We start from the raw sequence: 63328 nt of genomic DNA on the forward strand, positions 1-63328 counted from the left end.
ATTTCAGTTATGGGAAGATGAATCAACCACCCAACACGCAAACAAAGAAAAGGCTAAGGGAGGCGTATGAGAAATGCAACTAAAAGTCATGTTCTATAACGGCGTTTTTCTACATAAACGCTACAAAATTTAGCGGTGTTATTTATAAAGACATTTTTTGCGGCGCTTATCAAAATGCCTTAAATTATTTTAACGGCACTTATAGGGCCATAAAACGCCGCTAAAAACCTGTTTTACTGTAGTAACATTAAAAATACTTGTAATAATTCAAGGCACTAAATAATTTTTTTTGGTACAAAAGAAGGAATCATTCATCCGTAGAACGGGCCCCTCTTGCTGTGCTAACAAAGCTAACTCAACATCTTGTCTTTCTGCCTATTTAACTTCTGTCATTGACATGTTTGGCGAATCACCTATATGTTCAACCACTATCTCTGTCGACACTCCTAAGGTAGTTGACTGTAAAACCAAAGCCTGACCAACATCTACTTCCATTGGAGTCTCTTCGGACCTTAGTTTCGTCCTTAAATGATGACTTGGGAAAGTTGGCTATCGCAAGATGCTTAGATTCCTTTTACGGTCTTCCTTACTAGTGTTTACAACTTTTTTTTCCTTTCCATGCCATGCAGACGTGGTAGCTAGCATGGAAAACTTGATGTTGTCGTTCTTTACCTACCAAATGCCTCACTTGTGTGCTATTAAATCTCCCTAAATCTTTGGGCCTATCATTATTGATTTCAACTTCTGCCATTTCCAACGTATTATTCTCCAATCCTTCCTTATTTAAATTATTAAAAATAGTAAACATGTTTTCTTGCCCCATCTCTCAACGTGGATTATGAGATTTATTTCCCAAAATTATTGGTTTCCTTTGTGAGCGTTGTACAAGCATCCACGGGCCAAAATTACCTCATTTTGTCGCCTTGTCCGTCTTTTCACTTGTTGCCTTTGTATTTTTCGTTTGTACCGCCTCCGACAACTCTTCAAGGTCAGTCACCATTTTTTTCAAGACACAAGCCTCTGTGCGATGTCCAAAACAGCCACAAGAAAAACAAATATTATGAAGCCCTTCATATTCAATATTTTGAACGAAATTACCAATTCTAATTGATGGAATCAAAGGCTTGGACAGATCAATTTCAATATAGATTCTTGCAAACTTCCCCCTCGTAGTATAAACTGTATTAGAATCCAATTTGATGGGTCTACCAACAAGCTTCCCGACTTTAACTAGTACTTCTTCATTGAAATATTCCAAAGGTAAACCAAGCAATTGAATCCACACTGCTATGGATGCAATCGTTCCCATAGTCGGGTGAAAGTTCGGCTTCCATTTTTGTATTGTAAGATAATGATCCATAATCTTCCAAGAACCCGCCGTTATCACCGTCAAGAGATCCTCTGCGCTCAAGAATTTAACAACATAAAAATCATGTCCCAAATCAATGCAATCAAACTCCTCATCTAGATTCCACATAGTTGTTAATCGTTATGTAAGGGCACTGTATGAGATCGACTTCCCTAACAACTTAATGATTAGAGCGTTTCTCCACGGTTTTCGTAGATTCCGTTTCCACTCTCTATCCACTTCCACCGTTGGAATACTTGTAAACTCATCAGAGAGCTCCTCCATATCTAAATTCGAGTCATCATCATCCTCTTCCACTGAGATGACTCCTTAGAATAAATCACTAGATACCAGTGGCTTCAATAGAGAATCCTTATAAGATCGAGACGGCGGTGTAGAAAAAAGATCTATTGCCTTAATCTTCTTGGTGCTACGTTCCAAGTGATCTTGTTCTTCAGTAGAGCGTTCATCCATTTTTTCTAGGGCTTAAATTTGTAACACTTGAAAATATTTTAAAGGTTATCAAATTAATTTTTACTTATTTGGTTAAAAATAATTTAATTTAATTCTAATAATATGTTATGTCAAATACTTTTAAAATAAAGCTGAAAAAAAAATGAAAATTACAAAGTGTATATCAACCTGGAGATAGAAAACAGATATCGAAAAGCTTAATGAAAAGTAAAAATGAAAAGAATAAGAAAAAATGACGAAACTGAAATACAAAAAAGATTTTTAAAATTATTAAACCATGAATTTAAAACCCGACCCATGGGTTATCAGTAGATCTAATCATGGGTTGGGTCATTCGTCCAGGCTCGAAAATCTACTTAAAAAATGAAAGGGTTTGAACAAAAATATATATAGGTCAAAAAATTAGGCTGGGAAAAACAATAATGTTCGTTTTCTAAACGGGTCGAGTCTCGGTAGGACTTTTTGGTCCCCGACATGGATAAGCTTAAACTTTGTTGTTGTTGTTTTGCTATTATATTACTACTATTTTATTGTTATTGTTTGGACATTACATAAGTCTTATTTTATTGTTAATTTGCTACCATTTTAAATCCATTTACTTGCTAAATTAGAAATATATTAGTGTTATTAAAGTTGGAATTTTAGATTTTTGAAGCTAAATGGAACTCAAATCTAAAAATCGACCCAACCTGGTGGTAATCAAGTCTAGTCATCAGAATGTTAAATTGAAAGTGACTCACTCAGCCAACAATGTTACAAAGCTTAGAAGAATTGAAATGGATGTGTCTGCTGTAAAGGCCCTAGTGCCTCGTTTTGAGTTTGTAGCTTTTTGTTTTAGGTGCCAATCTAGTAATTGTGTATGCTCCATCACCTTACTAAATACAGATAATCCTTTGTTGTACGACATTCACAACTTGATTATGTACTATATTATTGATTTTAATTAATAAATAAGATATATTAAAAAATTGGATAAAAGTATCATAAAAGTTCCTATATCAAGAATTAAATTGTATCTTATTAAAAAAATGAGTAAATTTAAATTAGATTTGATCATGGGCTAGGCCGATGTCAAATTTTATACCTAAGTTTGACTCAAAAAATAGACCTAAAATTTTGCTCAAACTTGACCCAGATAAAAAAATACTAAACCCGAGCCTACTTGGCCTGCCCATATTGAAATTTTTTATATTATTTTTATATAAAAATAAATTTAAAAAATACAATACATCAAATATACTAAAAACATTAAAATAAATATTTCCCAATAAATTGAAAATACATTAAAAAAATCTTTATACTTAAATAATACTAAGATAGTTACAACTTAGCAAGCAAATGCCTTTAAAATAGTAACAAAATTAATAATAAAATAATAGTTATACAATTTCCAAATAATAATAACAAAATAGTAGCAAAACAAAGCAAAATGACAACAAACAGCAATAGAAATTTTTTTAAAAACAGATCCGGGCTGGATCAAGTCCAGGCAAAAAAATTTTACCTGAGGCCCAACCCATTTCGAAAACGGGTGTTATTTTTTGTCCAAGTTCATTTTTCGGATCTATATTTTTGTCCAAACTCTCCCACTTTTTCGAGCGGGTTTTCAGGTCTAGGCAAATGGCCCAATCCATGATCAAACCTAATCTAAATTAGTTCTTGTAGTTAAATAAAAAAGCAAACTGATCATTTCTATTAAAGAACATACATTTTTACTATTAAAAACTAACTTGACTAATGAAATAACTAAACAATTATACATGGTGTGCCACATGTACCTCATGTTGACATATATAAACTAATTTTAATAATAAAATAGATAGATATTTAAAAAATGAACCAATTTGCTCTAATTTATTTACTTTTGAATAAAAGAACAAAATATAAATTAACTTATAATACAAAAACTTTTTTTAGATCGATAAATATTTTAAATAGAAAATTGAGAGTTCCGGTTCAATTTGACAATTCACCTAAAAATACTAAAATTTATCGAAATAAAAGAATATGAATTTGAGTTCCTTATCTTTTATTTAAAAGTGAAAATAGGGTACAATTTTATATGAATAAAAAGTACAAGGGATAAGATTTCTTAAAAAAAGTCCAAAATTGAGATATTTTATTTAAATAACTTTAGTAACGCCTGAACTGGATTTTGATAACGCTACAGAAAACATTTGGAAGAATATACTATCTAATATTTATTTTCTTCCCCAATACAATTTAATGTTATGGTTTAAGCCAGCTCAGCCATTATTGTGAAATTTGGAAGGCCATTTCCAGGTTTCCAAAACCATTCCCTGATTATACTCTTCCTATTCTCCTCTATTTAATATCATATATGGAAGGTTTGGTGGTGATATAGTTGTTCCCAGGACCCAGGTTTCACTCTTGAAGATTGGATTCTCATTGGATTGCTTGGCTTCACCTTTGTTTTTTTTCCTTTCCTTCTTTGACGTCAAACACCCTCTAATCTAAGGAAACGTGTAGCCAACTTTCCTTTCCCAACTACCCTCTTCTTTTTCTAGTCTACCCAAGTTCTTTGAATTACCAGTAACATTTGTTTGATTTCTCAGTTGAAAAGAAGGGGAGAAAAAAATAGTTTGGGCTTTTCTTTTTTGAGTAGTTTTGTGTTATGGGGTCCATTCATACTTAACCTGCATTCTCCTTTCAAGTTGCCTCTCACTCTGTTTCACCAACAACACCGCACCACCAAACTTGATTCTTTTTTTCACTCATTGAGAGGTTGAAGTTTTGGCCTTTTCTTGTTCTTTTGATAGAAAAATAGCAGGACATTGGCATTGTGTTATTTGGTTTTTGAGATTTCTTGTATTTTTTGATGGCTTTGAAGTGTGTTCCGATCTTCTTTTGTTCTCAAAAGCCTCAGTCTCTTCTTGAGATACCAGCTTTGGGGTATAGCCGAGGTAGGATTGTGTTGGATTTGAGGACTATTAGATTGGAATGCTGTGCTTTGGGTGCTTCAGCACAAAGTGCTATTTGTCTTGTTGAAGACGAGAAGCCTGGGGCCAAGACATCTCCCACTGGGAAGATTGATAACGATGGGAACACAATCTCAAGGGGGTTTCACAAGGACTTGAATCTTCTTCCTAGTAATCTAACTCGGTTCTAGTACTTTCAACTAATATTGGGTTTTAATTTTTTTTTTTATAATTCTCTTCCTATAATTTTATTGAGTTGTTGAATGAATTTTAGATGTGATGGAAGCTATGCTTTGTTCTATAAATTAGCATTAATGAAATTATAGATGGAAATAATGTTCATTTCATTTTTAATTTTTGATGCAAATATTTTGATTGAGGTTGAAAAGAATCCTAAAATATGTTGAAGGGCAATGTAGATGGGTCCATTTGTTGTTCTAGTGTTTATAGCTAAATGAAAGGTTCTACTTTGAATGAGTTTGAATAAAGGACAGTTGGAACATTCGTTAGGATTAATGATGTTTCATTTGATATGTAGAATTACATTTATGAGGCCAATTATATTCAATGTCAGTTGTTTGAATGTGCTTCAAGGTTATGTAGCTATGTAAAGATAGAAGATGGCTGCTATTGTCTCCTGCTTGGAACTGTTTTGGACTATTCGGTCCCATGGAACCGTTGGTTTAGCAAGAAAGTAAATACAAAATGAGATTCCTAGCTTGGCAGTTGAGATTTACTTTGTTGATGGCTTTTGATGCTTATGATCTTTAGTTATGTTTGTTTGAAGCCGGACATAAAAATTTTGCACTGAATCATGCATCGCTTACTTTTACGAACAACATCTTCTGCTAACATGTGTAGTTATGAGTAGGAGGAATATTCTTTTTTGGAACTTTTGAGTATCATGCATAATGTCAAGCCAATGGGATGGGATAGGACTCTCACGTGGATGAACTTGAGTTGTTCAAGGTTTGAATGACTCCCAAATGTACTCACTCCGCATGTGTACGGATAAAGGAGTATAACCGTTACCTGATCTAGGACAGGATTAATTCATACTTGTATACAATGAATATCTTTCCTTTCAGATGTAATTTAATTAGGTTGGACCGTGTACTTGAATGATCTAGTGATTTCATTGATCGTGGACGTGCTCTATAAATTTATTTCCAATTTTCTTGTATTATTCTTTTATAAGGTATTGTGTCTTATCTTTAATAACTTGGACCGTTACAGGGTTTTGGTCAATGCAATTTCTAAGATTGAATATGTAACTGTTTTGTAGAACCGCTGTCCAAAACCGATCTATCTCCATTTCCTGATGATGGTTCAAACGTGCGGGTTGCTTTTCAGGTCTGAAACTTATTTATTCTTTGATGGAATGTCCAACGTGTTTCTTGCTATACTTATGTCAGCTATTACTTATTTTAGGGAATCTCAGGTGCATATGGCGAGGATGCTGCCCTTAAAGCATACCCTAATTGTGAGACTGTGCCATGTGACCAATTTGAAGCAGCATTCAATGTTCGGATGATAAGTACTTTAGTGGTATTTTTTTACTGCATGAACCTATGCTGAAATTTTCTCGGTTATATTGTTTTGTTCTTTTAACAGGCAGTTGAACTTTGGTTGGTGGATAAGGCAGTTCTCCCCATTGAGAATTCTGTCGGTGGTAGTCTACACCGTAATTATGATTTACTCCTCCGGCATAGGCTACACATCGTGAGGGAGGTACTGTTGGTTGTTAACCATTGCCTCTTGGCATTGCCTGGTGTTGAAAAGCAGGAAGTGAAACGTGTTTTAAGCCATCCCCAGGTTAATTATGTTCATAATCCAATATTGTTTTAGTTTTTTGTTTGTTCTGGAAGTTACCTTATCTTTCAGGATATACTGGAAAAAAATGTATTAGATCACTTAGGAATTTACTTTATCAAATATGCAAACTTCATGTTGAAGTTGGGGATTCAGATTCTTGAAGTCTTAGTGTTGCTCTTTTTCAGGCACTTGCTCAATGTGAGATGGCACTTGCCAAAATGGGCATTGTTAGAGTCAGTGCTGATGATTCTGCTGGTGCAGCTAAGGTACATTTGAAGACGACCTCATACTAATTTGTCATTTCTTGTTTTATTTTTCATGATGTTCTACATACTAAGATACTTGAACAGATAGTTGCTTCGAGTGGAAGAAGGGATATGGGTGCAATAGCAAGTGCTAGAGCCGCTGCATTATATGGGCTTGACATTCTTGCAGAAAAAGTCCAGGTCAAACCTTCATTTTTGTTGCCCCTCTTTAGTGTCACATAGATTCATTGAAGAAGACGAATGCTGGCTTCATAACAATGAATTGGTTTCGGTATCATAGGCTTGGAATAGATTCCTATGTTTGAGGCTTGTGTAAAATAGCATTTCCTCTTATTTATTTTATTTTTCTGACAAAGCCAATTTGGTTTGGTATAATGCATCAGGACGAGGATGATAATGTTACCAGGTATTTGGTACTCACAAGAGAACCCATAATTCCTGGAACTGACAGGCTTTATAAGGTATAACTCCTTGAACTTAGCCACTTCTATTTTATTTGATGAATCAATGTTTCCTTTTTGTTGATAATCTTTCACTTTGCAGACCAGCATAGTTTTTACTCTAGAAGAAGGTCCTGGCATGCTATTTAAAGCTTTGGCTGTGTTCTCCCTAAGGGGTATTAATTTGTCAAAGGTAATTATAACAAAGTGTTCATCTTTGTCTTGTATTGTAATGTGAGGAGACTTTGATTGTTATGTTGCCTCTTGGATCAATTTTCAGATAGAGTCTCGACCACAAAAAGGGCGTCCTCTAAGGGTGGTCGACGATTCTAACAAAGGGAGTGCCAAGTAAGTTTTTATATTCATTGATATCTACCATTGTAAACTGGATCTTAGTAAATTAATATACATCTGACGAGCAGTGGGTAATATTCCACTATTTTCCGAGGTGTCGCAGCCTAATAAATATGAATGGTTAAACAAGATCAAAAGAAAGATGTTAACAGCACTACCTTGAAATGAAAAATCAGTGCATAATAATACATTTGACATGGAGATTATCATAACAAACAAAAAAGTAGTTAAATTAAAACTATGGATCTGGTTGATGTGTGGTGCCAGGTACTTCGACTATCTTTTTTACATCGACTTTGAAGCTTCTATGGCAGAACAGCGTGCTCAAAATGCTTTGGAACATTTACAGGTCAGTTGTCTCACACTCTTTTATTACATCTGTAACATGTAATGGTCATATTTTCCTACCAGAAGCACTTGGAATCCATGTTTTTGTGCCAAGGTCAAGAGTTACATTACGTGGATCATACATGTTGAAGTTTCTATTTTCACATCTTTATCTTGTTTGGATCCATCTCTGTTCTCATTTTATAGGAACTTGATGTCAGCTTAAGTAAACTGTTCAAAATGGCATGTGTCGAATAATTCTTGTATGTAATAACAACGTAATTCCACTTTGTAATCAACCACAATGTTTCAAAGATTATTCGTGTTTGCTTCTTATTAGCATATCGAGATCTCATTGGTGTGTCAACTATCTCCGCCTTATAATTCCTTGCCATATGGTTAAGAAAAAATGGAAACATAGGTTCTTAATAGACTATGAACGTACACGGTCATTTTTATTGCCATTCTCATTTCTCTTAATTCACACTCAGACTGTGAATCTGAAGATGAATTGTTTTGTTTGGCAGGAATATGCCAGATTTCTCCGAGTCCTCGGTTGCTATCCAATGGATGAAGTTCTATAGATGGATTACCCCCTGCCCTCCAAGGGAGAGTACATTTTGTCAATATATTTATTTTTCTGCCAAACCAGCAAGATGGTGACGGCTCAACCCCCACAGGCAATGTACATACAAGTCCTGCTGAAGATGGATGAAGAGTTTCCTGGAATATGTTGAAAGCTTTACTTTATTAGTTCAAAAGCTTCTTCGACATGATCCACTCTCTTTCTTTCCATTCTTTTTAGCCCCCATGGTGTTTCTTCATCCTCCTAAAGGATGCTGTGCCATGTGAAATTTCATCCAAAATCACAGTTATACAATTGATCCCTATTGAGGTCCTTTTAAATCTTTGCAAATTAAGATTGGATACTTACAAAGTATATTTAGTTTTATTTTAAAGGGTAAATTACACCAACAGTAATTCAACAAAAGATATTAATGGTTAAGTTTAGGGCCACAATGATTAATAGAAGAGAAGCAGTTGATGTTGTCTGGACTAAATCTGCTATTTCCTCATCGCAATGTAACCCAGAGTATGCTCCATATGAGAAAATGGAATGAACTGACCCATTGGAAATGATGCATGGCCTTAACTGTTATCATTTTATTCTGGTCAAAATTGATGTTCAGGTCTTTTGGAAAGTGAACTAATTCAATTATTTTAGTTGCTAACTTGCAGTGATGATGAATTGAATTTTTATATGATCTGCAGCAGGGCTTATCTTGAAGCTTTCTATTTGGGTAAAATGAACTGGTTTTTCATGTTTATTTGCATATGCAACTGTTTTTCTAAGATGGGAGGGGTCTGTTTTTATTCCATTTGGCTTTTTTAATGGTGTTTAGTTGGAATTTGATGCTGTTTTTACTGCTTTTTCATGATTATTTTTTAGTTATCTAGGCTCCATAATCTTAAATGTTTTCTTCAGAAATTAGGAGTTTCAAAGAATGTGCTGTTTAGCCAAAAGTATATTAGGATTTCAATCTTGTGAGTTTAGCCATCTTCACCTTCAGCACAATAGAAGATCCCTTGTCAGTCGTTGTTTCATCATCAGTTGCTGCAGCAAAGTTTGTGGTGGCATAGTCGAGAAAAGTAAGGTTCCCTGTAGCAAAGAACAACCAAGTTGTTGCCCTGACCAACTCATCTTGGTACCGGGATAATCCGTCAAACCTTCTTGCTTCACCTCCACAAGCATCAATGGTGGTGTAAGTTATGGCTGTGAATCCGGTCTTCTTTTCTGTTATCTCATATATCTGCTCTGCTTTTTTAATCGATCTTTGTGAATTTTCGTTCTCTTATTTAAATACTATTGAAGCTGCTGATAGTGCTGCAACAATTTCCCCTGCTAAATCAGAAGTTGTCTCGTTACAAACTGAAACAGGCTTCTTGTACCTCATGTCTTCAGGCCTTTGCCAACAATTTATGTCGTTAGGGACCAGATTTTTAGTGTCATTACCTGCACTTCCAACTTAAATGCCCGACACCTTAAATCTTTAAATTGGCTGGGTTCACAATAGCACACCGGAATCATATCAACATCTCCAACTTTTCTCTAATTCTTTCTCCTTTTTTTCTTCTTCTTCTACTACTTAAACCCTAAACTCTTAAATGGGACTGTTAAACCTCATGCTAACCCTCAAAGCTGGCAGTTAGTGACAATAAGGAGTCCATTAAATGTCATGTCTGTCACTTTTTTTTTTCCCGTCTATAACGAAAAATAAAAATAGTTAAAAGGATTGATTTGTTATTTTTCAAAAATTAAGTGACAAAATTGAAAGCAAAATAATTGTTTTGTCAGTTGCATCAACATTGAGTGCCTGTTGTATAATTTACCCTATTTTAATTCCATTACAGTTTCCTATCCTTTGCACAAGACTCATTTTAACTTTATCAGACAAGACATGCAGAGATGCCCCAATGGATCATCGCAACTGTATAATTTATAGATTTGGACTATACCATTATCAAGGCATGACGGTCCAAGTGCATCTTTTTATTGACCTCATCTAAAAAACAGGGATGTAAATCGTGAATATCATCAATCATAAGCATAACCTGCTGATAGCTATGCAACATACTAGAATCCACAACAGATACAAGCGGAAAACGGTTCAGGTTGCATAACAAACACCATATTTAACAGACATATCTGCTCGCTTACACAACAAGATACTGATTTATTCATATAGTAGCATTACTCTTTCTTAGTGCCTACTTGAGTTCCTTCAGAAAGTCCTCATTGTCAACCAGAACCTGCAGACGCAAAGCATAACCATATTATAAACTTTGTCAACATAAAAGGCTTCTTATAACACGAATCACTCAAAACATTTTATGTTATGCTCTAATTCACGATCTAGTTTGGTTGAGACATGGATACACCGTGACCATATGTTTTCATAATCTATCACTCAGCCGTCTTATCTCTCCTGATTCCTATTTATGATTCAACCTTGTAATCTATCACTCAGCCATCATAATCTATTATTCTTTATAAATTCTCATGAAAATAGTTCAGACGGAGAAGTTGCCAGTAGTACTAAAAGCTTACAGTTTTCCAGCCATCAGGATCTAGGAAAGAGGTAATTTTAGTGTTGATCCCAGGAATTGGCCCCGGTTTACGAGTAACCTTTCCCCCAAGCTCTTGTATAACATGTTCCACAACCTCGCCGCTTTTGTATACATCATCAGTGCTAATAGCAACCTGGAATGAGGAAAATAGTTACCCAAAAAGGACAGTGGAATCAGTAGTAACAGAGACTTTTATTTGCAAGGATATAGCTAAGTATAGAGTTAAAAACAGACCTGTGCATATGCATTTCCCTTGGTATATTCAGTCACTCCATAATTGTAAGTCAACTCAAGAACAGTAGTCTCATGTTCTTCTGCATACCCCATCATGGCTATGGAGTACTGTCAAGCACACGCAATAAAAACCAGAGTTAGGCTTCCCCTGCAGCTAGAATATAAGCTTTACATAACCTTCTAAGCTAATAATATAAATAGAAAAAGCCAAGTAGGACAGAACTTACCTTATATTCAGGCCTATCGACCTTCTTTACTACCTTCATTCCCAACGCCTGCAAAGAAATAGACGGATAAAAGCAAGGCCACTACTAACTCAAAAAAAAAAAAAACAGTTTGGAGCATTAACCACCAGTAATCAATTAGATCCAAAGACTGTTTATGACTAATTGACTATTCTCCAATAAATAAAATTTTCATCTAAGTGATTCATGCACTCAAAGTCTAGGCACAATGAATTTGCGTTCAAATTGAACAATAATATTAGTTAGAGAAACAAAAGTCAAGAAAAAAGGTTATTTTACTTTGCACAACCTTTTCATAGAACTTAACAGAACGGTCTAGATCCCCAACACGAAGCATTACTTGACAGAGCGGCTCAGGAGTAGAAGCTCTTTGGATGAGCTCAAAAATATAACCATCGGGATCCTTCACGAAAGCAATAACAGAAGATCCTCCTTTAACTGGACCAGGCTCTCTAGTAATGTTGCCACCCTTTGCACGGATGTCCTCGACCATTTTGTAGACCTAAAATACAAAAATGGGAAAAAAAAAATCAGCATTCTCAATGAATCTTTTGTTTGAGTATCCAAATGTTTGAAACTTACATCAGGTGTTGCAATTGCAAAATGCCCAAAACCAGTTCCAATATCATACGATGTTACTCCATAATCTGTAGAGAAGAATAAAAGCTTTTAACTCAGAGATCAAAGAAGTTTACACTTTAGATTAACAGTGGCGAAGTATGCCACAATAGATGTAGCAGATATCTATAACATACATTGAATAAAAGGAATCGATATTTTAACTGTTTGACAAAAAGAAAAATTTGCAAGCTCCAAGCATTACAGATATAACAAAAGCCATTTGCAGAAAATATTTCGCTATAAAAGTACAAGGATAACATAAACGTACTGTATGTTAACTCAACAACGAAATGAGACTCCTCTGGGCCAAACCCAAGAAAGGCATTGGAGTATTTCTCTTCAGGAATATCTCTTTTCCTCAACAATTTCATCCCAAAACACTCAGTGTAGAACCTAAATACAAATTTGTAGCATTAAAACTAAAAAAAGAAAGTGAAAATTTAAGAACATCATAGTTCTAGAATTAAAAAAGCAAATGTTACTTGATGGTACGATCAAGATCGCCAACACGGTACACGGCGTGAAGGAACCGACGCTTATCTTTCTTCGGCCATTCCAACAACTCAGTGCTGGGAACTGCAGCTGAACCCTCAGCCATCTTTCAACAAATCCGATTGCTGTGTAATCATTTGTAAAGTCAACCAAATGAATAGAAATTACATAATAAAAATTATCATTTTCATTTCATTTTTCAATTTTAAAGTAAAGATCAAACCTAAAACTTATTGCAAATATAGATCAAAACCAAAAAAAACTAAATCCTAAACCCAAATTAAAAACCCTAATTTGGATGGAAGAACTTACCAGCAATTACTAGAGAGAAATAGAGTGAGAGTGAGTGAAAGTGAAACGCCCTGCATAACGCAGTGTCAGCATTGGGACAAATTTATAAACTTTTTAATTTTTTTTTTCACTAATGTAACATGACAGTTACGAAGTGGTGATATAACCGACAAACACGTCTCTTAGTAATTGCAGCCAACCAATCAGATATGTGCTTTTCTTCTTGTTAAAAACGCCAACTGTTGTTGTAGACAATTTTGGGAGTTAATACGGAAGTCTAAATCACTAACGGATACTAATATAGAAACGTGGCGATATCCAAATCATTACCACCTATTGAATAAAAAAAATCAGTAATTGATAGTTGAAATCTTGTCTTGAGTATGGAACAGTTTTAAAAATTTTGGTTAATAGTTACTTTTTAATAGGTTTAAAAGATGCAAAAAATTAATTATTAAATTTGCTCTAATAGATATATTTTACTTTTTAAAATCATCAATTGCTTTGATAAAGTAAAAATATCGATTATTCTTTAATATAATATCTTATTACAAAATGATGGATTGCAAAATAAACTTGCGGGATTTCAAATGAAAGAGATAAGAAAGCAAATCATAGATTTGATTTTTTCTTATTTACTTAAAAAGACTAAAAAGTAAATTGATATTTTTAATAATAATTTATCTTGTTAAAACTAACGTCAATAATGGAAGTAAAATGATCGCAAAAATAAGAACACACAGATTTTACGCGAAAACTCTATCGGGAAAAAATCACAGGCAAAGGAGAAGAAATTCACTAATATTAAAAAACGAATGATACAACAGGAGTTTGACTATGTCTATTTAAAGGTTGAAAAACCTTATTCTAATCAATGTCAAATAGAATAAGTGTAGTTCTATACGGATTCTACTTGTGCATCATGGTCCGTACCCAGATCCTTGTTTTTCCACTTTATTTTATTTCTTTAACAAGTGTTAAAAATTGAACATCGATAATGGCAATATAGAAAGATCGCAAAGAAAAAATATAAACACACAGATTTTACGTGGAAACCCTTTCAAGAAAAAACTATGGGCAGATGAGAAGAAATTTCACTAATGTTGAATTCGAATGATACAAAAAGAGTTTCGACTACATCTATTCATAGGTTGAAAAAACCTAATTCTAATCAATGTCAAATATATTATGCTAATAAATACTAAATATATTATACTAATAAATATTAAATCTTCTAGAAAGAAAATATATTTTGTTTAACTTGACTTGCAAGTAATCTCTTAGAATTTGGGTCATACAACTCTAACAATCTCCACATTGACACAAATTCTCAACGAACAAGTTCTTCACCACAAACTCTCAACGAACAAGTTCTCCACCTCTTTCACAAAACCCCTTAAAGATATTCTTCAACAATAAACACCAACCAAGTTTAAGCAATACTCGAACTTGGTTATAGGAAGTGACTTAGTCATCATATCTACAAGATTATCATGAGTACTAACTTTACTCACAACAATATCACCACGAGCAATAATATCACGCAGAAAATGATATCGAACATTAATGTGCTTTATTCTCTCATGAAACATTTGATCTTTCGTAAAGAATATGACACTCTGACTATCACAAAGCACTATACTGATCTGAAGGTCTTTACTAAGTTCATCAAAGAGGCCCTTTAACCCAATAGCTTATTTACAAGCCTCGGTAATTGCCATGTACTTAGCTTCAATAGTAGACAAAGCAACTGTAGTTTGCAAAGTGGCTTTCCAACTGATTGCGCAACTTCCAATAGTAAACACATACCCGGTGAGAGATATTCTTTTATTAAGGTCTCCAACAAAATCAGAATCAACATACCCAATGATTCCATCTCTAGTTCTTCCAAACTATAAGCAAACATCAATTGTAATACCCCGAAAATTTTTATAGTAAGATATTATTTTTGATATAGTAAGGAAATAAAGTGACAAAAAAGAGAATTTTGAGTTATGACAACATTGGGAAGTATATTATGACATATTATTTCAAGAAAGGATTAAATTGTAAAAAGGATTAAATTGTAAAAGTGACAAAAGTTTTGTTACCCAATAGTAAATACTCAAAATTTGAGGGGTTAAAATGTAAATATGAAAAGTTGAAGGATCAATAGTGTAAATATTTTAAGGGTGGAATAATCTAGAACCTAAGGAAAATGGATGAATTGGGACAATAGATGAAGAATTATGATGGACCAAATTGTAATTTTACCAAATTAAGTGATGACTTAATGATGGAAATTTAGAAGATCTAAAGGGCAAAATGGTCAATTAGAAGAGAGAGAAATTTAGAAAATAATGATGATGTTGGAGATATTTTAGATTAAATAAATAAATAAATAAATATCAGTTTATTATATTTTGATTTAAATTTTTTTCTTAATGATATTTTATTATTTTATTTAGTGTATATATATATATGTGGAAAGAAAGATGGAAGCCATCATCCCACCATTTTTACATGCATCAACGTGAGAAGAAGAGAGAAAGAAAGAAAGAAAGTTTTGCTTTCTTTACAATTTGGTTCTCACACCAAAAATTCACCATTTTCACTTAGAATTCAAAGAAATTTTCATAGCCACCAAGAGAGAAAATTGATAAGGAGAGTATGGGGAGCTAGAATATCAAGTTAGATTCAAGAAATAGAGGCTGGAGGAGAGAGAAAATCAAGTTAAAGATTGAAATCAATAGAGCAAGGTAAGAACATCAAGATTTCAATATATTTTTGAGTTTGATATAATTGAAAAAGTACGAAATTGATGTTAATGTAGGGTTTTATTATATAAGGTTCTATGTTCTTGATATGTTAGTGAAGAAAATAAGAGAAAGTGATGGGAAATACTATAGAGAAAGGGAATAAGGGTGTTATAAATTTGTAATCAACATTTTGCACTAAAAGCAGTTTTGGATGAAACAATAGATTAACTTTGAAAAATCATCATAAATCATGGAAATTGAATTAGAGGATGAAAAAATGAAATTAAATCTTATTGAGTCTAGTTTCTCGTAAAAGAAATGGTGTAATCAATAGAATTGTAAATTATGAGATATAATAAATTTTGTAAGACAAAGTCAGAATGAATTCGGGTTCCCCTGTTCTGACTTTGGAAAATCATTAAAAATTGTAAAAAAATTATTATGAGTTATAATTTATATTATTATAATTCTTAATAAGTATATTTTAAAAAGGAACAAATGAGAACATCATCCGAATCCTGTACAAGAAGATAATTAATTTTTAGTGAAGAAGGGTCAAAACTGTCAGACAGCAGAACATGGATGACTTTAAAGAATAAAATGTACTTATTGGCTGAACCAAAAATTATGAAAATTTTATGGTAAGAAGATATGTGAGTCTAGTTTCAGATAAAATTTACGGATCTCAATTTTGAGTTCTGTATCTTAAGATATAATTAATTTAGTGACTATAACTCAAGTGACCAGCTTGTTATGAGTAAACAAGTAAATAGTGGTAATATATATATCAAGGATGTGGAATGGAGTGGAGGAGGAGGAAAAATAATATATGTGAATATTCAGCTAATATAATTTTATTTTAAAATATCTAATTTACATGTTTTAGGCTCGGGGACTAAATTGATAAAAGTAAAATTTTAAGGGTAATTTTGTAAAATGTCAAAATGATCAAATTGCATGAAATGAATTGTTTTATCATTTAAATTAATAAATTGAATGAAATATTAATTTAGATCAAGATTTGGGTGGAAATTAGAGAAAATGAAAAATTACCAAAATGTCCACGAATTTTGATATTTACGCAATTTAGCTTGATAAGTTCAGTATAACTTAAATTATATTCTTCAATGCTTGAAATGTTTGTTATTGATGTGAATATAATTTGAATGTTCATTGTATGAAAATTGATGAAACATTGATATATTTGATAAAAAGAAAAAAAATCCCGGTTGAATGAAAGGAAAATTCGATGAATCTCTGAAAATGAATTGACAGTAAAAGGATCTAGCCCGGACGGGTGATCCTATCCTGAAATAGCCCTCCCGAAGAATATGTGTGAAAAAGATCTAGCCGGACGGGTGATCTTGATATAGCCCTCCCGAAGAATATGTGGAAAATGGATTTAGCCAGACGGGTAATCCAATTAGGTCTGAATTTGCTTTGGGTGGTAATTCAGATCCAAGCTCATTAGAGTAATTGTCGTTGTAGGGATTTAGCTTTGGCGGTAATCCCGACAATACTCTATGAGTTTATATTACTGAGGATTTAGCCTGACCTGTAATCCGTTGTAAGAAATGAGGTTCATGGAGTGTGCTCTCTTGCGGGGTTTAGCTCGGGTAGTAATCCATTGTAAGAAATGAGGTTCATGAGTGTGCTCTCTGAATTGAAAAATGTGCGCACATGAATATGAATTGACGGACCCGAATTTGTACACTAAATTGCACCCTTGAAAATCCATCAAAATTTGAGAAATTCAACGGATAAAAAAATAGAAAATGATAAGTACATAAAATCATGAAATTAAACTTGAAATACATAGAAATGATAATGATTTGATATACTAAAATATGACATGGAAAATACATGTATGTGAAACTTGCTTGATAATTATGCATATTCAAGATTATGAACTGCTACTGGAATAAATATACATTGAACTTATAAAAAAATTATGGTACATGAAATATTGTCATAATGAATTGAATAATTTATATTTAAGAAGAAACAACAAGAAAATGATATGTATCATGACATGTAAATATGAGACTTTCGTTGATACGTTGATACAAGGAAAATTATGTGTATTAAGACGAGTAATAAATTTAAGTGAGACATGGCGAGAAAATAAGTTTGTCAATATTAAATTACGCTAACCAATGTTGTTGCTTGAAGTTTAGGCAAGTGCCAAATTACTGTTGAATGGTAATATGTTTAATTATAAGGTGCATTGGAATGGTAAGTGCTTAGATGAAAATATAATTGAGCTTATGAAAGAGTGGAAAGGTTTCATTTATGCAATTTCTTATAAAAAGATTTGTTATGTGATACGCCCGTATGAACCCTGCACCTAATTCAGAAAAAAAAATTTAAATCTATATATATATATTTAGGATTCTGCGAAAAATTCCCTATGATTTTGATCTAATCCCAGTAGGTTCCTAATAAATGTTTTGGGCTTCGAGAGCCCAATAGAGGGACGTTATGATTATTTTCAGAATATGAATAATAAATGATTCAGAATTATTGAAAATGTTCAGTAAACTCCGGTAATGCCCCGTGCCCTATTCCGACAACAGATACGAGTAGGGGGTGTTACCTCGTAAGTATCTAAAAATCCACTGAACTGCTTTCTAGTATTTTTTATCGAGATTCACTATGTATCTACTAACTACACTGACTGCATATGATAAATCTGGACGTGAGCAAACCATAACATACATGAAAGATCTCACTACACTAGAATATAGAACACGTGCCATGTAATCTATCTCATCATTTGGTTGCGAACACAAAGCTGATGAAAGTCTGAAGTGGGTTGCTAAGGGAGTACTAACAGGCTTGGCATTCTACATGCTGAACCTATGAAGAACTTTCTCAATTTACCTTTTTTGACTTAGGTACAATTTACATGCTTTTTTATCTTTGAGAATCTCCATCCCAATTATATTCTTTGTTACTCCCAAATCTTTCATCTCAATTTTTTAACTAAGTTGGACTTTGACCTTTCTTATCTCTTCTTCGTCTTTGGTTGCTATTAACATGTCATCAACATATAGGAGTAGGTACAAAAAAAGAACCATCATTGTTTTTTTAAAATAAACAAAACTGTCAAAGTTGCTTCTTTTGAAATCATAAGTAGTCATAAAAGAATCAGACCTCTTGTACCACTACCTTGGTGATTGTTTCAAGCCATAAAGAGACTTTTTCAACAAGCAAACATAGTCCTCCTCTTTTGAGACTATAAAACTCTCTGGTTGTTGTATGTAAATATCTGCTTCAAGTTCTCCATGTAAGAACATTATTTTTGCATCTAACTGCTTAAGCTCCAAATCATATATGGCCATAATACCAAGCAAGGCTTGAATCAAACTATGCTTCACAACTGGAGAAAACACATCTATAAAGTCTACACCTGGAATTTGACTGTAATCTTTTGCAATTAGTCTTGCTTTATATCTGGAATTTTCAATTCATGGGGTTCATTTTTTTCTTCTTAAACACCCATTTACAACGAACAGTCTTTTTACCCTTAGAAAGCTTCACTAGATCCTCTGTTATGTTCTTATGGAGCGATTCCATCTCTTTTTGCGTGACAAACATCCATTTTTCTAAATCTTTACATCTAACTGCCTCAGAATAAATAGATGACTCTTGATTTGCATCTATATCTTTAGCCATGCTTAAAGCGTAAGTAACTAGATTAGTCTCGGTATACCTCTTTAAAGGTTTAATTTCTCTTTTAAGTTTGTTCTTAGCAATAGAACATTGCGGTGAAGAAACAACTCTACTCTGAGTTTCTATACTAACATGAGGAGTAAACTCTGTTGTAAATTCTGGATCAATCTGTAGCTCCACCTGTTTCATATGTGTACCTGGACTTTACTGGTCTTTATTGGAAGAGTCTTTAAGAGATAAGTTAGGCAACATAGAAGTTTCATAAAAAAATATCATCTCTGCTAATCACAACTTTTCTATTTTCAAGACACCATAACTTAAATCCTTTAACACCAGCCTTATAATCAAGAAAAACACATTTAATGGATCTAGGTTCTAATTTCCCATTATCAACATGAGCATACGTAAGATGCCCAAAAATCTTCAAGTCAGAATAATCAATAGGATTACTAGACCATACCTTTTGTGGAGTCTTTTTCTCAATGGTAATGAACGAAGATCAGTTAATAAAAAAAATGCAATAGAGGTCACTTCAGCCCAAAATGAATTCGGTAAAAAATTATTTGACAACATACAGCAAACATTTTCCATGATTGTTTTATTCATCTATTCTGCAACATCATTTTGTTGTGGAGTATGATGAATTGTCAAGTATCTCACGATATGTTCTGATTTGCACAATTCATTAAACTTATCATAACAAAATTCCAAGCCATTATCTGTGTGGATATGTTTTATCTGTTTTCTTATCTGTTTCTTGATCATAGTTTTACAAGCCTTAAATGTGGAAAACATATCACTTTCCTGTTTTAGGAAGAATGCCCAAACCTTTCTGGAAAAATCATCAATGATCGTCAGCATATAATTAGCGCCACCCCTCGAAGGCACTCTAGATGGTCCCAAAAGATCAGAATGTATATAATTTAGCATTCCCTTTGTGTTATAGATTTCTCTAGTGAATCAAACTCTCTTTTACTTCTCAAAAACATAGTGCTTATAGAACTTCAATTTGCTAATGTCTTGTCCATCAAAAAGTCTTCTTTTGCTCAATTTTGTCATGTTGTTCTCACTCATATGCCTTAGACGTATATGTCAAAGTCTAGTAACATCATCATCTGACAAGGAAGAGGAAGCAACGACTGCATCACCAGTAACACTTGAACCTTACAAAACATATAACTTGATAGTCTTTCTTTGCCCTTTCATCACAACGAGGAAACCTTTGCTAATATTCAGAATCCCATTTTTAGTTGTGTACTTGTGCCCCTTTAAATCAAGAGTACTCAACGAAATCAAATTTCTCTTCAATTCTGGTACATGTCGTATGTCATTGAGTGTTCTGAAGACCCCATCGAACATCTTAATTTTTATCGTACCAATACCTGCGATTTTATATGAAGCATTATTTCTCATCAAAACAACACATTCAGACACTATTTCATATGTTGCAAACCAATCCCGATTAGGACTCATATAGAAGGTGCAACCAGAATTAAAGATCCACTCTTCACTTATTTTAAGGTTGTTAGCAGAAGTAACTAGAAGTTCACCATCACTGTAATCTTCTACAACACCAGCCTCACCAGATTTTTCTGGTTGTTTTCCCTTTTGATTCACTGCCTCCCTTTTGATCTTATTCTACAACTTATAGCACTCAGACTTAATGTACCATTTCTTCTTGTAGAAGTTACAGGTTTTACCTCTATTTGAAGATCTCGATTTACCCTTAGATTTACCGTGAGGATTTCGTTCATGTGTTCTCCCACGATTATCATCAATATTTCGTTCTTGTCTCCCACGAACAATGAGACCCTTTTTCTAAGAGTCGGATCCAGACACTGGATGTTTCATCTTGTCATATAATGTTAAGGAAACATAAACTTCGTCAACTATGAGAGATTTGCGGCTATACAAAATTATATCTCTAAAGGTTGAATAAGACGGAGGCAACGAACAAAGTAGAATTAACCCTAAATCTTCTTTATCGTACTGGACCTCCATGACCTGTAGGTCTAAGAGAATTTCTTTAAACACAGTTAAGTGTTCGTGTACAGATGCGCCTTCCTCCAAACGACGAGTATAACAACGCTGCTTTATATGCAACTTAATAGTTAGGGTTTTCGACATGCATAACTGCTGCAACTTTGCCCATAATGAGCGACAATCTTCTCATTCATCACGTCTCATAGAATTTCATTCAACAAATGCAGATGTATTGTATTAAAGCTTTTTGAACTTTACGTTTCTTCTCTCCATCCGTCAATGTTGAAGGCATCTTATCTAACCATAGTAGGGCATCCTCCAAATCCATCTGCTTAAGAATTGCCTACATCTTTATCTACCATAATAAGAATTTGGTGTTGCGATCTAATAGCGGAATATCATACTTCATTGTCAACAGTACTATGATCGAAAACAAGCAACCTAAAAAGCTTTGATACTAATTTGTTAAAAATTGAACATTGATAATGGCAATGTATAAAGATCGCAAAGAAAAAAAATAAAACACAGATTTTACGTGGAAACCCTTTTGGGAAAAAACCACGATTAGGGGAGAAGAAGATTCACTAATGTTGAATTCGAATAATACAAGATGAGTTTCGACTGCATCTATTTATAGATTGAAAGAACCTAATTCTAATCAATGTCAAATATATTATGCTAATAAATGCTAAATATATTATACTAATAAATACTAAATCTATCTGTTAAAAAAATAATAAATCTTCTAGAAAGAAAATATATTTTGTTTATCTTGACTTGCAAGCAATCTCTTAGAATTTGGGTCATACAATTATAACAATAAGGATTTGGATCACACAACTCTAACATATCTATTTTTAAATAAAGGGGGCAAAATGCAATTTAAGCCCCTATTAGACTTTAGAAGAAATGATTTTTCATTTCATTTCAAAACAATACTGAATAATAAACCGCAAGAGTTAGGTGAGATGACAAGTGTATTTCCTACCTTCACCAGTGGTTGAAGGTTTGATACTCGCCTTGAATATAGACTCATGACCAACATCTACCCCTATATAGACTAACTTTGATTTTCTCTCAAACAAAATGACAATCAATTTATATTTGTTTTGTGCGTTCATGGAAAACAAGATTGGTAGCAATGTGAACGGCAGCATGGTTACCACAATAAAGAGCAACATGAGGAACCGGAACCCAAAAATCAGATAAAAGAGCAGCTAACCAAGTAAGCTCGCAAGTAGGTAAACCATGGCTCGGTATTAAACTTCAGCCGAGGACCTGCTAATAGTTTGATTATTAATTATTAATAGTTGGTTGTTTCAGTAGAGAACCTGCTAATATATGTTTTTGCTTTAATTATCAATTAAAATTTTAAATTTTTATTTTTTTCTAATATTTGATTAATTAAGAAAAGTTTTTAATAAAAATAAGCTATCGAAAAAAATTAAAAATTTTTACAGCACTTAAAAATTATATTAGCTACGATACTAAAATTATACTAAATATAATAATCAATAATTTTATTTATTATTTTCAATGAATTATTGTTGTAATAGGCCAATTTTGGCCTGGTTAAAATAACCGTGTATACAGCCCAAATAAACTAAAAACTAGGCCCATTAAGGCCCAAACTAATACCCTGTACAACCCAAAATTTTTCAAAGAACAGCAAACCTTAGCAGCTAGCAGCAAAATCAGCAGCCGCACCCCACGCACGTCGTAGTAATTGCCCCACGTTCAGCATTCCGCCCATCACCCACGTCGCTTCACCCACGATCAGCAGCTCTGCATAATGCCGATTCCACCTGCAAACCACGGATAGCAATAATACAAAATGTAAAAGATGGGGTTTTGTCCATTATTTTTAGGCTATATAAAGCCAAATAGAGATCTGTAAAAGGGGTTACGAAATTTGTATCAAAAAAGGGATCATTGAGAATACAAAAGCAGAGAATCGAATAGGTTTTAAAAGGTTATTGTGCTTTTTTCCTTTCTTCTTTTTTCTCATTACTGTTTATATGTTCGTTACATTTTCTTAAACGAAAAAAAGAGAAAGAGTATACTTACCTACGAGAAAGAAGTCTTGTTTGCTGCCCGAATCGGAGTCGGAGGGAGGCCTTAGATCCGTTGTGGTGATTGCGGCGGCTTGGGGGAGGGTTTGGGTTGAAGAAACCCTAACAGAGCACCTCCCCATTTTTTCCTTTTCTTTTGTTTAAAACAGAAAAATGAAATTTCTTTTAAGGGAAAAAGAAAATTTCTGTTTTTATAATGGAAGCAAAACGGCGCCGTTCGGTGAGGAGGATTCGCGCGCCAACCCGACCTGGTCCCAGGATCCGCGCATTTCTTCAAAATGGGCCATTTGCGCATTTGGTCCTCTATTTTTTGGGGGGTGTTTAAATCAGTTTTTTTTTTAAATTCGGCCACATATTTTAATACTGTTTTAATTCAATCCATGTTGTTGCGCGGAACTTGGGCAATTTGGATAAATTACCCTTTTGATCATTCTCCTGTTGTGCGCATTTTAATTCGGTCCCTTTTTGTGTTTTCTATTTTTAAATTTGGCTTTAAAATTTCGTTTGTTTTTAATTTAATCATTAATCTGTTGTTTTAATTTTTATATTATTAATTTTATTATATTGTATATTATTATTATTATATCTATATATACACGCATAGGTATGTTAATATATATATGTTTTTAAATGTTTTTAAATATATACATATTTTATATATACTTTATTTTCATAGTTTTATATATATATATATATATACGTACATATATTTATATTTTATAATATTTATATAGTTTTCATATTTTATAATCCATATATATATACATTTATTTTTATACATATATATACATATTTTCATAATTTATTAATATATTTTTACTTATATTTTTATATATTTTATTTATTTATTTTTGATACCTATACATATTTTATATTTTATTTTCATAACTTTTATATGCATGTTTTAATATATGCATATACATATTTTAAAATCTACTTATATATCATATTTTATTTTGTAAATACATATACATATATAATTTAAATTAAATTAAAGTAATGGTTTCATGTTATGCATTAACATTTTTTAAGAAAATATCTTGGTTTCGTCAAAGTATCAAAATCATCATATTTTATAAATTTTCAAGATATTTGGCATTCATGATTCTCGAGAAAGATCGTGTCCTAACTTACTGGATTGCGATTATTTTTCGATGAATTTAGAAAGCCAAGTATTTATTTTGCAATAAATTCACACAATTTTCAAATAAAAGTTTATTCTCGGGAATCCAAAAATGTCGGGTCTTAACTTACTGGTCATGACATTTTGTCATCTCGAAATAAGAATTTCTAAAACAAAAGGCAATATTCCGTATTTGGGAAATTCGAGTGATCGTGCCCTAATTTACTGGGTTTTGATTTTTCTCCTTTAACCCAAGCAATCGAATATCCTCTTAAATTTTAAATGCATGAGTTTTAAAAATCACAAGACAAACTTGATTTTGAAGATTTAAAAATATTGTTCCCTAACTCACTGGGTGTGATGTTTTATTTCTTTGAAATAAGAATGTTTTGTTATTTTAATTCATTCACAAGTAAAAAGTTTTCTTTTAAATTTTTTTTTCAAATTTTTCGACACCAAGACATTAAACAATCAATTCGGTACCGATTTTGGGCGTTACGAGGGTGCTAACCCTTCCTCATGCGTAACTGACTCCTGAACCTATTTTCTCAAATTTCGCAGACCAAAATCGTTTTTAAGGTGAGCCGATCACACCTCAATCAAGGATCGGTGACGACTCCAATTTTTTGTTTTTAAAGTCGACAACTAAAATGGTTTCAACAGCTTGGCGACTCCACTGGGGAATGGTTAGAGAGTCGAGCCGTAAATTGATTAATTTGTCTTTTGGTCGAAAAATTAAATTTTGTTTTAAAATTCATGATTTCCCCTTTGCCTTCATTGATTTTCATTGTCATATGTTTGTTTGATTGGCTTAAGTCTGTTAGCTTATTTGCATTTTGCATTTCATAAGTCGATCACTTTTACCCTTTTAAGTGGGAGTGAGAAGCTAGTCCTTCGTAAGGTTTTCACCTCCGTATAGGATAGTGGATCACTTTCGGGATACATCCGTACCTATGCCTCCGTGAGATCTACGTCTCCGTATAGTCATAGGGAAATGTATTCCCCTGAATCGAACTCGGTCTATATTAGCCTATAATGGGTGAGGATCGAGGAATCTGCTGGTTCAGGTACTCTTGCCCTAGAAACCAAACCACATATAGTGAACTTTAGGAACTTACCCTAGGTAGAATTACTCTTAACCTTAGTAGATACCTAATTAGGAGTTTTTACTATTTCTTGGTTGTATTATATTTAATTGCTACTGACTTGTTTTATGTTTTATTCTGATTACATGGCATTACAATTGCATGGCAGTGCACTATTAAAGGCATTGATTCGTATTCGGTTGCTAGATAGAAAGCTTATCATGGGAAATGGGTTTCTTGGTAGAGTGGAGGACAATGCGGCTGTCCGAACTTGGTCTGAGTTTACACAGCGTGAAAAAGGTGATAGTTTGGCCGAAGGATACGTATCAGAATTATGGGACTTCACCCGTGTTAGTGTAACCCAGAACAACTTGCAGGAGTTGAAAGAAATTTGGGAGTAGTGGAATGATGAGGTTAGACAGTTATTTTATTCAAATTATGGGGATTTGCCTTATTTACTTGATATGAAGGTAGACAAGCATTTGTTTCGAGCTCTTGCCCAGTTTTGGAATCCGGCTTACAGTTGCTTCACATTCAGAAAGGTCGATTTGGTGCCTACAATAGAGGAGTACATGGCCTTACTTCGGTGCTCGAGGGTTCAAGTAGACAGAATTTATTCGAAAGCGGTAAATGTATCGACCTTTTTGAAGAAGTTGATGAATATAACTAGGGTGAGTGAGTAGTGGGTTACAACTCGGATTAAGCAAAAGGGGGATAGCAGGTGCATTCCTTGGAAAAATTTGAAAGACCTCATTCTAGCGCACCCCGATCTGAAGAAGAGGGTAGATATGTTTGCTTTAAGTATATATGGTTTGGTTGTGTTCCCTAAGGCTTTGGGACATGTGAACAAGGCGATCACTAACTTATTTGATCAGCTTAATAAGAGAGTTACACCAATTCCGGTAATTTTGGCAGAAACCTTCAGGTCACTAAATGCATGCCGGAAAGCAGGAGAGGGTAGATTCATTAGATGCGCGCAGCTTCTACTTGCATGGTTCCACAATCACTTTTGGAAGGTTGATAAAGTTTCATATCTGGTTTTCTCTGAAAGTTATTCACCATTGAAGGAGATAATGGCTACACCAATGAGGGATGACATCTCGAATGAGAAATGGATGTCAATTTTTCAAAGTTTGCAAGAGGAGGATATTGAGTGAAGAGCTCTGTGGTTGCTTCCGGACAAAATCCTATATCAGTGTGGGGATTTCGATTGGGTTCCTTTGCTTGGAAGTTTGGGAGCTGTTGGTTATGCACCATTGCTAGTGTTAAAGTAATATAGGTCAAGGCAGTTTGTGCTTGCAACTCAGGGACTGGCAGAGTGTGAATTCTCGTATAAAGATGGTGGTTACAAAAAGAAGGCTCGCATAGAATCAGACTTGCCGAATGAAGAGATTAGCTGTGGGTCCAATGACAACTCCCGAGTATAGCGAATGGTGGGTTAGGATGATTAATAATAACATTCCTGATCCAAGTTCAGAAGATAGAAATTTGATAGAAGAACACTTGCGGGTCATCCCTTCTGAGCTGGAAATCATAAAGCAAGACTTTGAAAGAAGAAATGCAGAATTAGAGAAGAAAATCGAGCAAATAGAAGACGAAAAGGTGAATTTGAGACTGGATGTGGATGTTTAGAAGCTCGAGGCTGATAAACTAAGGAATGGGAAGAATAAGGCTGAAGAAGAACTAGATAGCTTAAAGACGGAATACAAAAAACTGCGCCTGTCAATGAGAACTGCCGGGCTTGGAAAGACTTCAGAACAGTGGCGTGAAGAAATTTGAGAAGAAAGAAACAAGTCAGACCGGTGGGAAAGAAAATTGAAAGAAGTGCAAGCACGAAATGAAGCCTTAGAGAAGAGCTTGTCAGAGAGACAAAAGGAAAAAGACGAATTAAAGGACAGAGTGGTTGAGTTAGAAGGGTCTCTTCGTCAGCACAGAAGTCAAAATTCTGTAGTAGAGCTAAAGGTAAGTCTAAGCAAGATTGAAGACTTGAAGAGCAAAATAGAAGAGTTAGAGGCAGTATTGCGAAATTGTAAAGTTCGGATTGAGCATCTAGAGATAAAGGAAGGTCTTCAAAATGAGCAACGTCAGAATGAGCATCTAAAGATAAAGAAAGGTCACCTACAAACTTTGGCAATACAAGCTGACACGTTGAGTGTGAAGTATGAATTGGAGTCAGATCGAGGACAAGAATTAGCCTCGTTGCTTAAAAAAATTAAGGTCTTAAGTCTTAGGGCAAAGCCTTATTTGTAGCCCATTCCATGTAAAGAGATTTATTTTCTAATAAAGTTTTCTAAAAGTAATTGAAATTAAATTAACGTCTTTTTGCATTCATTTTCATACATCGCATTACATGCATTAAAAACTATTAAAAGGTTCTGATTAAAGTCATTCTTCAGTTAACCTGGAATCTAACCAACCAACTTAACACTTTTACGGTACAAAAGTGAAATCAAAAAATATGGACCAAAGATTGGAAAAGCTCGATCAGTTCCAAAAAGAAATGCAAGATCAACTTCAGTAGTAGATACAGGAGCAGCTCGAGAAGATTCAGCAGAAAATGATGGATAAAATGATGGAATCTCAAGGGAGTATGATGACCAAGTTAACACAATTTTTGACTAAAGGGAAAGATAAAGGAAAGAGCCCTATGGTTAACGTCAAAGAAGAAGGTGATGACGAACCCCTATATCCTCCAGGCTTTACTCCTCCGCATGCGCAGCCCCAAGTTGAAGTTTACCCGCGTAAATCTTTTGTTACAATTAGGCCTCAACAGTTTCAGGCTGATATTTCAAGGTCAATGAATTACCAAGCTGGATCAGGCTCTAGCCCTGAGAAAAATCTTGTCACTCCTGTTGTTCCTGATTTTGATGAGGTGGTTGAAAAAGAGAAAACAAAAGAAGAATTACCAAAACAGTTAGACGAAAGATTGAAGTGGATTGAAGAGAAATTTAAAGCATTAGAAACTACTGAGAGATATCATGGGATTGATGCTAAGGATTTAAGTTTGGTACTGGATTTGGTGCTTCCTTACAAGTTTAAAATGCCGGATTTCGAGAAGTATAATGGGACCACTTTCTCTGAGGCCCACATTACCATGTTTTGTAGACGAATGACTGGGTATGTTAATAATGACCAATTGTTGATACACTGTTTTCAGGATAGCCTCGCGGGGGCAGTGTCTAAATGGTATAATCAATTAAGCCGTGCTAGGATTAGTTCCTGGAGGGATTTAGCACAAGCTTTTATGAAACAGTACAGTCATGTGGCAAAAATGGTTTCTGATAGGATTACTTTGCAAAACATGGAGAAGAAGTCAAATGAAGGTTTCAGGCAGTATGCTCAGAGGTGGAGGGAGGTTGTAGTTCAGGTCCAACCACCGCTCCTTGAAAGAGAAATGACAATGCTCTTTATTAATACGCTGAAAGCCCCATTCATTACACATATGTTAGGAAGTGCCACGAAAAGCTTTTCTGACATAGTCATGAGTGGTGAGATGATTGAAAGTGCTATAAGGAACGGGAAGATTGATGTTAGAGAGAACAATAGAAGGCAGACCTCGAAGAAAAAAGAAAGTGAGGTAAGTAACGTGAGTACATACAACAAATTGATTACGGTGAATCAGCCCAGAAAGGTAGTGACAAGTCAACAGGGTTCATCAAAACAGGAATCTGGTGCGAGACCAAGTACTGAGAGGCCTCAGTTCACGCCCATTCTCATGTCATATAAAGAGTTGTATCAGAATTTATTCAACGCGCACGTTGTTGCCCCATTTTACTTGACCCCTTTATAGTCTCCATATCCCAAATGGTATGATGCGAATGCACAATATGATTACCATGCAGGAGTTACGGGGCATTCCATAAAACATTGTACTGCTTTTAAAAAGCTTGTTAAAAGGCTCATTAAGATAGGCGTTGTCAAGGTAGATGATTCATCAGGTACGAAAAATCTATTACCCAATCATATAGATGCTGGGGTAAACATGATGGGTGAAAGCATGAGAAGAAGGGTCAAGGAGAATGTTGCTGAGGTAAAAATCCCTTTGAAGAGGGTTTGGAAAGAAATAGGTGGGAAGAGGGTTAATCATCTCGGATTTAGTGAGAGGACATCAGACTTAAAATTATTGTGAGTTTCATCATGAGGTGGGACACGAAATTCTGAGATGTGAGGAATTTAGGGCTCTGGTCTAGAGCATGATGGATAGTGGAAAAATAGAGTTTTTTGAAGAGGAAGAAGGAAAAAGAAGTATATGTGTATCAGAGTCAGTGACGAGGATTCCGAAGGTTAATCATCCTGTGATTATCATCTCACGCCCTAAAGTTAGTGAGGTTAGGGCACAGGTGACGCCGAAGATTGTAATTTAGAAGTCGACAAATTTTTCATATAAGGACAGCAAGAAGGTCCCCTGGAATTATGAGTGCAATGTAACAGTTTCGAGAAAGGAAGCTTCAGTTAGTGTTGTAAAAGAAAACCAAAAGACAGGTTCTTGTACGAATACTGACAAGTACTGCAGTTGGATAAATGCCCAAGCAGAATCGGCGGAGGGAAAAGTTCTGGCGGCAGAGTAAAAAGAAGAGAGGCCATTGATTAATGAGCCAATAAAGGAGGAAGAAGCTACTAAGTTCTTGAAATTTTTGAAGCACAGTGAGTATAGAGTGGTAGAGTAGCTGCATAAGCAACCAGCTCGTATATCTGTGTTGGCCTTGCTCATGAGTTCAGAGGTGCATCGAAATGCGCTGATGAAGGTGTTGAACGGAACATATGTGGCAAATGATATTTCTGTCAACCAATTGGATCGATTGATCAACAATATAAGCGCTAAGAATTTTATCTTTTTCAATGATGACAAAATACCATCTGAAGGTATGGGGTCCACTAAAGCTCTGCACATTACTATTCGGTGTAAAGGATATATGTTACCGGGAGTTTTGATTGATAATGGATCCGCATTAAATGTACTACCCTTATCTACTCTGAATAGACTACCTGTGGATAGCTCATTTATGAAAACGTGTCAAAATGTGGTAAGGGCGTTCGATGGAACGGAAAAGAAGGTTTTGGAGAGGATTAAGATACCGTTGCAGATTGACCAAAATATTTATGAAGTGGATTTCATTGTAATAGATATAAAACATTTTTATAATTGTTTTTTGGGAAGACCTTGGATACACTCGGCAGGGGCTGTGCCTTCATCGCTGCATCAGAAGATGAAGTTAGTGTCAGAGGGACGGTTAGTGACCATAAATGCTAAGGAGGGTATTATTGCATCAATAACCAGTAATACACTGTACGTGGAGACGGATGATGAGGTGGTGGAATTTTTTTTCGAACCTTAGAGTTCATGAATACAACATTTATTACCGAGGGGAATAGAATTCTAGTGCCGAAGATATTCAGGACTACAAGAATGGGTCTTCAATTAATGGTGGGAAAATGAGCTGTACCGGGGAAAGGATTGGGAAGATATTTGCAAGGAGGAGTTGAGGCACCAGTGATGAAAGAAAAGTATGATCGTTTTGGTTTAGGCTATAGACCAGATGTAAAACAAATGAGAAAGGAAATGGAGAGAAGACAGGAGAGAAGAAGGGCACGCTTGAGTGGAAATGAAGTTAAGTGGGAGCCTATGGCTTTTCCTCACATATCCAAGACCTTTGATCAGTGGGATTCATTCATCCTGAGCGAAGAATGCTTAAATTGAAAATTGTTGAAGAAATGTTGGGAGATGTCCACATCAATGCCATAGACACAGTTGAAAGAGAGACCTTACTGGAGATTTGCCCTTATAAACCTGGAAGTAAGCTAAACAATTGGACTGCAGAAGAGATTCCTATAGTTTTTAGAGCTCTTTCAGAGTAAATGTTTAGAACATCTTTGTTGTTTTTGACTTAAATTAGGAATTTCTTTATATGCACATGTGAAACGTTATGATTCAAATAAATACACTTTTCGTATTAGAGCCAGTAGTCTTTTTCATTCTTTTTTCGAGTAATTATTCTTTTATTCTTTTTCCACATCATTCATTCATTCATTCATAATCATATTTTTTCATAAATTCATTCTTTGTGTATTCTTTGGCGCCTACCATAGGTCCCTAGATATCAATGATATGAATGACGTTGCTTCAGACTCAGAATCCTCTTTTGAGTAAGAAATGTGTTTAGAGGGATCACATGATTTTGAAGATGACGTAGACTGTGATGTATCTCCGGACTTATTGAGAATGGTAGAACATGAGGATAAGCAAATCCTACCTCATAAAGAATCATTGGAGATTGTGAGCCTAGAGGAGGGAAATGAGGTAAAGATCGAAACCGACATTACCGCCAGGATAAGGCAAGACCTCATCGAACTACTCCGTGAATTCAAAGATGTCTTTGCATGGTCATATCAGGATATGCCTGGGTTAAGCACTGATATTGTGGTACACCGTCTTCCTATAAGAGAATATTGCAAGCCAATTTAGCAAAAGCTCAGGAGAATGAGACCTGGCATTGTGTTAAAAATAAAAGAAGAGGTCAAAAAGCAGTTTGATGCCGGATTCTTGCAAGAAGTCAAGTATTCAGAATGGGTAGCCAACGTTATCCCTGTCCCTAAAAAAGATGGGAAAGTGCGAATGTGTGTGGATTACAGGATTTGAATAGGGCCAGTCCGAAGGATAATTTTCCGTTGCCTCACATTGATACTCTGGTGGATAATACAGCAGGTTATTCATTGTTTTCTTTCATGGATGGTTTTTTGGATACAATCAAATAAAGATTCATCCGGAAGATATGAGAAAGACCACATTTATCACTTTGTGGGGGACGTTCTATTATAAAGTAATGCCCTTTAGATTAAAAAATGCGGGGGCAACTTATCAAAGAGCCATGGTAACTTTGTTTCATGATATGATGCACAAGGAGATTGAGGTTTATGTTGACGATATGATTGCAAAGTCCAGAACAGAAGAAGAGTATGTTCAAGTTCTGCGGAAATTATTTTTTAGACTAAGAAATTTCCAGCTCAAGCTTAATCCAACAAAGTACACATTTGGAGCTAGATCAGGGAAGCTGCTATACTTCATAGTCAGTGGAAAGGGAATTGAGGTGGACCCAGACAAAGTCAGGGCAATACGAGATTTGCCTCCACCATACACTCAGAAAGAAGTACGAGGTTTTTTGGGAAGATTGAATTACATTGCTCAGTTTATTTCACAACTAACTGAGAAATGTAACTCTATATTCCGTCTTCTAAAGAAGCATAATCCGGGTGTATGGGACGAAGAATGTCAGAAGACTTTTGACAAAATAAAGCGGTACTTGTCCAATACTCCAGTGCTATCACCACCTAGCCTAGATAGGCCATTAATATTGTATTTAGTAGTATTTGACAATTCTATGAGGTACGTGTTAGGCCAACATAATGAGACATGAAGAAAAGAAAGGGCAATATATTATCTCAGCAAGAAATTCACTGATAGTGAGGCGAGGTATTCGGCTATCGAGAAGTTTTATTGTGCCCTGGTTTGGACAACTCGGAGATTACGACAATATATGTTGTATCATACGACATGGCTGATTTCAAAATTAGACACCTTAAAGTATATGATGGAGTCGTTTGCTTTGAATGGAAGGATGGCTAGATGGGAGATCTTGTTTTCTGAATTTGACATAGTGTATGTAAGTCAGAATTCCGTGAAAGGGAGAGCGATAGCTGACTTATTAGCTAGCAGAGCCTTGGAGGATTATGAGCCTTTGAACTTTGATTTTCCAAATGAAGATTTGATGTATGTGGCAGTCACCGAAGAAAATTCCCAAATGAATCATGTGTGGAAGCTAAATTTTGATGAAGCCTCAAATGCTGTGGGTAACGGAATTGGGGCAATCCTGGTATCTCCAAGCAGAGATCACTATCCTATTGCTAGCAAACTAAATGTTGATTGTACGAACAATATAGCAGAATATGAAGCATGCATTATGGGCATTCGTGCGGCCATAGAACGTAAGATCAAAGTGTTGAAAGTGTATGGGGATTCCGCATTGGTGATGTACCAACTCAAGGGAGAATGAGAGACAAAAGACCCTAAGCTGATCAGTTATCGAAAGATGGTTCTTGAATAGTTGGACAAGTTTGATGACATCACTTTTTGTTAACTTCCACAAGATGAGAATCAGATGGCTGATGTATTGGCTACCGTAGCCTCTATAATCCAAGTGAATAGGTTTGAGGATATGAAGCCTATTCAGATGAGTATTTCTGAAACCCCAGCTCATTGTTATAATGTTGAGGAAGAGGGAAAAGATGATCATCCCTGGTATTTGAATATATTGCGATATGTGAAAAATTGTGAATATCCAGATCAGGCAACGGAGAAAGATAAGAAAGTGTTGAGAAGAATAGCTATTGACTATGTTCTAGATGGAGAGATCTTGCACAAAAAAGGGAAGGATCAGGTACTACTAAGATGTGTGGACGCAGTAGAAGCTAGAAAATTCTAGAGGAGGTCTATGAGGGTATCTGCGGAACGCATGCAAATAGTTTCACAATGGCCAGGCAGATCATGAGATTTGGGTATTATTGGTCTACTATGGAAAGATATTGCATCAACTATGCTAAAAAGTGCCATAAATGTCAAATTTATGGCGATAAAATGCATGCACTTCCTTCACCTCTTCATGTTATGACTTCTCCGTGGCCTTTCTCTATGTGGGGTATGGATGTCATTGGGCCAATATCGCCAAAGGCTTCTAATGGCCATCGCTTCATCTTTGTAGTTATTGACTACTTTACCAAATGGGTGGAAGCTGCTTCATATGCAAATGTCACGAAGTCAAAAGTTAGTAGATTCTTAAAAAAGGAAATCATATGCCGATACGGAATGCTTGAGAGAATCATATCCGATAATACGCTGAATTTGAACAATAGTGCGATAGCGGAGGTTTGCAGTCAATTCAAGATTAGACATCATAACTCGTTGCCATATCGCCCAAAGATGAATGGTGCAGTAGAGGTAGCCAATAAGAATATCAAGAGAATTGTGGGTAAGATGACTGAGACTTACAAAGACTGGCATGAGAAATTACCATTCGCCCTTTTTGCTTATAGAACGTCTGTCAGGACTTCGACCGGGGCAACACCCTTCTCTTTGGTTTATGGGGTGGAAGCAGTTTTACCTATTGAGGTGGAAATTCCTTCTCTCCGGGTATTGGCTGAGTTGAAATTGGATAAGGCAAAATGGGTTCAGTCTCGTTACGATCAGTTGAACTTAATAGAAGGGAAAAGGCTAAAGGCTATTTAGCACGGTCAGATGTATCAAAGGCGAATGATGCGAGCATACAACAAAAAAGTTCATCCCAGAGAATTTCATGAGGGGGAGCTAGTGTTGAAAAAGATCATTCCTATACAAAAGGATTTTAGAGGAAAATGGATGCCAAATTGGGAAGGTCCATATGTTGTAAGGAAAGTCTTTTCAGGAAGAGCTTTGATCTTGAGTGAGATGGATGGCAAAGACTTGCCAAACCCTGTAAACTCAGATTCAGTTAAGAAATACTTTGCTTAAAAAAAAGGGAGAAAGAGAAAAGGAGAGGCCAATGTGAAAATCCGCAAAGGGCGCCTTGAGACCAATAGGGATTTGAGTTGAAAACCCAAAAAAGGGCGGCTCAAATGTTGATCAGGTGGGGCATCCGGTGATCTTGCAATGATTGATTCAGAAAGGGGGACGCAATATCTTGGGGCATCAACAGAGTACTGTGGATCTTCTAAGCACATGTCGAACTCAGAGTGGTCTTCGAAAAGTCTGCGCAGAGAAGTTCAAACTGTGATATTTGGGGCACCTAGTCTTCTCAGTAATTATATCTTGGAATACATTATTCTTTTTCAAGATTCGTGTTTCCAATCCATTTTCTCTTTTATTCTTATTATTCTTTATTTTGTATTTTATTCTCAATAAATTTCATCTTGTCCATTTCGATAAGTCTTGTTGAAGAATTTTTCATTGTAGCAATGTTTAATGGGCTAATAATACTTTTACGAAAGAAATTTTGCATATTACTCTAGAAATTTCTAAATAATATAGAGACCTGAAACAGGGCCATTGTTTAGAATACACCAAGTTCAAAGGTTGAAATGTCTAAAAGGAAAACTCTGAAAGTAAGATTATCCTTTTGATTTTTGTCTGACTAAAAAATGGTGAAATGTAGTGATGACGACAAAGCTTGATTACTTTGTGATAAGAAGAAGTTTTCTTGGAGAATGAAGTCCTTCATTTGTGCATAGGCATTTGGTATGACACCCTGTAAATGGTGAAGGATCAAAGAGCTTCATATTCTATATTCTTGAAGTATGATAGGAGATGATTGAGAAAAAGTCATATTTTTCTACCCTTGGGTCACAGCGGGAGAAAGATGGTACAAATTTTGCGTCCCAATGGATTGAACTTTAAAGTTCATAGTGGGGGCAGTTTGATTAAGTGTTTATTCAGAAATGCCAGCTGAGCAAGAAGGCGTTGTAGCTTGCCGGTGATAAAGCCTTAATAAACTTTGAGTAATGATAACCTAAGCGGGTTCATTCTCGTAAAAATGACATTTTGCATTCATTCAAATGTCATCCATACACGTCTAGTTAGGAGCATTTGATTCATTTTGATCATAACATCCTAATCACTAGGCATAATTAGGTTCATAAATTGAATTATACAGGTCATGTTCCCCAGAGAACAAACCGGTGAAACTTCAGTCTTATCTCCCTGAAGTTGCAGTGGAACAGATTGAAGAAAATAATCCTATCTCCCTGAAGTTGCAATGGAGCGGATTAAAATTAGATCTTATCTCTTTAAAGTTGCAGAAGAGCAGATCGCATCCAGTCTTATCTCCCTGAAGTTGCAGTGGAGCAGATTAAAGAAAATAATCCTATCTCTCTAAAGTTGCAGTGGAGCGAATTAAAATCAGATCTTATCTCTCTGAAGTTACAGAAGAGCAGATCGCATCTAGTTTTATCTCCCTGAAGTTACAGTGGAGCAGATCAAGATGATAGATCTCATCTCTCTGCGGTTGCAGTAGAGCAGATTGTTTCAGACTTATCTTTAAAGTTGTAGCAGAACAAGTTAAAGGTACAAATCCTATCTCCCTAACGTTGCAGTGGAGTGGATCAAAGCATTAATTCCTATACTGAAGATGCAGTAGGATGGAATGAAGCTACTAGGAGAAAAGAGCCTTGAGGTCCGGCATGACCAGGCAAAATTGGTCATTTCTAAAAGTCTTTGCTTCGTTCCCATTACATGATAACGACCAAAGAGGGGCAGCTGTAATAGGCCAATTTTGGCCTGGTTAAAATAACCATGTATACAGCCCAAATAAACTAAAAACGATGCCTAATAAGGCCCAAACCAATAACCTCAGACATTAAATTTTTCAAAGAACAACAAACCCTAGCGACTAGCGACAAATCGTGACCAGACCCACGCACGTCGCGAGAAGCGCCTTACGTTCGAATTCTACCCATCACCCACGTCGCTTCACCTACGATCAGCAGCTCCGTATAACGTCGATTCCACCTGCAAACCACAGATAACAATAATACAAAAATGTAAAAGAGGGGGTTTTGTCCATTATTTTTAGGCTATATAAAGCCAAATAGAGATCTATAAAAGGGGTTACGAAATTTGTATCAAAAAAGGGATCATTGAGAATACAAAAGCAGAGAATCGAATAGGTTTTAAAAGGTTATTGTGCTTTCTTCCTTTCTTCGTTTTTCTCATTACTGTTTATATGTTCGTTACATTTTCTTAAACGAAGAAAAGAGAAATAATATACTTACCTACGAGAAAGAAGTCTTGTTTGCTGCCCGAATCGGAGTTGGAGGGAGGCCTTAGATCCGTTGTGGTGATTGCGGTGGCTTGGGGGAGGGTTTGGGTTAAAGAAACCCTAACAGAGCACCTCCCCATTGTTTCCTTTTCTTTTGTTTAAAACAGAAAAATGAAATTTTTTTAAGGGAAAAAGAAAATTTATGTTTTTATAATGGAAGCAAAATGGCGCCGTTCGGTGAGGAGGATCCGCGCGCCAACCCGACCCGGTCCCAAGATCCGCGCATTTCTTCAAAATTGGCCATTTGCGCATTTGGTCCTCTATTTTTTGGGGGGTGTTTAAATCAGTTTTTTTTTAAATTCGGCCACATATTTTAATACTGTTTTAATTCAATCCATGTTACTGCGCGGCGCTTGGGCGATTTGGATAAATTACCCTTTTGATCCTCCTCCTGTTGTGCGCATTTTAATTTGGTCCCTTTTTGTGTTTTCTATTTTTAAATTTGGCTTTAAAATTTCGTTTGTTTTCAATTTAATCATTAATCTGTTGTTTTAAATTTTTTCATATTATTAATTTTATTATATTGTATATTGTATATTATTATTATTATTATTATTATTATTATTATTATTATTATTATTATTATTATTATTATTATTATATCTATATATACACGCAAAGGTATGTTAATATATATATATTTTAAATGTTTTAAATATATACATATTTTCATAATTTATTAATATATTTTCACTTATATTTTTTTATATATTTTATTTATTTATTTTTGATACCTATACATATTTTATATTTTATTTTCATAACTTTTATATACATGTTTTAATATATGCATATACATATTTTAAAATCTACTTATATATCATATTTTATTTTGTAAATACATATACATATATAATTTAAATTAAAGTAATAGTTTCATGTTATGCATTAACATTTTTAAGAAAATATCTTGGTTTCGTCAAAGTATCAAAATCATCATATTTTATAAATTTTCAAGATATTTGGCATTCATGATTCTCGAGAAAGATCGTGTCCTAACTTACTGGATTGCGATTATTTTTCGATGAATTTAGAAAGCCAAGTATTTATTTTGCAATAAATTCACACAATTTTCAAATAAAAGTTTATTCTCGGGAATCCAAAAATGTCGGGTCCTAACTTACTGGTCATGACATTTTGTCATCTCGAAATAAGAATTTCTAAAACAAAAGGCAATATTCCGTATTTGGGAAATTCGAGTGATCGTGCCCTAACTTACTGGGTTTCGATTTTTCTCCTTTAACCCAAGCAATTGAATATCCTCTTAAAATTTAAATGCATGAGTTTTAAAAATCACAAGACAAACTTGATTTTGAAGATTTAAAAATATTGTGCCCTAACTCACTGGGTGTGATGTTTTATTTCTTTGAAATAAGAATGTTTTGTTATTTTAATTCATTCACAAGTAAAAAATTTTCTTTTAAATTTTTTTTTCAAATTCTTCGACACCAAGACATTAAACAATCAATTCGGTACCGATTTTGGGCGTTACGAGGGTGCTAACCCTTCCTCGTGTGTAACTGACTCCCGAACCTGTTTTCTCAAATTTCGCAGACCAAAATCGTTTTTAAGGTGAGCCGATCACAACTCAATCAAGGATCGTTGACGACTCCAATTTTTTGTTTTTAAAACCGACAACTAAATTTTTGTTTTCAAAAATTGGTTTCGCCAATTGTTATTTTATATAATAACATGATAAATTAAATCTTATTATATTACCTTGAATGTACTTCGAAATAAAATTCTATAAACATATATGTATGATAAATTATTTAATTATATATGGAAAAATTATTTGTTTCTATTAAATGGACCACCACACAACCATATTGTATTTTAACTTAATTGAAATTTCAATATTTATTTATTTATTGATACTAATTTGATCATATATGAGCTTTTGACGGGTTACTTTCAATGCCTCTTATTTTATTAAAGAGGTATAATAATAAATTTAGTCCCTAATATTTATTAATTTTGTTATTTTAACTCTATTTTTAATCATTTTGATCCTAACTTTAAAAATGGTCAAATTACTTTTTTATGGAAAAGTTAACTTAACTGATAAAATTTTAATGAAATCGACATGATAAGTTGAGTAACAATCCACATGTATTTCATAAAAGCTCAAAAGAATACGTAAAAGTATTTAAAAAGTTCATACAAATTTATGCATGTTAGCAATGAAGTAATTGTGAACTGTCACCGGTCAGTCATATTAATTCTATTAAAATTTTAACAATTTAGTCAACTTTCAATTAAAAAACAATTCGACTACTTTTTCAAGGTTTAGGGCTAAAATAATCCAGAAAATGAATCAAGGTCAAAGTGCTAAAAGAGATCAATACTAGGGACTAAATTTAGAATAACACCATTAAAAAACAACTTTATGTACTATCACTTAAATTGAACAATTTATTTATAGAAAACGAAAAAGGTTATTATTCATTGGGGGGAAAAAAACAAAGCAGGACCATTTATTTATAGCGTTGGACCACCTTGATATGAGGTCAGCAAATTTTGCATAATTTAAACCACTCCTTAATCTCTCAAAATAATAATTATTTTTATGTAAGCTAAAAAATTATTTAAAGAAGGTTAAATGCTTTAGAAATGTATTTTTGATGGACTTTCATTTATAGTCCTTTTACTTTTAGAAATGTGCATTTTTATCCTAATTTTAACTTTATTTTCCATTAATTCCTTCAAATAATTTAACATAACTTATTTTTATTAGACATATAATGGCAACTTTTTGTACGGTTTGACAAATCCTTGCACGTTGAAAAAAATAGAACAAAAGAAGTCAACAAACTCTGTGGTGTAATGTCAAAGGAATTTTGTTAAAATGAAGTTTTGGGTTAAATCCCTAAACACCCCTCCCCTTTCCCCTTAAAAAAGAAAAAGAAAAAAGTAGAAAAATATATCATATTTGTCCAATGGTATAAAAATGCTAATTTAAATAATGTTTTTAAAAATAAGCCATGTGAACTTATTTGATGGAATTAATAAAAAATTGATCTCAAGACTGAAAATACACATTTCTAAAGTAGTGGAACTGAAAATATCAAATTATGATAGAAGGACTAAATATGCCAAAAAGGCATAATATAGGACCTTCTATAAATTAGACCTTAAAGAAGGACCAGAAGAAAGAATAAATAATCTAAGAAGAAACAATGAGGGAATACATTAACCTCCATCCAATCAAAATCAGCCACGTAAGCAAACGATGATATTCGAAATTACGTCCAGGTTCAATGAACCAGTTTATCAAGCTATTATTTAAGCCTTTCGCTAAACACATCAAAGACAAAGACGGATTCTTTATTTTTTGAGAAAACAAAGATTACATTTTTTTTTGGGGTTTGAGAATGGCGTTTGCTGTTACTTCATCGTCTTCTTCAACTGCGATTTCTGGTTCTAGCTTTCCTCGTTCAAGTGCCTCCCCTGATCTCAAAGGTAATTGTATTTTTCTTTTTTTTTTCCTCTGAAAATTTCGTTTTTTTTTTGGGTTAATTAAGTTTATTGATTTTTTTTTTAATTTGCTGTATGCAGTTCCACAAATTGGTGCAGTCCGGTTAGCAGATCGTCATGCAACGGTGAGTCTGTCTCGAAGACGTTGCGCAGTGAAGCCCGTAAATGCGGAGCCAAAGCGTAATGATTCCATCGTTCCTTTAGCAGCAACCATCGCTGCTCCAGGTAAATCTTCAAAAAAGAACTAATTTTTTTAAATTTGATGGTTTGAAAAGGGTTTAATCGGGCTTAATTATTTGGTTGATTCAACAGAAATATCGGAAAAAGTAGAGGTGGAGGATTTCGAGCAATTGGCTAAAGAACTCGACAACGCTTCTCCACTTGAAATTATGGATAAGGCTTTAGAGAAATTCGGAAACGACATTGCCATCGCTTTCAGGTAACCCTTAGCTCAAAAATGCTTCGCGTTTAGTACTATTAGTAATAGAAGTGAATAATTTGTATGCCAAAGCATCTCATGGAATATTCTCCTTGTCTGCAAGATCTTAAATAAAATGGTGAATGTGTTAGTCCAACTGTCACTTTAAGATTTACTAGATCATTCTTTTAATGGAAAATTTGAGTGTTAATTGAAAATGGGAATTTTCGTTATGTTTTGAATTTGTGCAGTGGAGCGGAGGATGTTGCTTTGATTGAGTATGCGAAATTGACTGGTAGACCATTTAGAGTTTTCAGCCTTGATACTGGAAGACTGAACCCAGAAACTTATCGATTCTTTAATGAGGTTGAGAAACATTATGGAATCCGTATGGAATACATGTTTCCAGATGCTGTTGAAGTTCAGGCATTGGTGAGGAGCAAAGGGTTATTTTCATTTTACGAGGATGGGCACCAAGAGTGTTGCCGGGTCAGGAAAGTGAGGCCTTTGAGGAGAGCACTCAAAGGGTTACGTGCTTGGATTACCGGTCAGAGGAAAGATCAGTCTCCAGGGACTAGATCGGAGGTTCCTGTTGTTCAAGTGGATCCTGTTTTTGAAGGATTGGATGGTGGGATTGGTAGCTTGGTGAAGTGGAACCCAGTCGCCAATGTTGATGGTAAGGACATTTGGAATTTCCTTCGGGCGATGAATGTGCCTGCAAATACTTTGCATTCCCAAGGATATGTGTCTATTGGCTGCGAGCCGTGCACTAGGCCGGTTCTACCGGGACAACATGAGAGGGAAGGAAGGTGGTGGTGGGAGGATGCTAAGGCCAAGGAGTGTGGTTTACATAAAGGAAATTTGAAACAAGACAGTGCAGCCCAACTTAATGGCAACGGAAATGGGGCTTCCCATGCCAATGGTACTGCCAAGTGACATTTTCAATAGCCAGAGCTTGGTCACATTGAGCAGGACTGGAATTGAGAATTTGGCGAGATTGGAGAACCGAAAAGAGCCGTGGCTTGTTGTGCTCTATGCCCCATGGTGCCGTTTTTGCCAGGTAAACCCTGTTTCAAACTATGCAGAATTTTAATTGAAAAAAATGTTGGTTGTTTGGCTTTAATCTGATGGATGAGTGTATGAATTTTGAACAGGAAATGGAAGAATCTTATGTTGAACTGGCGGAGAAGCTGGCAGGCTCCGGGGTGAAGGTAGCTAAATTCAGAGCTGATGGTGAACAAAAGGAGTATGCAAAAACAGAGTTGCAGTTGGGAAGCTTCCCAACCATACTTTTCTTCCCCAAACACTCGTCTAAGCCGATAAAGTATGCATCGGAGAAGAGAGATGTAGATTCATTGATGGCCTTTATTAATGCCCTCCGATGACGGGAATCAAAAAGTCATTTGTCTGAATTAGCTGATCATCAGTCGAGCGCCGAAGAATGAAGCTGATAAGCTTAGGACTCTCCACTCCAATACCCTTGTTTTCGAGATTCAAGTGAGGGTGTAAAACCCAGATTTTGCCATGCTCTGGTGCTTTTGTATATTCAGCACATACTTCCGTGTTCTATCTGAGGTCTTTTTTATTTAGAGGGTATCATTAATCATCGAGAAGTAAATTGAACTGTTTTGGATTTTGTCTCAATGGGAGGAAACTTCTCTTCTCGTGACGAAAAAGCATAAATGTTTCACACTACTTCAGCATTGATCTGTAAGTCCTGTGCATGGAGTGGGTCTAGACCACCTGCCTGTCAGGCGCCATCAACCCAGCCTGATCTGGGTTGGGATGGGATTAGAACTGGTTGGGCTTAATCCGAATTTAAATTAAATGATAAAATTATATATTTAATATATTATTATTTAAAGAGTTAATTGCAACAAACTATAACCCACCTTCTAAATTAGTTTTAAATTTCAAAATATTTTAATTACGAGGTTATATCCTAATTTTATGTAGCATAAATTAAAGAAAAACAAAGAAAAGTGAATATAAAAATATATACTTTTGAGGTTTTCAAAATTATTTTATTAAGCTGTATTGTTGATTTTTCTTTTCTTTTTCAATTTTATTTTATTTTTAGTTTTTACGGTTAAAAGTTTTGTTGTAATATTTTTATATTCTTTTAATTTTTAATTTTAAATTATATCACATAAGGTTTAGTATATTTTTAATAGTTAAATTAATGATTTTAATTAATAATTTTAATAACGAAGGAGCTAATAGATATAATCTTAATACTTTAGGGTGTACTTAAAACATTTTGAATTTTAGGGTTTAGGATTGAAATTTTTGTTGGAATTGAGCTTTGGCTCCACTCGGCTTATGGACACATTTTAATAGATCGGGTTGGGAGTAGATAGGTCTTTTTTACCTCAAATTGGTTCGGGTCAGTCTGATTTTTAATTTTTATTTAAATTAAATTATATTATAAAATATACAAATATTAATATAAAAGTATATATTTAATATATTATTATTTAATATATATTTAATATATTATTATTTAAATATATTTAATATTTTTTGGATGGATTAGGCTACGCTCGGGCCTATGTTTGGATTTCTTTTTGAAACTAAGCTTTGACTTGGCCCAGTTCGATTTATGGACACTTTTTAATGGGACGAGGCAATATTTTTACTTTTTTTTAACTTTCTAGATCTTAATTTTATTTAAAGTTGAGTAATTTTCATTTTAAACTTTTATTGTATTAGAGGCTAAATTTTAGAATTTCAAGTTTTAAAATCTCTTTCATCAACAAGTTTAGTTAAATTTCAAATGAAATTAGATTTTAATCCTAGAATTTTAAAATTTTAAGTAGAATTAAGTTTTAAATTCTTTTAGGATTTGCTTTAAGCTCATAGCATTTTATGTTTTACTTAGATTTAAACTTTGGAAATTTAAAGTCAAAATTGAAAATTTTAAGTTAGAAACCTAAATACTAAATCTTGTAGGACTATTGTTAATTAGGCATTATAAGGGTGTTCTAATCTTTTTTACATGTAATTTTACTCCCAACCCCAGATTTTGATAATGAGACTGAGTCTTAATTTTAAGATTTTTCTTAAATTAGTCTGAGGATTAGTCTTAAAACTTTAAGCGATACATGGCTAACTGACATAACTCAAATTGGTTAGGGGTGACTCTACTCTTTTAGGTTTTCATATCTAGCTTTCTAAGCTTTCATTGAGCACGTTATGACACATGACACCATCAAATTGGTGATTTTATTAGCCACAAAAAATTCTTGGCCTAGCTTCGAATTGGATGTCAAACCGACATTCTTGCATGTATACTTGAAGTAAGAGGTTTTTTTAAACAATCCCCTAAGTATATTAAGGATGGAAAAGAACCTAAAGTTTATACATTGAAAAAAACTCCATATAAATTAAAGTAAGCTCTATGAGCTTGGTATGGTTATATTGAGGCTTTTTTTTTTTTAATAAAAGTGGAGTTTCGAAAGCGTCCATATGAGCACACACTTTTTGTTAAAACTAGAGATAATGGGAAAATGCTAATGGTGTGTTTATATATTGCTGATCTTACTTTTACTAGGAATGATATAGCCATGTTTGGTGGTTTCAAAACGTCTATGATGGATGAGTTTGAAACATCAGATCTTGGGAAGATGTTCTATTTTCATAGTCTAAAAGTGATGCAATCTGATGATTGAATTTTTTTTCCCAAAAGAAGCATGTGGGAGAAATTTTGGATAGATTCAAGATGAATAGTTGCAAATCTATCAACACTCTAATTGGGTTTAGGTTGAAGCTAAATAAAAAGAGAAATGGGAAGAAGGTGGACAAGACTTTTTACAGCAAATTGTAGGCAACTTGATGTATTTAATTGCTATAACTCCAGACATTATGTATTTTGTGAGTCTTATTAGTAGTTAAATGACCCATTTGAAAGACCCATGTTAGCTGCTAAGAGAATACTTCATTACCTATAAGGAACCAAGAATTTTGGTATTTTCTATAAGAATGGTGAAATGTTAGATTTGATTGGCTTCACTAATAGCCATCATAAGGTGACAAGGATGGTAGAAGGAGCAATTTAGGCTATGTTTTTATAGTTGGCATAATAACTATTTTGTAGTCATCCAAGAAGCAACCATTGTCACATTATCAAACACAAAAGCTGAATTTGTTGTTGCTACTCTTTATGCTTGTCAAGCTATTTGGCTTAGAATAATCTTTGAAGAACTCTAATTCAAGCAAGAAAGTGTTGGAAAAATCAGTTAAGAAAATGATTTTACAATTACAGCATGTTGACACCATTTTTTTGATAAAACGGGGTCGACTTGGATTTTGAAAACGAAAACGAAAACGGGAGTCCCCACCAATCCTTTTTGATGAGGTGTGATCGGGTGACCTCGAAAAGTGATTATTTTTAATAAACAATTTGATTTTATTAAAACAACAATTTTGGTCCACGAAATTCAGAAAAACAGGTTCGGAAGTCGGTTACGTACGAGGAAGGATTAGCACCCTCGTAACGCCCAAAATTGGTACCTAGTTGATTAATTAATGTCTTAGTATTGAAGATTGAAAACTTTAAAGAGATTTAAAATACGATCCTTTATTGAAATGTTAAAAATTTCGGGAAAAAGATATATTTCACGTTAATCGAGAAAGAAAATTATATCCAGTAAGTTAGGACACAATGTCTTGAATTCCCGATGCACGAATGAATGCCTAAAATTTACTTATTTAAAAGATATTTAGCTATCTCAGATTTAAAAAAGGAATCATGCCCAATAAGTTAGGACATGATCTCTTCTTAATTCTCGAGATCGTTTAAAACTTGAGTTTGAAAAGATTCGTGTATTTAGATTTATTGTGAAAGTTGAAACCCCGTAAGTTAGGGTATGACCTTCTCGAATCTAAACACGATATTTTGCTTATTCAGAAATCATAATAAAATTAATCTAACACGAAATAGTAGAAATAAAATACGGTGTCAATAAGCGAACAAAACAAAAATGAATACGATGATGTAAGCATAAATAATACGAGCAATAGCAACAAAAATAAGTTAAATAAAAGGACAAATCAATAACATACAAAATAACAAGTATATAAGTAAATAAAATTAAAAATTCTTTCAAAATAATAATGGAAACGTAAATAAATAAATAAATAAATAAATAAAGAAAATGAATAAAATTATAAAAATGTAAAAAGATATATATTTATGTATATAAAATTATGAAAATGTGAAAAATATAAGTACGTATACATATTTAAAAATTATATAAAATATATGTAAGTATGTATATACATATATATGTATATAAAATTATGAAATAAAAAAATATAAAAGTACGTGTATATACATGTTTATAAAAATTAGAAATATGTACGTATGTATATATCATAAAAATGTAAGCATATATATATATTTTGAAATTATAAAATATAAAAGACATATATATGTGTATATGTATAAGTTACAAAATATATATGTATATGTATATATATTATAAAACGTATGTATATACATGTGAATTTTAAAAATTATAAAACATAAAGGATGTATATATGTGTACGTACGAATTGTAAAATATGTGCATGTATTTATATATATTATAAAGTATATGTATATATATAATATAAAACTTGGAATTAAAAGGTATACATAAGTACCTGGTAATAATAGTAATAATAATACAATATTAGTGATATTATATAATAATAACAGTATTAAAATAATTAATTTAGGGCAAATTAGTAACAAATAAGAGAAAAAGGACCAAAATGATATGCGTGACAACTAACGACGTCCAAATAGGAAATAAAACCCAAATCTGCACACGTGTCATTCACTGGGGGAGGTCAGCATACGAAGGACTGAATTGAAAAATAATTAAAATTATGTGGTAAAATAGAAAAATAAAAAGGACAGAATCGAAAACCACAAAAGAAGCGGAAGGACTCGCCAAGAAAATATCCCATTAGCATGGAAACACGCGGATCTGATTTCCGGGTCGGGTCACACGCGGGTCGTCCCCCAAAACGACGTCGTTTTATACACCCATATAAATCCACTTTTTTTAAAAAAAATCATTTTCTCCCTTCCCCCTTAAAAAAAACTGAAATTTCTCTCCAAAAAACCTCTCTCCTCCAGTTCTAGCTCCGACCGGCGGTCACCGTGCCTGGCTCCGGTCGCCGACGTCGATGCCGCCGTGCATGGTGGCCGGCGAGATTAAAAAAATGTGTTTTTTTAGATCTCAACCCCCTCTGGCCCAGATCCGGCCTCAAAATGTCCAAAACGAAAGAAAAAGGACCTTCAGTCCTCTTAACAACCGATTCGGCACTGGAGAAGGAGCCTCGGACGACCAAGATGCGGATCGACTCCGGTAGGCTTCTTTTCTCTTTCCTTTTTTTTATATTTTCGTGTATGTAAAAAAAGTAAAGTAAATAAAATAGGAGTATATAATCTTAATAAGTATCTAAAACGGAAAAAAAAATGACCTTGAAAGTGTTGTATTTTTATTTCATTTTCGTAAAAAAAGAGAGAGACTTTTACAGAGTTTACATTCGGCTTTTATAGCCGATTTCTTACACATTTTTTACTGTTTGCGTGTTTGTTTCGTCTTGCAAGTGATTGATGGGGGGTGGAGCAAGTGAGCGGTGGCAAGTGGGGCAGACAGTGGTGGCTGGTCAGAAGCGGCAAGTGGGCAGAGTTGGTGGCGGTGGCAGGTGAGGCGGCAAACATAGGGTGCGGCGGCTAGGGTTAGGAGCTAGGGTTTTTTCATGTTTTTGTTTTCGGGTATTGGGCTAATTTTTTCTGATTTGGGCTGTTTGGGTTTAATGGGTTAGGTCTAGGTAGTTTGGGCTTGTTGGGTCAACATTATAATTGGGCTCGTAATGGTTTTATGTTTGGGTTTATTTTATTTTTATTTTTTTGTAAAATGGACTGTTTAGGTTGGTTGCCAGGCCCGGGTAAAATTGGGCTTACACAGCAGAAGTTTAACTTTTTTTCAAAACTGAGCTTATTTGAGATATTTATAGTAATAAATTCCAACTGAATAATACCAATGTATTGTGCGGGACGAATTCAAGTCGGTCCTTACTTTCAACCAAACGACCTTCTTCGCTATTCTCGTACCACGAATTGTGCCGAGTGTGGGCTTGAGCAACACAAGCCGAATCACAAAAATGAAACGAATTTATCACTTTTAGTAAGAAATTAATCCCTCTCTATAAAAACCAGTAAAGATTGTAATTCCCAGAAAATAGTGGTAATTTATTTACTTAAAATAAATTACAATTATTTTCTGGCAGAATAATGACAACTCTAATAATTGTGAAGTGTGTATTTTAGGTTAACTAGTCTCATCTCTTTATAAGGAGAGATACAAGAATACTAGTTGAACAAGACATTGATAAATAATATTTATTTAATAGAAAATACACTCCTATTCTGTGGGCGGGACAACCTAATAAATATTACTAGGATTGTTGCCCCTCACTTTTGGTATGAGAGGAATTGGGCCTCTCATGTATTGGGTCTAGTTAATGTGCTTCCTGAACTTTTGACTAAACTTTTTATAATTTAATTCAACCCAATATTTGTTTTCTATTTCTCAAAGTAAATATTATTTATTAAATTTATTATATTAATTAAATTAATTTCTCAATTAACAATTTTCTCAACCAAATTCTAATCTCATTAAAGTTATAACAATTTTACTATAAAAGAATCTATTAAGAAATATATTTAATTCCTTATTCAAAGATTCATAATGACTAATTAATTTAATTTCATTTTCGAACTTCAATTATTTAATGAATTATGATTAAATAATAATTTGAAAAACCTTAAATTAATTTTCAAGTCATTTTTGTACTTAACGAGAAAACACATTCATTTGTGAATATAATCCATTTCTTTTACTTCATCATTTTCATTGATTTTTATCCATTTGGTTCTACATGTAATTCTTTTATGGTTTTAACGAACTAGTGGAGAGACCGATTGGACATATATAATTAAGTTCCAACTTTTCACCTATTAATTATAAACTTATTTAGTCGTAAAGTTATTCCACTAAATATCATAACCGAGCTATCCCTAATTATATACAATTACGAAAGTTATTTAATAAGCGCTAGTCTAATGACCTTGTTATAAGTGTGTTACCCTCATGAGATATTCTTAATCTTTTTGGATAAATTCGTTCTCCTAATATGATCCTATTTTATATCATGGTAACCATTACATCTTTCTTCATGAAAAGTCAATTACTATCAAATAGTAATCAAATCATTTATCATAAAGAAAAATGACTCGTTGCTACGTTTACTTTTCATTTATCATGTAATGTCGATGAGAATATATCATTTACACTTTAGTTGGGCTATGAATTCCACTATTGTGGAATGACACTACATACTGTACAAGCCGTATACCTAACGCACTAGCTTTCAATTCCTTATCTATTTGAACTCAGGCTTTTATATACATTAAAGTATAGGAGTCACGCATACACAATCCATCATCCACACAATATTAATGTATGACCTTTTATGAACGTCACAAGAGAATAAATTCATAAATTGATTTAGGATCTATTCTACTTGGGTCTTGTCCAATATACTGTTAATATAGCCAGACACATCTGTGCCTCTATCTTCTAGGAGTCATCCACTCCAATGGTCAAGATGAAAAATTCTCCTTAATTGGACCTGACAGACAGCATATTAGTCTTTCAATTGGTTTGCTCGTTTTCGACTAGACTAATACATGTTTAGATTATCTACTAATACCAGTTGTCTTTCTGTATTATGATCTGACCACATAATACAACTTAGTATTTGTAACAGCCCGTTTTTTAGTGGTATCAGAAACAGTGGTTTCGTGACTACAAAATTGACGAGTAAGTTCATATAACTAGTATTTATATTATGCGAGTCTATAATAATTTTTATATTGAATTTTGATTTGATGAATTTTAATTATTGAATTAAAAGTTAGTACAAGTGGTTCGGCTCAAAAGTCAAGTGGGTTATGAAAATGAAGGATTGAGACCCCGTTTCTGTTATTTAAGGTCGTAAATATTTTTATCAAATATTTACAGAGTCATAATATATGTGAATTGAAGTTTGGTCCGGTAATTCTGATGATTTATTGCTTAATTTCAATAAAAGAACTAAATTGTAAAGGAGACAAAAGTGAATTGTTATAGATTCAATTACTAAAGGGACCAAAATGGTGATCAAACCATGGTAAAAAATTCCAAGCGGTGGTGGATGTCAATCATTCCACTAACATTTGGGTTATTTATTCATTAAGTCCTAATTAGTTTAAGATTAAATTGAAAAAAAAAGTTTGTTTAATTGGAATTTAATATAATTGAAGGACCAATGGTATAATTGGACCATCCTTAAATGCCCTAATGATAGGATTGATGTGGAATTATCTAGATTTTGATAAATTGCATTTAGATCCTAATTAATTAATAATTAAAGAAAATAGACTAAATCATAAAAGCTATAAAAGTCAATTGCTATTAGTTTAAAAGGTTTAATAAGGGGGTTCTAAAGGGCAATTAGACCCTTGTGCTTGTAGTGGATGGTAATGGCTAAGAAAATATGAAATTTAAATGTTATAATGAAGGGTATATTAGTAAATTAATAAAAAATAAAAAATTATAATAAATTAAAAGGTAAAGTAACTTGATCTTCTTAAATTTCTTTCTTTCAAAGACTGAAACCTTTAGAAAAAAATAGAAAGAGCTTCGGCCAAGTTGAGTTCTTCATTTGGGTAAGTAAATTTTGCCCGTTTTTAATAGTTTTTATGTTTTTGAGCTCGTATTAGCTCGATCTAGCTAATCCAGTGGCTAATTTGTAAAACTATTAAATGTTGTGGATTTTGCCATTGATGTGTTGTGTATATTCTTGAAGTTTTATGATGAATTATTAAGTTCGATTGTTAAATAGGACTATTTTGTAAAGTAGTTTTTGTTAATTTTAATGTTAAAGGACTAAAATGTTAAAGTGATAAAAAAGTTAGGACTTGAGGTGAAATAATTGGAATTATGGGCTGTAATGAGGCCCAAGACCATTCGGCTGAATTTTATTTTACTGAAAATTGGTTAAATTGCAAGTTTTGAGCTTAAGGACTAAATTGAATAAAAGTAAAATGTTGGGGACAGTTTTGTAAAAAATTATAAAAAATTAAATTGCATAAAATGAGTTAATTTTTCTGTGGAATTAGTGAATTGAATAAAATTATTATTTTAAATCAAGAACAAATGGAAAATCGAGGAAGAGAAAATTACAAAATATTCCCTATATTTTGTCGTTGCTGCAGTTTAGTCTGATAAGTTTGTTCAGTTTAATTTTAGTACATTTTTAAATGTATTATATGAACCTAATTGCATAATGTTAGATTATATTGATGTGTGTAATTGAAAATGGAAATAATGAATTGATACGACGTCGATCACTGATTGAGATACTTTGAACTGTTACTGCAAATTAGTCCTATAAGTTCGTAACTTAGTAATTCAATTAGTTATTGTTTTGATGAATTATTATCTATTTGTGTATATACGTGAATCAAATTTGCTAGCTTGAATGAAACGGATAAGACCATAGTTGAAAGACATTATGACATTATACCGGAATTGAATAAGACCATAGTTGAAAGAAATTATGACATCATACTAGAAACGAGTAAAACCATAGCTGAAAAACGTTATGGCATCACGATTTTAACAAGTAAGACCATAGATGAAAGACGTTATGGCATCACGATTTTAACGAGTAAGACCATAGCTGAAATACGTTATGACATCACGAGTTTAATGAGTAAGACCATAGCTAAAAGACATTATGACATCACGATTCTAACGAGTAAGACCATAGTTGAAAGACGCTATAGCATCACGATTCTAACGAGTAAGACCATAGCTGAAAGACGCTATGGCATCACGATCTAACAAGTAAGAATATAGCTGAAAGATGCTATGGCATCATGAATCAGACGAATAAGATCATGATTGAAAGACACTATGGCATCCTTCAACCTTTTGCTATTCAGGTAATATGTTTTGGGTGAGATATGTATCATAAGATTGAATGTGAGATGAATGTGTTGACTAGTATAATTTGTAATGAATATTTATGCCTTGGTGTGTGCTATATATGTATATAACTATGTTAACTAATTATGTTTGTGATGTTTAAGGAATTAAATGGATATACGAGTATTTGTTGAGTAGTCAATGTTATTCTATTTGGTTCATCGGGTTATGTTTTATTGATCTCTGAAAATTTATTGAAAAGTGGAAACTAATTTGTATTATTGTATTGAGCAATTCTCACCTATTGTGAGTTGTGATTAATAGGAATTCTAATAATAACCTCGTTGATAGGAACTCTGTTCATTAATCTTGTATTTGAATTATTATTATGTTTGATTGGTAAGCTTTACGGTTCAATCGACTAACTTACTAAGCTTTACGAAAGCTTACTCGTGTTATTTGTCTTATTTCTTGTAGATACGTTTTGTAGATTGGGAGATCGGATCAACTCAAAGAATCACATTATCCAAGGATCATTTGGTAGCTTTTGAATACATCTTGGCTTATATGGCATGTAATAGGAGAATTTGATTATGTTTGTAAGGGTTCATAAGTACTTATTGGTATTGTTGTTAATGTGCATATAATGATGTGGTATAAGTAGCTAAGTGAGGTGCATACTTGATTTCATGGTATAACATTTTGAGATAGAAGACAAGTTATTTGAATGTGCTTGTAACTTGTAAACTTAGTTAAGGAAATGAGTTGTAAAGTACTTGAAATGTGATGCCATGGATGGCACATTGGTTAGACCTTAGGATGTTTGTTTTGACATGTTTTGGGTGTCATTGGAATGCATTTTGAAGTCTTATAATATTGTGTTGAGAATTGGTTTAGATATTTATGCAATTGGATGAAAAATAAACACGATTTAGGTAACTTTTGGACACACATGACCTGGGACACGGGTTATCACAAGGCCGTGTGTCACACATGAGCAGCCCACATGGGTGTGTGCCCTGAACATGTTAGGTACAGGGTTTATACGGGATAGCACACGGCCGTGTGACCCAAGTTAGTGAGTTACATGGGTGAGAACACGGGCGTGTATAGTAGCAAACAAGCATATGGGACAGCCACACGGCCGTATGACCATTGTAGTGAAAATTTTCAGTTTTTCCCTGAACGTTCCAAATTGTTCCAAAATTAGTCCCTGATTATTTCTAAATAAATTTTAAGGCCTCGTAGACTCGAGTTAAGGCCCATAAATGTATGTATTACTCTGATATGATTTATTATGAAATTCTGTTAATTAATTTGGCAACTTGATGCTATCTGTTATTGATTGTTCTGGATTGTACAGTAATACGCCATAACCCTAATCCGGTGATGGGTATGGGTTAATGGGTGTTGCAGTATAAGTTAAACGTTAGGTATTAATAAGCTAATATTTGCTTCCATTTAGTTTTATGTGCAAAAATCGTTGAGGAAAATATACAAATAATATTAATGTAATCGATGGATATTTTATTAAACCAATTTGTTTGAAAGATAAAAGTGTACAAAGAAAAATATACTACATTTAGGATACTAAATCCAATAGTCTCCCACTTGCCCTAGTGAAGTAGATGAGTCATATTTTGCATTCCCATGCCCTTTACATGTTTCTCAAAACTGCTAATTACTAGAGTCTTGGTAAATGGGTCTGGAAGGTTGTCCTATGATGTGACTTTGACTACATCCACTTTTATGTCTACTACTGTCTCCCTTATTATGTGATACTTTCTCTCAATGTGTTTCATCCTCTTGTGGTTTTCGGTTTTCTTGGTGTTAGGTAGGCTGCACTATTATCATAATACAGTGTGATAGTTTTTTTATACCAGAAACGATTGTGAGATCCATAAGGAACTTCCAAAGCCCTATTTATTTTTTTGTTGCTTCAGAAGTAGCCAATTATTCGACCTCCATTGTAGAGTCAACAATACAACACTACTTGACGCTTCTTATAACAACTCATTTTTTAGTGGTGTTGGAAACAGTAGTTTCGGGACCACCAAATTCGACGTGTAAGTTTGTAAATACTATTATTTAATATTTACGAGTTGAATATGGTTTTAAAAAGGTTTTTGATATGGTAATTTATGCTTTTTGAATGATTAATTAAGTTCAAGTGGTAAGACCCTAAAGTCAAGTGATTTTAGAAAATGAGGTACCGGGACCTCATTTCTATAAACCGAGTCGTAGATATTTTTATAAATATTTACGGAGTTTCATTAAGGCGGTATTAAAGTTTCGTTAAGAAATTTTAACGTTTCGATAGTTAATTAATTAAAAAGAACTAAATCGTAAAAGATGCAAAATTTGATCACTATTTGATTTGAGTGATTAAATGGTTTATTGAATAAAGGAAAAGGGACTTAAATGGTAATTAGACCATTTAAGAATGTAGTGGATGATTTTTGCAGCTAAAAGCATGAAAAGTTGATGATTATTAAATGGACAAAATGGTAATTTGTTAATTAAATTAAATTAAAAAAACAAAGTTTGTATAATCTTTTCCAAGTCATTTCTTTCACCAAATTGGGGAGAAGAAAGCCAATGTTAAAGGCTTTGAAGCTTCGACTAAACTTCATTGTGTGCGTGTAAGTTCGTTTTAGCCTCGTTTCTAATAACTTTTATATTTTTGAGATCGTTGCAACTAGGTCCAACCAGCCCGTACCTTCGATTTTGAATCTGTTAAAGATTTTCAATGTTACAATTGATGAACCTTGTGACTTTAGATGTTAAATTATGAATTTAAAATGTTGGTTGATATTTAAAAGTATTTTATTAAGTGATTTTTGATGAATTTTTTGATTAGGGACTAAATTGTTAAATTAATAAAAGTATAAGGATTTAATGTGAAATTTTTGCGTAAATGGGATTCTTTGGATACCATGAAAATTTAGCTAAGCTCAATTTTTGGTAAAAATGGTTAATTTGCATGTTTTGGGCTCAAAGACTAAATTGAATAAAAGTAAAATTTTAAGGGCAATTTTGTAAAAAAATAAAATGACTAAATTGCATAAAATGAATTTTTATTGTCTAAATTAATATATTTAATGAAATTATTAATTTAGATCAAGAGCAGATGGAAAATCGAGGAAAATGGAAAATCACCGAAATGCCCCTAAACTTTGGTATTTCTGCAATTTAGCCAGGTATGTTTGAATGGTTAAAGTGATATATGATGAATTGACCTCAACATGGTCAAGATTTGGTATGTTTTGGAAAGATTTTGATTCTAATATGGTATGTTGGTTATATATCAATTATGTTATGTTTTGGCATGGAAAAAAGTTAAGTGATAATTGGTTAAATATGCACATGTATAGGTATTTTGGGTTGATGATGTAGCCATTTGTTTTGGCTTGTGTTTATGGAATTTTCTTGTGAAGGAGTTGTTATTAAGTTGGCATATATATATTTGGGCCTTGTAATGGTTGTTATGTTAATATATATATATATATGTGTGTGTGACCTTATGATGGTTGATTTTATAGTTCTTTGATGCTTAGGTGATGGAAGTTGAACACAGTCATTTTGGTATGAAACATGTAGTTGGCATATATGTTTTATGATGCTAATGTTAATTGGTATATTTGGTACTTTTGGTATGAAATTGATAGGTAAACAAAATGGTATGTTTTGGCAATAACTTAGCTAAAGGTTAGTTGAACATTTGGCCAAATTGTGTATATAATTGTACATGTTTAATTGTTGTGATTGAGGTGTATTTTAGGCATATTAGTTGTATGTTTATATACCTTAATTGGGTAGCTTGATGATGCATGTTATTAGTGCAATTTAAAGGCTTGTTTATATGTGGAAATTTGGTTGTAGGTATGTGTTTGAATGGGTGAGAAAAATGGCTTGGAAATGACCTATTTTTTGTCCACACGGACAAAGACACGGGTGTGTTTCTCAGCCATGTATGACACACGGCCATGCGACATAGTTGTGTGTCCCCTGTTGCTTTCAAAGGGTTGCAAGTCAGGTTGTTACATGGCCTAGCACACGGCCTGGCACACGGGCGTGTGGCTTGGCCGTGTGACCCAAGTCAGTGAGTTACATGGGTACGGACACGGGCTGGGACACGACCGTGTGTCCCTACTTCGAATGTCCACATGGCATGAGGCACAGATGTGCCTCTCAGCCGTATGATCCTTGCAGTTTTGAAAATTTTCATCTTCTCTAAAAAATTCTATAGGTTTTTGATTTAGTCCTGAATTGTTTCTAAAGTGTTTCTAAGGCCTCGAGGGCTAAAAAAAGGGACGATATGCTTGTGTTTGATTGAGCTATAATGTGTTTTATACAAATGGTTATAATTGATTGTTTTAAGTTAAAATTTTTACCAGTAATGCTCTGTAACCCTATTCCTACGACGGATCGGGTTAGGGGTGTTACAGTTCTCCATACCATAGACTTATCGCCTAGGACAAAGACACGGCCCAAGGTCAATTTCCATGAATCTCGACATGTTCGGAAGTTAGAATTGGTATAACTGATAGGAGTAAGATCTCCTCTGGAATACACAAGCTTATAATCCTTCGTTTTCTATGAATACTTGGTTATATGCTTGACTGTTTGTTAGTGTCTTGGAAGTGTGCATTACATAGTATACATATTGTGACTCACCAACCCTACCGCGAAGTAGATATCTGGACGTGTACATTACATAGTATCATACTTCCTATTGTAGAAGCATGAGGAACATTTCTCATGTATTATCTTTCTTTCGCTATCTTAAGAAGTCTTCCAAAGAAATATCAAAACATGATAAAGAGGGTTGAGTGCCTTTTTTGAATCGGCCATTGCATAACGTTCCAATATCTTGTCTATGCATGAAGCTTGTGATAATGCTATCACTTTGTTCTTTTGATCCCTTAGGATACGAATACTTATAACAAAGTTAGCTTTCTCAAGTCCTTCATGCTAAATTGTTAGGGTTAACCATAGTTTAACCGACGACAATGTAACACCCCTTACCCGTATTCAACACCGGAATAGGGTACGAGGCATTACTAGAACACACACACACTTCTAAATGTATTAAACCATGTCATAAAATTTTATCCATATTAAAAATTTTCAAGTTATTATCTTTAAGTCTCTAAATAGGGCCTATGAGACCCAATACATACTTTGGAAGTGGTTCGGGACTAGACCAAGAACTTTGGAAAACATTAGACAATTTCTTGAAAATAGGGGCATACACCCGTGTCCAAGGCCGTGTTCTTCACACAACCATTCACGTACTTCACTTTCCATAATTAATCATCACATACTCATTCAACCAAGTCATGCAAGCTTGTACATCCACAAAATACAACATCATAAACATATAGCTCAACTAATATTAGCCAACCTCAATGGTCTTTTTCAAAATGAACTATCAAATATTATAGGCCAACATTTTAGGCCAACCCATAATAACATATACACACATAATCAAACCCTATACATGCCATAGACTTAAAAATACTTGAAGATCGTTGATACAATACCAATCAATAACTTGTTAGTGTGATAGAATCTCCGACGGCCTCCAACTCGAGCTAGCCTCTGTGACACTATGGGAAAAAGAAAGAAAGGGGGAGTAAGCATTATAGCTTAGTAATTAGGTATGTAAATAATAAGTGATTTATTAACAGGCTTTTATAAATCTCCAGTATATGTTCTTAAGATAATTCAATGATAATTACACATAGTTCCACTATGTATTCATGTTCATCTCAAGCTGTCTACCCGAGTCACAGTCACTAAATTATTTATATCTTGAGCTACGAAACTCCAAATTAAGATATGGTAATTTTCCCTGAAACTAAACTCATATGTCTTCTTACCATAAAATTTTCAGAATTTTTGGTTTAGCCAATACGTACATTTTATTCTTTAAAGTTTCCCCTATTCTGCTGTCTGACAGTTCCGACCCTTCTTCACTAAAAATTAATTATCTCCTCGTACAGGATTCGGATGATGTTCCCATTTGTTTATCTTGAAAATAGGCTCATTCAAGATTTTAAACATATAAATTATAACCTATAATTATTAACAATTTTTAATGATTTTACCAATTCAAATTAGAGGATTCCGAAATCAATCTGACCCTATCTCACTAAAATTCAAACATCTCATAATATGAAATTCTTTTGCTTACACTGTTTCTTTTATATAAAAATAGGCTTAATAAGATTTAATTTAATGTCTTATTCAACTTATAATTTAGTTTCCACCATTTTTGGTGATTTTTCAAAGTCACACAACCGCTGCTGTCCAAAACTGTTTTATTTCTAAATTTTACTCTTTCATATTTTCTTTATAATAACTTTCATTGTAATACTTACTCTGTATCAATCTTACCAAATTTTGATCATATATCGAGTACATTTCTCATAAGTTTACACACACATACCTGCACTTATTCATCACATAGTCATATTCGTTTACACTTAGTCATTTCCCGTTGAACACATCGGAATAATAACGAAAACCCGGTGGCCTGCATATAGTACCAGCCTTGTAGCCAAAGCTACCTTCTTCACAAAGTGGCCTTCACATAGTACCACACTTGAGTCACTAATGACATGTCACTTGTATCCTATTCTATTCCTAATGTTCAACCGAAAAATTTCTCACTTTTTGATACTTGTCAATTTCATTCAATATTCAGCCACATTTCATAAAACATAATAAAATAGGATAACATAAGTAATAACGATGCATTATTTACATACAACTTACCTCGGTGGCACAATCGGTGAAAAGGACTTATTCGTCATATTCTTTATTTTTCCCTCGTTCTAAGTCCGAATCTCGTTTTCCTTGATCTATAAGAACACATTTAACTCATTTATTCATCCTGCTACTCAAATTAGCCTACACTCACATTGTGGCAAAATATACATTTTTGCCCCTAAACTTCGTCATAGTTACACTTTTGCCCCTAGGCTCGTAAATTGATGTTTATTCAATTTCCTTGTATTTTAAGCCTAGCTGAACCATTTTCATAACTATAGCAGTCCACAATTTCCATTTATTCACACACTTACACATATTTTACAATTTTTTTTTCAAATTAGTCTTTTTTGACAACTTCATCGAAAATAACTTAGTAAAAGTCGTTTACTACGCACCGAACATTCATATTCTACCATTAAACAATAAAGATCAAGCATTTCACATATGGGTAAATTTTCAAATCTCAACCCTAGCTCAAATAAATGGTAGAAATAGAGAGATCGTGTTACGAGGATTTCAAAAACGTAAAAATCATTAAAAACAGGGTAAGAACGGACTTACAATCGAGCTTGGAAACTTGAAAAACCCTAGCCATGGTTTCTTCATGCAACATTCAGCCGTAGCTTGAAGATGGACACAATTTTGCTTTGATTTTGACTTTTTAATTCTTTTAATTACTAAATGACCAAAATGCCCCTAACTTAAAAGTATCATATTTCACTTATCTCATGTCCATTTTTGTCCAAAATTTAACCAATGGCCTAATTACCATTTAAGGACCTCTAATTTAAAAACTCATTCCACTCAAGTACCTTTATAAACTAGAACACACATTTTTCATCTATTTCAATTTAGTCCTAAATATTAATTCGGATATCCAAAAATTAAAATTACGCAACGAAAATTCCAAATAGTCGTTCAATCACACAATAAACATTAAAAATTAATCGAAATAATTTTTCTTACTATGAATTTGTGGTTTCGAAACCACTAGTCTGATTAGGCCCTAAATTGGGCTGTTACAACTCTCCCCCTTAGGGATTTTTGTCCTTGAAAATCTTACCAGAAGGAATTGCTTTCAACTCTCATGAATCACTTCCACTAATTTCTCAGAATCACAAATCAATTCAACCTCGTATATCTTTCTAGTCACATTTAAACTTTAATACATCGTGTCAGAGTATATCATCAAAGTTTTGAATTACTCTCTCAGACTTACCACCTATTTACAGGTGTATTACCGTGCCAAGATGTAACTGGATATTCATAGTTTCCTGTAGCTCTTTCCATATTTTGGATTTAGCCTTCGAATCTCAATCCGAAATAATAGAAAGTGATACTTTGCATAATCGAATAGTCCCAGGAAAAATCTTACTCAGCTGGTTTGTTAAACAAGAAATCTGTACACGAACGATCAATCACAATCCGATAACATCTGTGATTGTATCTGCTTTCCCAGAGATTAATCAATAACTACTCGCGATCTTTCAATAGATCAAGTCTTTAACACTATCTTAACTTCAGATATTTCTATGACATTCGATACTTTAATTCTAGAAATTAGGGAACATGTGACATTAACCGTATGAAAACATGAACCATCACTTTACATTCTAGTAATAAAACACATTCCAATCGTTCAATAGTACATCACTGATAACAATCAAAATTACGAGGAAAGAAAATCAGTATACAATTTAAACTTGATTGTCATAATCCACACTTTTACCGATATCAACTTCAAAGATAAGCCATACTTGATAAATTAAAATAAGGATGATAAGAAAATTGAGATAATGAAATCCGAGATACAAGACCATACTAAATGTCCGAGAACACCACTCATATGAAATAATAGAGATCCTGACGATTCCTTAGAGAAAACCAGAAGAAAAAGAAACATTGTTCATACATTCCAAAGTAAATTGTAACAGAGATAATACATTTTCCATATAGATGTAAACAGAACAACAACCAGAAGAAACAGAAGAATAGTTTCATATGAATTCATTATCAACTTTTTATCTCAGATGTAACGGAATAGAATACCAATAGAAGATAGTGGAATGCCGATCATAGATCAATCAAACCAACGATACTTTCATCAGAAAATGAGAAATTACAAATGCCTCTGAGAATATATAAACACATAGAATACCCAAAAGAGATAGTCGTAAATTGCTCAACTGTAACTATTATACCCAAAAGAGAGAGTCGTAAATTGCTCAACTGTAACTATTATACTCAAACATCTATACCTTTCAAACATTATTCTTTTGACTAATTCTGTCATCACTAATCTCATAACATTTCATTCATTAAAAAATCAACTTAGAAGAATTCCCAGTAAATACAATCTTTAGAAATCATACCTGAATGAGTCGATTTAACCGAAATTAACTCATTCTCTAGCTATGGCTTTGTGCATTCCAAATAATCTTTAGAATAATCTGATATCTCTCTCATAACAGTCTTTGCTTGCTAAATCATTCCCATCTCTAATCACATCATTAATTATTCCACCACTGAACTCTTTAGTTTCCCCACTTGTGAGCTTAGTCAATATAAATCTCATGAATTTCGTCATATGACACTATACCGGTAAGGGGTGAAGATTGTAAAGCCTTTAAAGTTTTGACTCTCATACATATACATAGACAGTATAGCATTTAACATCAACATAATAGCATATACTCTGATTCATACATCTCTAGGCTTCAACTCATCATGAACACATTTTCAAATATTTTGGTAACACATTTCACATATGAATATCAATCAATCATAATAAGCTCATCATAAGATAAATTTTCACTTTATTCACTGCAAAAAGTCACTCTAATGCATCGAAATGCAATGTTCAATCGGAACGATAACATTTTATCCATATTCCTCAAATTTTGGTTAATCCATTGTATTGTATCCATTAACAGATACATATCATTGCAACTCACAAAGATCAATTCAAGCAGATCAATATATTCACTAAGTTATACGAACTTACTTATCCCCTTTTAGCATTATCGATGGTAGCTCGGTTGGAAAGCATCTCTACTTTAACAAAATGATTTCATCGGAGTCGGGAGATATCACACTATCATAGTTCACATATGGCATGTATAGCTAGACTCTTGCACACGCTATGTTAGTCCGAGAACCGACTAAACCATAAGTCTGATACCACTAAATGTAACACCCCTTACCCGTATTCGACGCTGGAATAGGGTACGAGGCATTACCAGAACACACACACTTGTAAACGTATTAAATCGAGTCATAACATTTCATACTTTGGAAACGTATTATCTTTGAGTCTCTAAATAGGGCCTACAAGGCCTAATACATACTTTGGAAGTGGTCCGGGACTAGACCGAGAATTTTGGAAAAAAATTAGATAATTTCTTGAAAATAGGGGCATACACTCGTGTCCAAGGCCGTGTTCTTCACACAACCATTCACGTGCTTCATTTTCCATAATTAATCATCACATACTCATTCAACCAAGTCATGCAAGCTTGCACATCCACAAAATACAAATTCATAAACCTATAGCTCAACTAATATTAGCTAACCTCAATGGCCTTTTTCAAAATGAACTGTAACACCCCTGACCCGTATTCATCTCCAGAATAGGGTTATAGAGCATTACCGGAGTTTACAAATTAATTTACAGACATTTCATTTGATTAAGCATTCATATTTAAAATCAATCAAAATCAAAACATTAATGAGCTAACGTTGGCCAATTTAACTCATACATGTCATTATAACCAGAATCAAAACATCCAAAATTACCGATAGAATTAATGGATAGTGTGATAAACATTCATACATTCATTCAATGCATTATTCCCCTTTTTATCAAATATATCAATGTTTCATCAATTTTCATACAATGAATATTCAAATCATATTCACACCAATAACATACATTTCAAGCATTTAAGAATATAATTCAAGTTACACGAACTTACTGGACTAAATTGCGAAATACCAAAATTTAGGGACATTTTGGTAATTTTCTATTTTCCTTGAATTCCCACCCAATCATGATCTAAATTAATATTTCATTCAATTTATTAATTTAAATAATAAAACAATTTATTTCTTGAAATTTGGTCCCTTTTGA

The 63328-nt window shown here is 33.7% G+C and overlaps 5 protein-coding genes and 1 long non-coding RNA gene across 6 annotated transcripts; 3 read left to right on the top strand and 3 right to left on the bottom strand.

Moving 5' to 3' along the window:
• Window positions 1-910: 910 nt before the first annotated feature.
• On the bottom strand, window positions 911-1477 carry LOC105772058 (uncharacterized protein At4g02000). Its single transcript, XM_012593402.1, has one exon. The coding sequence runs from the start codon at window positions 1475-1477 to the stop codon at window positions 911-913; it is 567 nt and encodes a 188-aa protein (XP_012448856.1).
• A 2505-nt stretch (window positions 1478-3982) lies between these two features.
• Window positions 3983-9024, top strand: LOC105773020 (arogenate dehydratase/prephenate dehydratase 1, chloroplastic). The gene is made up of 11 exons (XM_012594588.2): window positions 3983-4932; window positions 6047-6114; window positions 6193-6285; window positions 6376-6576; window positions 6762-6842; window positions 6927-7022; window positions 7226-7303; window positions 7386-7475; window positions 7563-7630; window positions 7904-7985; window positions 8491-9024. The coding sequence occupies exons 1-11, from the start codon at window positions 4662-4664 to the stop codon at window positions 8545-8547; spliced, it is 1185 nt and encodes a 394-aa protein (XP_012450042.1). The 5' UTR covers window positions 3983-4661; the 3' UTR covers window positions 8548-9024.
• Window positions 9025-9492: 468 nt separating this feature from the next.
• LOC128041755 (endoglucanase 25-like) lies at window positions 9493-9918 on the bottom strand. Its single transcript, XM_052632067.1, has 2 exons — window positions 9829-9918; window positions 9493-9774 (listed from the first exon to the last, which is right to left on the bottom strand). The coding sequence occupies exons 1-2, from the start codon at window positions 9916-9918 to the stop codon at window positions 9493-9495; spliced, it is 372 nt and encodes a 123-aa protein (XP_052488027.1).
• A 564-nt stretch (window positions 9919-10482) lies between these two features.
• LOC105773021 (lactoylglutathione lyase GLX1) lies at window positions 10483-13163 on the bottom strand. The gene is made up of 9 exons (XM_012594590.2): window positions 12997-13163; window positions 12675-12809; window positions 12461-12585; window positions 12154-12218; window positions 11861-12073; window positions 11554-11601; window positions 11327-11434; window positions 11073-11225; window positions 10483-10774 (listed from the first exon to the last, which is right to left on the bottom strand). Exons 2-9 carry the CDS (start codon window positions 12788-12790, stop codon window positions 10733-10735), a joined length of 870 nt encoding a protein of 289 aa, XP_012450044.1. The 5' UTR covers window positions 12791-12809; window positions 12997-13163; the 3' UTR covers window positions 10483-10732.
• A 27626-nt stretch (window positions 13164-40789) lies between these two features.
• Window positions 40790-43030, top strand: LOC105773448 (5'-adenylylsulfate reductase 3, chloroplastic). The gene is given in 6 exon segments (XM_012595370.2): window positions 40790-40953; window positions 41050-41193; window positions 41281-41407; window positions 41638-42316; window positions 42318-42446; window positions 42541-43030. Coding segments are annotated over 6 exon segments (1398 nt in total). The 5' UTR covers window positions 40790-40865; the 3' UTR covers window positions 42772-43030.
• A 4428-nt stretch (window positions 43031-47458) lies between these two features.
• Window positions 47459-48375, top strand: LOC105772236 (uncharacterized). Its single transcript, XR_001126655.2, has 2 exons — window positions 47459-47745; window positions 47991-48375. It is a non-coding gene; the product is annotated as an uncharacterized LOC105772236 (long non-coding RNA).
• Window positions 48376-63328: the final 14953 nt, after the last annotated feature.

The sequence above is a fragment of the Gossypium raimondii genome, chromosome 6 (genome assembly GCF_025698545.1).
Source record: "Gossypium raimondii isolate GPD5lz chromosome 6, ASM2569854v1, whole genome shotgun sequence".
Classification (NCBI taxonomy): Eukaryota; Viridiplantae; Streptophyta; class Magnoliopsida; order Malvales; family Malvaceae; genus Gossypium; species Gossypium raimondii.

Excerpts from the sequence above, each read along its gene's own strand:
- LOC105772058 (XM_012593402.1), bottom strand. The coding sequence starts at position 1,477 with ATGTGGAATCTAGATGAGGAGTTTGATTGCATTGATTTGGGACATGAT.
- LOC105773020 (XM_012594588.2), top strand. The coding sequence starts at position 4,662 with ATGGCTTTGAAGTGTGTTCCGATCTTCTTTTGTTCTCAAAAGCCTCAG. Across the intron at positions 7,476-7,562 it reads GGGGTATTAATTTGTCAAAG|ATAGAGTCTCGACCACAAAA; the intron begins GTAATTATAACA and ends ATCAATTTTCAG. Across the intron at positions 7,986-8,490 it reads ATGCTTTGGAACATTTACAG|GAATATGCCAGATTTCTCCG; the intron begins GTCAGTTGTCTC and ends TTTGTTTGGCAG.
- LOC128041755 (XM_052632067.1), bottom strand. The coding sequence starts at position 9,918 with ATGAGGTACAAGAAGCCTGTTTCAGTTTGTAACGAGACAACTTCTGAT. Across the intron at positions 9,775-9,828 it reads CACTATCAGCAGCTTCAATA|ATATATGAGATAACAGAAAA; the intron begins GTATTTAAATAA and ends AAAGCAGAGCAG.
- LOC105773021 (XM_012594590.2), bottom strand. The coding sequence starts at position 12,790 with ATGGCTGAGGGTTCAGCTGCAGTTCCCAGCACTGAGTTGTTGGAATGG. Across the intron at positions 11,602-11,860 it reads CTGTTAAGTTCTATGAAAAG|GCGTTGGGAATGAAGGTAGT; the intron begins GTTGTGCAAAGT and ends ATTTCTTTGCAG. Across the intron at positions 10,775-11,072 it reads ATCCTGATGGCTGGAAAACT|GTTCTGGTTGACAATGAGGA; the intron begins GTAAGCTTTTAG and ends TTGCGTCTGCAG.